Consider the following 72089-nt stretch of genomic DNA (forward strand, 5'->3'; position numbering starts at 1 on the left):
TCTTGGTTGAGACTTATGATGGCAGAAACTTTATGAGTTGGGGTAAATGTAGAATCTCAAAGCTGATGGCCTCAGTAGCACCTCCCTTTTCTATTAGCAGCCCTAGATTCCAACAGGCATCTACGTTTTTCTTTCTGTCAGGCTAAGTGTCCTGATGGGACATTGTCTTCAGACCCAAGAATAAAGCATGTGACTCCAACTTACCTTTAACTGCAGATCATACGTCATGGGCCCATGGTTCGGGCCAGAGTTGGTCTGCCAGCCAGTCTAGGGCTTCTGGGTCACACTGCCAGAGCTGCTGACCAGTCCCCCTGCCGCCCCTCCCCGCCACCCCTCGGCCTGGATATGTCAAAGATCACCTTGAGCTTGAAGGTGAAGATCACATGCTGAAGTCAGACTCCAGAGGTAGGGAAAGTTTCCCCTGCAATCATTCCTTGCCTGAGTGCTGAGCTCAGCCATGCTTGGATCCTCCTGCTGCTGAACGAGTCCTGCTTCCTACACAAAATGCTGGAACTCACCAGGGTACAGGAAACCATGTCTGAACGGTTGCCTCTGAATCTCTAGGTCCTGGCCCTAAGGGATATTGCTAGATGTTGAATGTCCACTTTTCCTTTTCAAGAGGCCTTGATTCTCGCTTCTAGTAAAACAAAGGGACTGAATATCCACAGAAGCAGGCGGACCTTCAGCTTCACTGTTGGTCTAGAAAAGCATCCTCCTGCTAATTACTGCAGGGTGCAAAGAGGGAGCTAAAGGCGCAGTCCCTTTTTTTTTTTTTTTTTTTTTTTTTTTGGTGCTACCAAATGGCAGATGCTATATTCTACATTAGCAGGGGCAGGATATGGAAAATATCTAAATGAAATGTTATTAGAAAAGTGAAGCAGTAATAAGGTTTCAGCTAAAAGAGCACTAATAAGAATATATGAATAGATACATTTGAAGAATCCCAAACAAACAAAGCCTATTGTCTTAAAAGCCCCGCGTGCACCATAAACACGTAGGTTTCCCTTCCCATGTGTTCCTTTACATGATACAATTGTGAAGCATGGGATTCCCCTGTGTTTGACCACATACATTATTGCAAAGTGACATTGAACAGAAGTTTGTTCATCGTCACAGCGAAGCACAGTTTGCACCGTTTTCCGGCAATTTATGCCCAATGAAACCTCCCAGTGTTTTTATTTTTGGAATATTCTATAAATAATCAAACTACCAGAATTTCACCTAGATCTCCATCAAGAAAAATAACAACAAAAATATTTTTACGCTGTTAGTATGGATATAACCTGGTGCAAATTGGTCTTGCAGCCAGGCATGGTGGTGCGCATCTTGAATCCCTGCTTTTGGAGGCAGAGGCAGGATGGTCTCTGTGAGTTTAAGCCCAGCCTGGTCTACAGAGTGAGTTCCAAGCCAGTCAGGGCTACACAAAAAGAGTGTCTCGACTAAATAAGTAGTGAATAAATAAACATCTAGCCCCTCTTCCTGTTCTTTGCCACAGTTCTTCAAGAGGCCTATTCTAAAATTACACTGTTGAACTTCCCAGTTTGCTTCCTCTTCCTCAAACTGGTGACCTTTCCTCTCCAGTTCTCTGTGATGTGCATCCAAACCCCTTCCCATCTGCCCATGGTGCCACCAAAGTGGTGGGTCGGGCTCCTGCAGCTCTTGAGCTTTTTCTTGGACTGTTATCTCAAACACCTACTCCGTCTCCATCTGCATCTTGGTAGCCCAGTCCCACCTTTTTTCCCCTGTCTGTCCCACAGCGTTCTTGGTGAGGGGCCCTGGCCTCAGTTGCCATGCACCCCACTCAGGTGCTTGCTTTCTGCTTCTGTGGTCCTCACAGCACACGTGAGTCACACTTCAAGTCCGGCGTGTGCGTTCATGTCAAGATATTACTTAGAACCGTAAACCCATAATGCTCACCATTTTCAACCCTAGCTGCACCGCAAGGCGCTGCCTCCCTCTCTGATCCTCTGCTGGCAGCTTCCGTGATAGTGTCACTGCCCACCACACACACACACACACACACACACACACACACACACACACACACGGCAAGGAGAGAGCTGGCCTCTGCCTTCTAACCACCTTGCTTCCCCTTCACCATCTGCTTCTGGAAATCCATATATGTTCATTTTATGTCCACAGATTTGTTTCATCGGGTTTTTAAACTGCTGGCATCTCTCCAGCGTCTGCTTTGCAAACTATGGGATGATATTTACGTTTTTCACATAAACTCTTCCTAAACTCAGTATCCAGTGGCTGGAAACCATGTCCTGAGGGAGCAGCAATGAATTATAAGCAACAGAGCGCCCTGTTTTAGGCACCTGAAGTCTGTTCACTGAAACCCCTGCTTAAAAGTAATCCTCGGATTTACCACCGATGTAGTCTCGAACAGGCTGCCAGCAGCTACTGTTACCACTGCATCTCCCAGTCATCATGTTGTAGGCAGTAACTGAACATCACCTTCTGGGAGGAAAACTTGGACTGCTCCCCTTGTGTTTGCTCTCTTATTCTGGGGGAAAGCCTGGATGTTCTGGAGAGCCCAAACCTGTGAGAACAGCCAGTTGATTGATGCTGACTTTCTCAGTCCTGTTCACCTGCTACCACAGTGCAGACTCAAACTGTTTTCACTGACCTCTGTACACTTGATTGGGGGGGGGGGTTAGCAAATTCTACCCAGCCTTCAAATTCTTTATTGAGCACCGTGCCTGTCCCATTGCTCGGCTTTCAGCATGACTTCATAGGCTTCAGTGTTCCCAACTCAACCACTATTTATATTGGCCACGTGTCTTAAAATGTTTACATGGTATATTCTACTTCTGGGGACTCCATTCCTTAGACCAACCCAGGTGGGAAGTATTGCTTGATGCCTCAGAGGTCTAGCTGAATGGTGGTTCAAGAGAAACAGAAGCAAGGCTGAAACCTGGCCCCAGCCATCACCTCTCTCCTTAGCACTTTGCAGCTGTGAAGAGAGAGAAAAGAATTGTCTCTGTGCTTATCTTGCTCATAAATGAAAGTCCGATACAGAGCAAAGCCAGACAAACACCACACCGTAAGGAGAGTGATGCATTCGTTCCTTACTGACAGGAAAGATACAGTAAAATAAAACATCAGGGCTGGGACCATATGTATGGCAGCACACATGCTCAGTGTCACCACCACACAAACTCAGTGTGATGGTGCACCATCTGTGATGCAGCACCCGGGAGGGAGGTGCACGTGGGAGGACCAGGAGTTCTAGCCCACCCTCAGCTACGTAGGTCACAGCCAGCCTGGCTTTACTTTTTGAAATAAAATAAATTCAACTTGACGGAAAGTGCTGATTGCGAGGAAAGAGCGCAGCCTACTAAATTATGGGGCCGAATGACAATGGATCAGAGAAACTGTAGGCTCAATTTTCTTAACCAATATATTTTATTAACAACTTAGTGACCGAGCATACGTCACTTATAACCCAACTAACCAAAACAATAAGAAATGAGGATTAATGGACACAATAACAAAACCGTAAGGACATCAGTTCGAAGAACAATTCTCCTGGCACAATCCACAGGATTTCTTCTGCTGGAACTTGGAGTAACCAGAACCCCGAAACCTCAGTAGGAGCCGGAGCCCTGAAGCCTTCCCTCGAGCGGTTCTCTCTAGGAGCATCTCGAGGTGTATCGATGAACACTATCCAAAGTCTCCAAAGGACACCCCTCTAGTTTTCGGCTCATTTATATATCTCCTCCCAGAGTCTGTTCACGGGATCTTTTCAGCTGGCAACAATTAAGCTCCTGTACGAGGTGGTTGCTCTTTTAGTGAATTAACCTCACCTGTTCTCTCACAAGACCGTTTCAATCCCGCACTTGGGATCCTAAAAAACAGGTTTATCTCTCCTTCAAGAAACCTTAGAGGCAACTCTGTCCCACCCCACCCCCATCCCTTCACCACCCCCACACAGCCCTGCCCCCAGCCCCGCCAAGACAGGAAAGCCATAAAAGAGAAGAACCTGAGAGACACACGTGGTATGAGCGCGCCACCTAGTGAGAGATTGGAAGAGTACGCCTCTGTTTGTGGCATCGCCAGATAAACCCCAGGGGACAGTTAAACCAGCATACCAATATGATTTCTGAAATCTACCGTCCCTCTCATGGGCTAATCCTTTGTGAATAATGGATTGAGTGATGAAGCCATATTGCAGTGCAACAATTTGTATATTCTTTGTACCCTATGCAAATCCCTACATATAAACACCATACTTATTTATTTGTTCGTACATACATAGGATCCCTTGGAAAGGAAACAACCCAAGCTAGCAATGGTGATTGCCTCTAGGGAGAGAACCGTCCCGGAAGAAGAATCTGGTGAGTGGTATTTTTTCGCTGTGTACTTATTTGTATGTTTTGACTACTCCTTAGTTAAAAAGGTAACTTAAAGCATTAAAGAAAAAGTTAAGATGGAGGAATACGTCCCTTTGATCCTCCCTACTATCTCTAGATCGCACCTGTTTGACTCCGTCGCCACATCTGCTTTGGTTTTATTGCTTTAGGAACATGGTGTTCTCATCCGTCCACAGCCGAATAACCCAGAGGTGCCCGGGGCTGAGGTAAAGGGCTCAAAAGGAGCTGGAAGCAAAAGGGCGAAGAAGGCATGGCTAACTCTTTATCAATGTAGAATAGACACGGGGAAATTTCTTTGCTTTTAAAATAAAATTTCAGCGAAGGATAACGCAGCGAAGGGACCCCCTGCAATATGGCTTCAGCTGCATGGAAGGGCGTACGTATTTAAACTCAGGGTGAGTTTGAGCAGAGAGCCATCGCTAAAGCCTGCCAATGGACGCAGTTCTCAGCAGCGCCCACCAATGGACGCAGTTCTCAGCAGCGCCCACCAATGGACGCAGTTCTCCGCAGCGCCCGTCCCTCTTACCCACTCGCCACTCACCTGTACCAGCAGCAGATGTTATAACCTTCAGGAACTTACAAGCTGTCCTTTAATGCTTTACAAGTTGAGATTGGCCATAGTGTATGCATGTTTTGCATGTTTTTTAGGTTGTGAGATTTTTGTTTGTTTGTTCGGTTGGTTTGGTTTTTTGAGGCAGAGTTTCTCTGTGTAGTCCTGGCTGTCCTGGACTCCCTCTGTAGACCAAGTTGACCACAAACTCACAGAGATCCACCTGCCTCTGCCTCCCAAGTGCTGGGATTAAAGGCCTGTGCCACCATGCCTGGCTGTGAGTTTCTTTCTTTTTTCTTTTTTTGTAAGTTTTCATAAGTTCTATAAGTTTTCAATTTTGTTTCTTTTTATTCATCTTTTGTTTTCAACTTTGTTGATATATTTGGCATATAAAAACACTGTATTTTATGGATTCACGTCTTGGTGAAGAAAGTGTGCCCAGTTCTTGGATTCTAGATGCAGTTAGTTGTATTTTGTCTTAGATTTTTATTACCAAATAAATAAATAAATAAATAAAAAGATTTTCATTACATAATTTTTATATAGATTTTAATTTAAATACCTCCAGTAAGACTGAGGATTTTTTTTTTGTTTGTTGTTTGTTTTTGCCTTTTAAGACAGGGCCTTCCTCATAACCCAGGCTGGCAGTTAGGGTCCTTCTGCTCCTTCTGTTTTGTGGGGTGACAGGCTTATGAAGTCACACAATATGAGATAACCACCCAGATTCAGCTTTGTCTGCTTGGGATTGAGGTCACACTACCAATTCAATAGCCACTCCCTCCCCACTTCTGGATTAAGTCCCAGAATTCATTGGGACCCACTGTGCCATTATCAGACTGATTATGTTTAATATCTTTATTGATATATGATCTTGATATATGGGTGGATAAACAAGTAAAAACGACCACTGAAGCATATTGGGTTTATGTGTCTGATCTTCCTATTCTTCACTTTGCTAACTGGGAAGAGAATAATATTCCTGCTTAGGTCAATGAATCGTAGGACTTTGGTGCCACCATTACTGATTATATTGTTCCCTAGGCAAAGACGGTCACATGATGATTTGACTACTGATGGTCAGGCCTTGCATGATAAAGTATTAACTATTTAGCATTCAAAGTTAGATGAATCACCCTTCCTCATCACTACATAAAATCCTGGCAAAGATCATTTTGGTCATTAATTTTCTGTCTCTAATTGGACTTCTGAACTATGGTCCAAAGAAATGTCTCTAAATATTTTGTTATTGGCTATACTGAGAAACATAACAGCCTTAAGAATAGTTTGCTATTCCAAGTATGCTTTGAAGACTGACTTGCATACTCTGAAATTCAAAATTTAAAAAAAGGGGGGAATTGTTCTGGTCTAGCTGCCTTGAGAAACATGTGTTGTAGGTTTTCCAGGAGAGTCCATGGCTCCTGGGAAACTATGTGTCTTTCAATTCCTGAGAAACCAAAGCACTACTTAGGGCATTGAAACATTCTAGCTACTTTGTGTTTCTCTGTGTTCCTTTGGAGTCAATGAAGGAGGCTCATTAGAATTGCCAGAGGCCTGGTGCTCTTTGCTTGGACAGCTACTGGCGTGGTGATTTCCTTCTGCGTTCTTTCCCTGGAATTCACCAAGTGTCTCCAATGATCCTCACCACTGGGACTATATAAGCCATGTGGGCTGCTTTAAAATGGCAAACCACGCCAGTGGCTCCTCAGAAACAGACTTTTCTCCCCACAATTCTGAGGGCTGGGAGCCCAAATTCAAGATCCCAAGTTTCTGTTTGCTGAAGGCTCCTTCCTGACTCAGGAGTAGAGCCTTCATAAGGTGTCCTTTTATCACAGCTGTTCATGAGTGTGCCACCCTCAGGATGTGGCTATTTCACAAATGCCCCCACCTCATCAACTCTGGAGTTAAAGAGCACAGCATGTGAATTTGAGGACCCACCAGCTTGCAAATAGATCAGGCTCTTCTGCATGGCTGCTCCGTCCAGCAACTTCACGTTGTTAGTAAAAGAATAGTTTGCACCTTTCTAGATTGGCCTCCTGAAAACAACAGAGATATGAAGGGAGCTGCAGTTGCCACCCACCACCCATACCAGAAGTGACAAAGGGGAGGAGATACAACAAACTCTTAAATTTGCCTGGCTTTTTGTCTCGTGTCAACGCAGGAAAGCATGAAGAAACCCACGGCTGGTTTTAGAATCCTTCCACGGAAGTGCTTCATGGGACACATTTGTATAGAGACATGAATGTTGAGTGTTAGCCCACAGAGGTTTCATTAGACTAGAGAGCATCCTCAAGTACCTAGCAAAAACTTCAGGGTGAACAAACCTACAATTGATAATGTTAGTCAAAGGTGAAGGATTTGTGCCTGAGAAGTGAGTTTGGCCCAGAGTTCTCCTATTCCAGAACTGACCCGGCACCCACTAGGACCAAAGCCAAGATGACCATATAATATGAGAGAACTCCACAGTCTAGTGGGGAAGTATTGTCACACTTCTGTTAAACAAATTGACAATTTAAATTTAACAGAGTCTGAGCAAACTTCAGAGCAGACCCTGGAGCAGAACGTGGTCTCTTTAGATTAAGCATTTTCTTTGAGTGGACGTATTGACTTCTTCAATCATTTCACATCTGAGACTCTCTCTTCCATCTCTTGCACCTGTGATTCCTGTTGCTGTCTTCCCTAGGTTTTTCCATCTCCAGGATTCCCTCAGTTTGTGTTTTCTTTATTGCTTCTATTTCCAGTTTCAGGTCTTGAACAGTTTTATTCACCTGCTTTATTGTATTTTTCTGTATTTCTTTAAGGGACTTATGAATTTCCTCTTTAAGGGCTTCTGTCATCTTTATAAGGTTGGACTGATGGTCATCTTCTTGTGCTTCAGCTGCGTTAGGATAGCCAGGGCTTGTTGTAGTAGGATGGCTGGGCTCTGGTGGAGCTGTGTTTCCACGGCCCTTGCTGAGTGTGTTCTCGGCTGGATGTTCATGATACAGGCAGGACTCCTTGAGGAGGGAGGCAGAGCCTTGTGCCTGACGATGGAGTTTAGGGAACAGCCCATTGCTCACCTCTGATAGTTGTGTTCCTGGTGGATCTGAATCTCTTTCTGGACCTGTTACTAACCATATTACTGTAAGAATATTAAATGGACCCTTTTTGGTTAATAAATACATTCCTAATGAGCTCTGAAATTATTTGAAGCTTCTCTTTCATGTGCAATCACTGTCTACTTAGATATGTATGTATCTAGGGTTCTCTCTGTTTGAAATATTTCCACTTTTATTTAGTCCTGAAAAGTGTGTAAGTATTTCTCTGGAATGTACTTAATGCCTAATAAAGTAGAGGTAACATTTTAAAAGGTGTTATCAATAAATATTACAGTGTTATCTAGTTCTGGGTAACATAGGTCTGTTACAGAGCACCCGTCTAGGTGTACAATAGCCTGGGTATGATTTCCTAACACTGAGAAAAGAAAGATCAATGTACTGGCTAGTTGTATGCCAACTTGACACAAGCTAGAGTCATCAAAGAGGAGGGAGCTTCAATTAAGAAAAATGTCTTCATGACCGAGCTGTAGGCCAGCTTGTAGGACATTTTCTTAATTAATGTTTGATGGAAGATGGCGCAGCACATTGTGGATGATGCCACGCCTGGGCTCATGGTCTTTGGATCTATAAGAAAGCAGGTTGAGCAGGCCATGGGGAGCTAGCATGCAAGCAACACCCCTTTAGGGCTTCTCCATCAGGCCCTCCCTCTAGGTTCCTGCCCTGACTGAGTTCTTGTCCTGATGTCCTGTGATGATGAGCTGTGGATGTGGAAGCATCATCAGAATAGAGTGTTTCCTCCTCAAGTTGCTGTGGTCATGGTGTTTCATCACAGCATTTAAGACAATCAATGAACCCAGACTATTGCATTTCATACACAGAAACCACAGATTGCCACGGAAAGTCTGTGTAACGTGTCAGTTTCTCAACAATAATCATTGTTATCATAGAGTGCTTCTACACAAGAACAAGTTATGTTTCTGGCTTAAGCAGATTTTGTTTCATGTTTTTCAACAGGAATGCATTTTCACAACTAATTATTGAGTGTTTGTGCCCTGTCCAAGTTCCTCTTGGGGGTGCCTCGTTTTTCTACTCGATTGTCATGTTCTCTTGCTGGGTCACCACGCCCTCCTCCCTGGCCCACCCATGTGGAATCACTGATCTGTTCTCTGTAGTCACTATACCCTTATTGTCTTTCTAGTTTTAGTGCCAAAGCTCTTTCTCTGTACAACAGAAAACTAAAATTTTTTTCTATGATTGACCCTAGTTAAAAAAAAAAAAAAAGAGATGGGCCTCTGTTCTTTTTGAGGAAGAGAATTTCTATTCTTTGGCTTACTTGATGTTCACGGAGCTTATCTGCATTGTGCAGCTCAGTCATGTTTATGGCGTGCATCGCTGCAGTGGACAGGCATGCTGACAGCTGTGTGCTCTCTCAGCTGTTGGTGAATATCCGGGTTGTTTTCTAGCATTCTGCTGCCACAAGTTTCATAAAAATGCTCTCATGTGGACTTGTAATGGTTTCTCCAGAGCACTGATCTCTTTAGTGTTTATTTAGTAAAATAATTTTTTGAGTTTTGTGAGACAGTGTTTCTCTGTGTAGCCTTGGCTGTCCTGGGCTTGCTTTGGAGGCCAGGCTGGCTTTGAACTCACAGCGATCCGCCTGCCTTTGCCTTGCAAGTGCTGGGATTAAAGGTGTGTGCCACCACACCTGGCAATAAGATAATTTTTAAATCTAATTTTTTTTTACCAAGAGCATTTGAAATGGATTTAATTTTTAAACTTTGCTGTAGATATTAACATTTTTAAAAGAAAAAAAAATTGACTTTTTCTTTTAGTCTCCAATCCTATAATCTCCAAATCTGGGCAAATTTACCCTGGATTGGCTCTTCCCTCTCCACTATACGACCACACAATTTTACACCTCTGTTGAGAGTGAGTGGTAATTCTATTTACTTCTCATCACTATTAGTCGTCAGCCTTCTATCGCTAAAGCAAAATGCCTGAGATAATCAGCTTAAAAAGAGGAAGAAAGGTTTGTTTCTTGTTTTGTTTTGTTTGGCTTTGTTTTGACTTTTCTGCTCACCACTTCGGAACTTCTCACTCACTGCCGCAGCCTGTGAGCCTGTGGTGGGGCAGAACAGGATGGCTGGTGCCCGTGGGAGAGGAAATCTGTCCCTGCATGGACAGGATGAGAGAAAGAGAGAGGAGAAGGGACAGAGACCCACAATGCGCTTCAGAGGAATGTCCTAGTGACCTGCTGACATCCCACATCTTTAAAAGGAAAAAAACATCCCACAAGGCTCTGCCTCTTTACAGGTCTGGCATCTCCTTCTGTAGTTTGCAAACATATGACACAATTTCTATTCCCTCGTATGTGTGAAGGCTTATTTTATTGCCCAGAACATGGTCTCTTTGGTTGAAAATTCCAAGGGAAGAGTGTGTGTTCTGCTGACAGTGGTCAGAGTGTCTCATAAACATCAAGTCAAATGGGTCAGTAGTATTGCTCAAGCCATTTACAAACAATGATTTTCTGCCTTGTTCTGCCCATTACTGAGGAAAGTGTTAAGCTCTCTTCCCACATAGTGGATTTTCGAGTTTGTGACCTTTCAGCTCTTTCCATTTTTCTTCGTGTGTTTTGAGAACTTTAGGATTATTGCATCATCTTTGAGAAGCAGCATCTTCATCGCTGTGTAGAGTTCCCTTGAATCCTGCAATATTCTTTGTTCTGACGTTCACATTTATAACATTATTACAGTTTTCTCTGAATGTTGTTTGACTTTACTGTGGTCTTATTTTTAACCTACTTGTGTCTTTATTTTTAAGGTGGAATGCCAGGAACCAAACGGCCCGTGGCCGACCCCCACCCATTCAGCACCTGCAGCAAACATCCTGCTTGGCCGCCCACTAGGCCCGCAAGGCATCCGTCTTGGCCCTGAGGCTCAACCGAGACTTCCTCCCCCCTCCTCTTCCTGCAGATGTCCCCGAGGGCTCAACCCCAGAAGATTTTGTACTTTTCCATTACCCTCCTCACCTACCCCCGCCCTCCCTAAAGCACGTTTTAAAAAGCCTGCCCTCACCTTCAATAAAAGGCTCTTGACAAGCTACGGTTTCCTTGAGCCCTGCCATTTCTCTCGCCCGTTCTTTACCCACAGGTTGCGACCCTCCTCGGCCCCCCCCCCCAATAACTGACCAGCAGGACTGGTCAGTGGAAATTCAAAGGCATCATATAAATGGGTTAATAGCCTTACAAGCTATGGTTTAAAAATATTTTTGGCCATTCATTTAATGCAGTTACTGCTACTGTTGAACATAATTAATCACCATCTAGATGTTTTTAAAATATTTCTAGGTTTTCTAGACTTAATTTTTGCCCTATTCTGCACTGATTGGGTAATTTTTGTGACTCTATTTTGTCACTTATATTGTATTATTATTATTATTATCAATTATTAATTAAGACACAATCTCACTTTTCAGCCCTGGATGACCTGAAACTTACTATGTAGTCCAGGCTGCCCACAATCTCAGAATGTCTGCCTGCTTCTGCCTCTCAATTGCAAGGAAACTTTGTTTCTGTTTTTGTTTTAGAGACATGTTTCTCTGTCCTGGATGTCCTGGGTGTTCTTTGATGTTTTGGACTCATGTAATAGACTAAACTGTCCTCAAACTCAGAGATCTGCTTGCCTATGTCTCTCCAGTGCTGGGGTTACAGATGTGTGCTGCTGTGTCCAGCAAGTACTAGGATTAAAGGCCCAGTATATTGACTTACCTGTATCTTCTTAGACATTTTCATATATCATTGGTATAGGAGCTATACATTTTAATTGGTATGTATATTATTAGATAATATTAAACTTACTAAATAGTACAGGACTTATATTTTAAGACTCCAAAATATCTAAGTCCTCACTGAGACCATGTATGTTACATATGTCTGAGAAGTGTAATTCTCCACTATATTATGTATCTGGCTGGCTCATTTACCATGGTCTGCCGTCTGTCTGCCTGTGAATTAAGTGGGAGATTGGAGGAGCTAGAGTCAGGTTTTATACACAGACAACAATGAGCCGAGTAAGCAGAAGAGCACGGTGTTGAGAGAGTCGTGGTGGGATAGAAGCTTCACTTTGATGTCAGCTGCAGTGGGCAGCAGAGAAGAACGTCAGCATCGCATATTAGACTCAGGCCTCTGTGGTCATTTATGACCAAGTCATGGAGCTGGAGAGACGGCTGAGCATTAGGGGCCCTTTCTGCTCTTCCCAAGGAAGCAAGTTTGGTCCCCAGCCCCCACATCAGCTCACAGCCTCCTGCAAGTCCAGCTCCAGAGGGTCTAATGCCTTCTTCTGGCCTCCTCTGGCACCTTCAGTCATGTGCACATCTACACACAGACACACAGACATACAGACACACAGACACAGACACAGACACACACAAACACACACACACACACACACACACAGACACACACACACACACACAGACACACACACAGATACACACACGGAGAGAGAAAGAGAGAAAGAGGGAGAGAGAAAGAGAGAAAGAGGGTTAGAGAAAGAGAATCTTTTCCCACTACTCACAGCACTGTCAGGAGGTGACATCTTGCCTAGCTTGGCAGTGTCTCCATAATCTTTTCAGAGAAGAGTTTGTCACCTGTGCCCGTTGCTCTCCCACTCCTCTATCTTTTCATCTTCTCTCCCGCTCTCCTCCCTTCTCTTTCCCTTTCTCTATTTCACCCTTTACCCTGATTCTTGCCCTATCCTATCTCTCTTTATCCTCTTCTGATTTTGGTTAGTTGACTTAAAATATTCATTTTAACCTATAATTTCTTTTGTGCGTATATAGATGATTTTGCCTACAAGTATGTAGTGCACCATGTGCTGGTCCAGAAGAAGGGGTTGGGACAAGAGTTATAGGTGGCTGTGCTCTGCCATGTGGATGCTGGGAATTGGACCTAGGTCTTCTGAAAAAGCAGCCAGTATTCTGTAGTGTTATCTTTTCAGCCTCAACAGTTTTAAATTTACAGGAAGCTTGAGCAGAAAGCACAGAGGAGGCATGACCTCCTCACCGTGGCCTTCAGTTTTCCTATCAGTAACGTGTTGCCTTAATGTCGCATTGTTGCTGTCCATGACACTTTATTAAAGAAAGTCTGTAGCTTTACACCAGGGGTCACTCTTGGTGTCTTTGGTTCTGTGGGTCCTGACAAGGGGACGATAACAGGAACCCACAAGTCAGATAGAATATCCCCTTACCAGAAGATTTCTCTGTGCTCGCTGCTAACTTCTCCCTCTACTCCCCCAAGTCCCTGACAACAGGTGATCTTTGAAGTCTTCCTAGTTACCCTTTCCAAGTGCTACTGAGGTGTGGTTGTCCAGCACAGAGCCTTTCTAGACCAGCTTCTTTCACTTAGCAGCATGCATGTAAGTTTCCTCCAGGGCCCCATGTGCCTTGCTAACTCATCTCCTTACAGTTTCTGCTGCCTGGATGTGTCACTTCATTCGTTCATCCAGTCACCTACTAGGCAGTCTCTGAGTTGCCTTCTGCATTGGGATACTGTGAACAAAACTGTCATTGACATTCATGTTTGGATTCTTGTGTAGGCATGGCAACATGTTTTTAAATGAGGGGATGAGAAAGGAGAGCTCTCTAGAATAATATGTCATAAAAAGCATTTGGTGGGCTGGGGAATATGAATATTAGGCTTCAATGAGTAAGAATACTTGCTTTGCAAACATGAGAACCTAGGTTCCAATCCTGAGTCCCCAAATAAAAACCTGGGTGTGACTGCTTGTGCCTGTAATGCCAGTATTGGGCAGCAGAAACTGGCAGATCCTGGAGCTCCTGGCAGCCAGCTATACATGTATGCATACACAACACACACACACACACACACACACACACACACACACACACATGCACAGGCACACACACACACACACACCACTGTTTTTTGTTTTTTTTTTTAACATTTCCAGACTGGGTTAAAAAGTAATACAGCAAACTCAAGAAGTAACCAGTAGAGGACAGTGTTTGCAAGACAGCAACAACAGTTACTAAGTATGTGAACTTAAATGAAAATCTCAGATTTCTTATTTCCTTCATTATATTGATTAAAATGTTTTGAAATTCCCTCTCTCCTCTTCTCTCTCCTCCTCCGCTCCCTCTCCCTAACCCCTTCCTGTCCCTCTCCTCATCCCTCCCTGCAGTTTTGAGCTCCAGGCTCTGGTAGAAGAAGGTTTTTCTCTGTGGCTCCAGCTGCCTGGTTCCTTCATGCTGCTGACAGCCCTGTCACAACAGGATGCACCTTCCCCGTGAAGGCCAGCACCAGAATCTGCAGTGAACACTGACCGAGAAAAAGTTCCAAACAGCCACGGAGTTCTGGCTGTGAGGAAGAAAGGAGCTGCAGGACCTGGGGTGGATGATATTCACATCCACAGAACACGGGGCTTTCGGAGACCAACAAGAACATACACGTCAACACATGCACGTTATAGGAAGGGCATCCATTCACCGGACCCAGGGACACGCCCTCCTGTGTGCCCAGACAGCAGCCCAGGCTGGCCTGAGGCAGCATCATTGTGCCTCCTTCAAGCTGCCTTTTCTCTAATGTACAGTCAGGTGCAGCTCAAGGTCCATCGGCTTCTCTCTGAGGCTGGACACATGAGGATTAGCCCACAGGGACTAAGGCTACTGAATTTATCTTCTCTGTGGAGATCCAGCGTGGCCTGCGTGGATCTAAAATCTTCAGCAGCATTCCCTCCACATGTCAGGAGTGTTTATAAAGTACATGTCAAAGCAGTTTGTAAGTTGGCCTCAGGAGGGAGTGTGTCCATGATACATGCATAAATTTCTGTTTAAGAGCTGATCTTTATTAACTGGCAAAATTAAGAGACTAGAACATGTTCTGTATCTAAAAGAAGAGATGTCTTCTATTGGTACAAAACTTCTACCTCACTCAATACAGTACCCATTATTAACTTGAAAATAAAGATCGTAATATGGAAGTCAAGCCTGGCTTCCCCTGCAAACCGCTGCTTGTGTGTATTTGTGCAATGGAACTGCTCTGGTCCACACTCAGCTGGAGTCCAGGAGGATGGCTCAGGAGTTAAGAGAGCCTCACAACTGTCAATAGCTTCAGTTCCAAGGGGTCCAGCAACCTCTCCAGGCTTCTGCAAGCACTAGGCAAGTGCAAAGGGCACTTCCACACATGTAGGCAAAACACTCATACACAGAAAATAAAAACAAATAAAAAGTTATCAAAACTCAAACACTCAAGTGAACGGGTACCTGAAAGTCTCCTCAGAGAGGAGACCTGGATCACCCTTGCAGTCCTGAGCCCAGCATGGCAGCATGCAGAGGCAGAGGGGACCTGGGATTCCACTAAGTGCTGTTGTTTGCCTAAGTCCTAGGATTGTGTGGGCAGCTAGCCCCGTGGGTTCCCTGAAGACAAGGTCTGCTCAAGTGAGAAACCCTAATCCTTGTTCTCCCACACTCTCCCCAGAAGCCAGGGTACCATAGCCTCACTCAAGCGTGGTACCTGCTGCTTTGCCCAGCTGGCCCTGGACAGCTGCCTTGGCTCAGCTGCCCCTGGAATTCCATCTAAGAAGCTACCTCTGTAGGGCAGGGCTGAGAGATGCATGTTGCCTGCCTGCCCCAGGGGAGAGGAGCTGCAGGCTGGGATGGGATGCATCTAGGGTTTCTATCCTCTCATTCTGGTCGAGAATGTTCTCCATAAAGACACCTCAGTGGTGCAGCTAGTGGGGGCAGGGCAGGAAGCAGAGCTGGTTATTACTTTTTTAAAAAATCAGCCTTAACCTGTGAGCCACCCAGAGGGTCCTAGAAACCTACAAGTAGAACATTATGATAGGCAGATTTGGGTCCAGGAGTCCCGCTCAAAGTAAGGCACCAGCCAAGGACAATACAGGCGGTAAACTTTAAACCCCTACCCAGATCTAGCCAATGGTCAGAACATTCTCCACAGTTGAGTGGAGAGTGGGATATGACTTTCTCACGTACTCTGGTGCCTCACATTTGACCATGTCTCCTGGAGGGGGAGACCTGGTGGCACTCAGAAGAAGGACAGCAGGTTACCAAGAAGAGACTTGATACCCTATGAACATATACAGGGGGAGGTAATCCCCCTCAGGAACAGTCATAGGGGAGGGGAATAAGGGGAAAATGGGAGGGAGGGAAGAATGGGAAGATACAAGGGATGGGATAACCATTGAGATGTAACAAGAATAAATTAATAAAAAAAAAAAGGAAAAAAATCAGCCTTTTTCTCTGGTTGCCTTCCTCAGTAACCCTTCGAGCAGAGCTCTACAGAGAAACTCATACACATTACTCCTTCCTGTCTCCTGGGGAACACCATCTTGCTCCCTCTGCAGACAGATTTTATGAGCTGTTTTTCATCTCTCATGGCTCTTGCAATTTTATGTAGAGAATAAAAACCAAAGTGAGAGACTGCCTAGGACTGGAAGGTAGCTCCACAATGCGTGTACACCTTGACTGGGAAGATCCTCCATACCCACCAGGTAACAGGGCGTGTGTGTGTGTGTGTGTGTGTGTGTGTGTGTGTGTGTGTGTGTGTGTGAGTGTATATGTGCTTATGTGTGTTTGAGAGTGTGTATAAGTTTTCCATCTCCAGTGGAAAACTCGGGCCAGCCCCATCTCACAGAGCTGTGGTGAGAGCAAACAAGTCGTATATAATTGGTGCAAGGTCAGAGCACATCCTCACCCACGCCCTTGTCCTAAGGTGAAGCTGCCACCGACCACACCTCTAGTGCTAGTGCTACACAGCACCTTGATGTCAGGTGGGCCTCCGCCATTGGGCCTCCTTAGTGTGTATGGTAATGGACACAGAGTCTGTCATTAGCTGAGGGGAGTCATGAGTGAGAGGCCACTAGGGCCAGCGCCTTTGGAGCTTCCGAGTGAGGAACAAGGAATAGAGTAGGCGGGGTTATTGTGCTCCCTTCACATGGTCTAAACTGAAAGTGGCAACAGGGCCCAGACTCCTCTTACTCTGCCCCGCAGCTCCCATGGCAGAAGCAGCAGCTGTGCCTAGCCTCTGTTGACCCAGTCCAGTTTCTCTTTGTGAGCTTCCCATGGGGTTGCAGGTCTGGCTCAGCCTGAGAGATAGCCTGAGGAGAACACTATGGATGGCTGGATAACAACCCTTCCCTGAGCCCTGCCTGTCACGCACAGTGTGACGATAGGGGAAGAAAACCAGAGTGTGTACATACATGTGTGTGTGCTCGCTGGACCAGATCATCACTGTTTCCTGGAAGCTGGTATGTGAGGCCATGGGTCTAACCCCAGACTCTGCTTGGAAGCTTCATTTTAAAAAGATGCCTTCCACATCGGGGAGCTCTGTCCATGTCAACCATCTGAGGAGGACTTCGGCTTCAGGGATTCCATTGGACCTATTAACCCTGGGTAGGGAGGAGGAGATGGAGGCAAGTTTGTATCCTTTTGGGCAAGTTGTCCAGTACAGAGGCAAGAGAGGATTCAGTACCTTTGTGGGGTCCTTTTGCCAGTACTGTTACCTCTGCCCTGGTCCTGGGGACTGGTGATAACAGCAGGGCCCATCCTTACTTGGCTTGCATAGCCAGCTTTATGGGAATGGGCTGGGATACAAGACAGGGCAGAGGGTGAAAGGATAAGAAAATAACCAGTCCTGGACCAAAAAGTAGGTATCCTTCCTGGAGCGGGCTCCTTCCCCTGTACATCCTGCCTCAGAGGCTGTCTGCAGACACACCAAAGCCCCATTGTCCTCACCCCAAGTGAGAGGATGACTCTGTTGTGCTCTTGGTGTCCCTCATCCCTTTTTTAGTTATAGTGAGTGTTGGCCAAGGTGAGAGTTAATATTGTTTTTCATTTTTTTTGAGCCAGATTTGAAGTAAGCTTTATTCAATACTGGCCAGGATGATGGACACTGGTCCATAGCCAGTAATGCCAGAAAATGCACCAAATTACACAGTCAGAGGCTTATAAAGGCAAACCCACAAGGCTACTTACTTCCTGCCTTTGTCCAGTCAGAGGTAAGCACACATTCTGATGTATTTCCTGCCTACCTTCCACACACCTATCTCAGCTTATGTATGACCAAGCATACCCTGTGCAGTTAGGGCAACCAAGCATGTTTATGAAAGGAAAAACAAACAGCCACCCACCCCCAAGAATTCCAGGAAGTTATCTGTCCTTGGGCAAATGGGGCTTACAGGTTAGAGGCATTTCTGTTTTTACAGATCTCCTAAGCACAGTAATTGAAACTTAAAACAGAAACTTTACCCATCACATCCCCCATTGAGTTGTATCCTGAATCAAAGCCTTCACTCTGTGGTGGGTACCTGTTTCTATTGGGATCTAATAACCATCAGCTTATTGGAACCCAGATGAGAATTCATGGACCTAGTTAAGGCATTAATGATGCAAGGCTAATAGTAATTAGCTGAAACAGATGGGCCAAAGGCCTTGCCATGGCTGACAGAAGAGTTACTATCCAAGAGGAAGCCCAAAATGAGAAAGGGAACTAGTCATTTATTATTTTATCTCAGGTGGGTGTGTTTAAGTATAGACAAATTTTCTCTAATGGTTTCTGAGTGGTTTGCATAGAAATAACAATTTTCTCCCAAATCCACACAATGACCTCCTTGTTCTTCATAGAGCAGGTCAGGTGACCTATGATATTGTAGAACTATTACAGCTAATGAATCTACCGTTTATAGCTCTAGGTCTATTTGGTTTTAACTGGTACCTTTCCTGGCATGTCAATAGGCATTACAGGCAGCCATTTTGTTCCCTAGGCTGGGGAATTTTCTTTTGACCTAACATTCCAGCCTGTTGAGGATAAAGGGTAATGTACTCTCTTCTGTAACTACCTGCTGAATGTCATTGTCAGGACTCAGGAGGGCTGGGATGCTAGTGACAAGTCAGGAGGGGATTCAGGTGACCAGGCATTCATCAAGAGCATCTGGTTGGCTGACTCAGGTGAAGAGACAGTGAGCAATCCCATCAGCTGGACTGGTTCACATCAACTTTCAACAACTTTAGGGCTCAGAGATTGTGGCAGATTGTAATCTACAGCGATGTCTGCATGTGGTCTGTAGCTGAGTGGAAATTAGGGGAGGCCTCCATAGGCACTTGCTGTTTTTCTCAGCATGGCAGGGCACTTGGAGCGACAGTGAACTCATGCCTCAGAGCCTTAGACTGTCTCAAGGTGCACACCTCCCAAGGCAGCCCTTCAGCCTCGGAGTCCCCGAGTGAAGGTCCACCTTTAGATTTGTGCAGGTGGTCTGATCTCCCTGGTGATCTCTAGGAAATGTTAATCCCACCGGGTGAGAATAAGACCACTATCACAACTTTTTGAGCCAAATTTGAAGGAAGCTTTATGAAATACTGGCCAGGACGATGGGCACTGGCTAGGTCCCTACCTGGGACTCCCAGCATATGGCCTGACTGTCATCTTGATAGGACCTAGATTCACCCAGGAGAAGCCTCTGGCCATGCCTGTGTAAATGGCCTAGGTTAGGTTGAGACGGGAAGACCCACTTTAACTGTGCTTGGTATTTTTCTGTGGGCTGGAGTCTTGGGCAGAATCAAAAAAAGCAGGGCACCAGCGTTCATCTCCCGATGCGATGGGACCAGCTGCCTCCTGCTCCAGGCTCTGTGACTTCCCATAGCTGGCACATCTTCCCTGCAACAATGGTATGACTCCTTTCAATCATAAGACAGAATAATCCTCTGTCACTTCAATCTCTTCTTGTTAGGTATTAGGTCACAGAATTATTACAGACACCAGGACAGGGGACGTGATCAAATATGGGGCACCAGAGTTCGTGTTAAAGTCAGACCCCATTCTCCACTCAACTGTGAAGAGCGTCCTATCCATTGGCTAGATCTGGGTAGGGGTTCGAAGTTTACTGCATGTATTGTCCTTGGCAGGTGCCATAGTTTGCGCCGGACACCTGGCCCCAGATCTGCCCATCTTAATGTTCTTCTAATAGGTTCCTAGGACCCTCTGGTTCCTTCTATTTCCACATTCTCCCCTGCTTCTCTCACCTAGAGACTCAATAGGATATCCTCTCCTCTTACTGTCCTGGCGAGTGAATACTTTCATTGGTTATGCCCCTCGGGCTAGTGTCCAGATATAAGTGAGTATACTTTGTACAATTCAACACGGAATTTTACAACATTCTGGGCCACTACATAGAATGCATGGTGGCACCACAGGATGGGTGTCCAGCAATCCCCAGTGTTGGATGTCTGTCGTTTTACATCTGCAGCCCCTTCATGAGAAAGAATGGAAACCTGGTGCTTGAGAGAATGCAGCTCCAGCACGGGGGAAGCTGGGATTTGACAGAGTCTCTGGTCAGAGAAGGGCTAAGAAAGCCAGCTCAGCACTGCAAGACCTGCAAGCACATGGAGACAGAGGCTCTGAGCAAATCTGGGCAGAATGGCCATTCACTCACACAGTTACTATGGGGAACAGTCCCCTGAGGATGGAGAAAAGAGCAGATGCTCCCAGGAGTCTCTGCCCCTAACACATTGTGCTCTGCCTTCAAAGAGATGTATTGCGACTTATCCACACTCTTCACCTAACTTTTTTGAACTGTTGCCTCCAAAACCAAGGGTCACAGACATTGAAGGCAAGCACTCAGCTAATAACAAAAAATACCAACCCAAGCTAAAGGATTCACGGTGCACAGAGGTGAGATAGGAAGCAAGGTACAGTTACTGTTGGAGCAGGCACAAGGGGCCAAGCATGGCAAGCTGCCCATTGTGATTCAGTGAGTGAAGTGAGGCCATGCCTCTGTGACATCACAGGGTAAACCCCTGCTTCAGGAAGAGCAGTGGTCTTAGGGAGAGGACAACTCAGAGTCCACCAAGGAGGGCAAGAACTCACAGCAATCCCATGTGCCTGCCTACCTTAGGACTTCTGGGATGAACCCTGAAGAGGCATGTGCCCTAAGAAGAGGAGGTATTGGCCTGGGCCTATCCCTAACCCTGAGAGGCCTGGGCCCTAAGAAGAAGGGTGGGCCTGGGCCTCTCCCACTCCCTGAAGAGGCCTGGGCCCTAAGAAGAGGATGTGTGGGCCTGGGCCTATCCCCAACCCTGAAGAGGCCTGGGCCCTAAGAAGAGGATGTGAGGGCCTGGGCCTATCCCCAACCCTGAAGCGGCCTGGGCCCTAAGAAGAGGATGTGTGGGCCTGGGCCTCTCCCCAAACCTGAAGTGGCCTGGGCCCTAAGTAGAAGCGGTGTGCGCCTGGGCCTTGTCCCAAGCATGAAAAAGCCTGGGTCCTTGGAATAGGAGGTGTGGGCCTGGACCTTTCCCCAACTCTGAAGAGCCCTAGGCCCTAAGAAGGTGATGATGAAGAGGTGTGGGCTTGGGCCTATTCACAACCCTGTAGAGGCCTGGGCCCTAAGAAGACGATGTGTGGGCCTGGGCCTATCCCCAACCATGATGTGGCCTGGGCCCACAGAAGAAGAGATGTGGGTCTGGGCCTCACCCCAACCCTAAACAGGCGTGGGACCTAAGAAGAGGGTGTTATGGGCCTGGGCCTCTCCCCATCCCTGAAGAGGCCTAGGCCCTAAGAAAACAATCTGTGGGCCAGGGACTCTCCCCAACCCTGAAGAAGCCTGGGACCTAAAAAGGGGATGTGTGGGCCTGGGACTGTTCCCATCCCTGAAGAGGCCTGCGTCCTAGGTATAGCCCATGTGGGCCTGGGCCTATCTCAAACTGTGAAAGGGCCTGGGACCTAAGAAGAGGATGTGTGAGCCTGGGCCTGTCTCCAACCATGAAGAGGCCTGGGCCATATGAATAGGTGGTGTGGGCCTCGGCCTGTCCACAACCCTGTAAAAAGCCTGGGCCCATAGAAGAGGAGGTATGGGGCCCAGGCTTATCCCCAATCCTGAATAGGCCTTGGCTCCAAGAATATGGGGTATTGGACTGGGCTGATCCACAACCCCGAAGAGGCCTAGGCTCAATGAAGTTGAGGTGTTGGTTTGGGCCTATCACCAACGCTGAAAAGACCTGGGCCCTATGACGTGGTGTTGGCATTGGCCTATCGAAATGCATTACTAGGCCTAGGCCTGAGGAAGAATGATGGGCCTGAGCCAAACTTGAATCATGAGGCTTTGACCCAAGGACGATTTTTGGACCGGGGCCTATCTACAACTTTGAATAGATTTGGGCCCTAAGAAGTAAGCACTGGCCTATTGGGATCCTTTAAGTGGCCTAGGCCAGAGGCTATTTCTAATTATGAGGCCCAAAGAAAATGTGTTGTCCTGGCTGTATCCCCAACCCTGAAGGGGCATATGTCCAAAGAAGAAGATTTGAAGTCTGGGTCTACCCCTAATTCTGAAGAGGCTTCGGCCAAAGAAGAGGTGTGGGTCTCGGCCTATTGAAAATCAGGAAGAGGACTGGACCTTAAGAAAAAGAGATGTTGGTCTGCACTAATCCATTCCCTAAAGAGGCCTGAAGCAAAGAGTACAAATGTGAGCCTAAGCCAATCCTGCGAAAGAAAGAGGCCTTAGACAATCAATATGGTGTCTCCGGAAAGCCTGGCTCTGAAGTGTTGATCTTAAACGTGTGTGTGTGTGTGTGTGTGTGTGTGTGTGTGTGTGTGTGTGTGTGTCTGTCTCTCTCTCTGTGTTTGGGTGTGTGTGTATGCATGTCTGTGTTTTTCTGTGTATGTGTGTGTTTGGGTTTGTGTGTGTGTGTATGTATGTGTGTGTGTGTGTGTGTGTCTGTGTGTCTGTGTGTCTGTGTGTGTGTCTATGTATGTGTCTGTATCCATGCCCACTGACTAGACATCGATGCCTTGGATTCCTTCTGTCCTTGCCAGAACCTACGGAGAAGGATCCCAGATCGTAACAGCTTTTCTACACAACTCTTAGAAGTCCTGAAGTTTATCATCTTTCATTATCTTTCTGGTACACGGCTTGTCCTAGCTCTGTATATAATTTTAAATAAATGAAGTCTCATTGGCTAACAGGATTATCCTGAAATGCTTAATTTAACCCTTTCCTTCTATTTCTCAGTGATCTCTTCACTCTCTGAAGTCCTTAGGAACAGGCTGACATGGTTACACACAACCAGCAAGTGTAGGAGGCTCCATGTGGAGACCAAGATCTGTGCTCAGAGTTTGTCCTCCATAGCAGTGTGTCTCTGTCCATGGGTTGTATCTTTGCCCTTTGTTACAGTCTTAGAAATCAGACCAGATCAAATGACCCAAATCCTGACAGAAGACAAGGACGTATCCTGAAATCATAGGTGCCTGAGGGAAACCCTCAAACACAATGATCCTGACACGAGACAACAGCCTTTGAGTTGCTGGTCATTGGGGTACCAAAGACCCCCAAACAATAAGATTGATGCTGCCACCTTTGATGAATCCTGTGATCTCACCACCAAGGTCCAATTACAGAACATACCAAGCACATGGGACATGGGACTCAGAGATGTGGGCTGGATGGGACACTAAAACCTCTTCCCTGAGGCCTAGCTTTCATAATCCTGACAGGTGCCATGGAGTCTACCAAGGGAGAGACCTGACTGTGTTACTGTCAACCAGAAATCATCGACCTGGCAGGTGTCTTAAAGGCTGCACAAGGGGCACTCCTACCTGGTGACAGATGGGCTATGTCATGGGACTTGTTTATAGTTTGTTCAACAGGAGCAGAATCCTGCCTGGTGCTAGAATCCTAGGCAAATACCCACGGCCCCTGACTCCTGGACCTTATGGCAGAACCTACTACTGACAATTTACAGACCCAGCTTTTCCATATTTATCCTAATAGTCACAGGGCCAACTGTCTCCTACAAACCACATGGAAGCTGACTCGAGCAACCACAACAATATGGCTGTCCAAGTTAGACAAGGACAACAGCAAGGGAAATGCTAGTGTGGGTGGGAAAACATGACATGACTCATCCTGAGACAGGGACAATCCTGTGTAGATGAGGAACCTCACAGGGACTCATCCAGGGACAAAGACCTATAAGCAAGTAAGCACTGCTGAGAGAGGGAGAGTTCATTGTCTGCACAGAGGATCCCATAGCTGGTTATCCAATACCTACCATAGAGACCTGAAAACCTAACACTTGCAAGCATAATATCGCAGAGAGGGAAATGTTGGCTGATTTCAAGTTTTGATTTTAGGCCATTATCTTGGGCCTAACAGACCAAGATGACTAAAAGATGGGATATGATAAGAGTGCCCCTTTCTTATTTATATGTGGGTGATTATAAGATATTCTTTTTAAATCATTGATCCACATGATTGTCATGACTGAAAACCTACACTTGTAGGCATAACATTGCAGATAGAAATTTATGTGGCTATCTTTAAATGTGTATCAATAATAAAACAACATGTATAAATTTGAAGGAGGGTGAAGATAAATGAGAAAAGTAGAGCCTAAAGGAGGAGAGTGAAAATGGTCTGATTTCATTTTCCTTTTAAAAAATTGTAAACAAGATTGTTGAGACTATTTAATGAAAGTCTTTGGCTGGGTCAGATACTCAAGACTCTGACACTGATGTAGCAAACGTTTCTGTCTTTATTTGTGACACGCTTGCCTCCTCCCCCACATCTCTCTTCTCACAAGGAGTCATGATAAAAACATCATATCATCATGCTGTATCTGACAGTTCTCTGGTGACAGGCAGAGCTACCTTCAAACTAAATCAGCTGACATCCAGGGTTTACTGCTCTACCCTCTCTACAACCCCCATGCCACCCACACATTTCCTCAAGCCCCATCCCTATTCTAAACTACACCCCACTGTGCTGCCTTCACTGAAGAGCAGATGACAGGCACGCTCAGCCTCTTCCTGGATCCACAGAACCCATGTCTGCCTTTGTTTCACATTATTACAGGGCATTGAAAACCAGGGATTATCTTATAAATGTCTTAAAATTTCCATTTCTATCACCTAAGGTACTATTTTCCCACAACTTATATACACATAATATTTTTGGACTGTATATCCATATTAAATCATTTTCAAGTTTTATGCAAATCATGTAGTTAATTGGTCCATGTCAAGACAAAACTATTGAAATGTATGTCATTCACTGAGAAGAAACCAAAGAAAAAAGCAGTGCTGCCTTCATCAAGAATTCGTCTATACTACTTTATGATATATGCCAACCAGATCATGGGGGGCAGAATCAGAAGAGACTTTTTAACATGAAGTTTCAACACTTCCAATATTTCAATCTCTATTTTCTCCTTTTCTAATATTTGCTTGGATTATGTGACCCAGTACTGCTACACAGGCAGTCCTGGCCTTGAACTCACATCATTCCTCTTGTCTCTGTACCCCAAGTGATGAGATGCAGGGACCACCACACCTGGCTCTATTCCTAAAATCTACACAGAGAGCTACTTCTTCAGGTGGAAGCACATTAACACACAAAGCTACCATTCTTGACACTTGACCTCAATGTAGAGGCTGCTGGAACATTCTGTGATGACAAGGGGTATCAGGAATAAGTAGGATGTGCATCAGGAGCCAAGGTTTTCTGCCCATCTCCCTAAACATCACACTGGGAAATGATACTTGTGTTGGACACTGAAGACGAGAATGGTCAAACAACAATAGTCACTAAAATTCCATATAACAGCCTGCCACAGCTGTTTGTTATAAAAGAGTGTTTGTTTTTCTTAGTTTCTGTCTTAAGCCAGGTTCCACAGCAATAATTGAAACTCTTTTTATATTTGTTTAGAAACGAGCTTCACAAGACAATCTTGAGCAATTTAATTTTTTTTTTTTTGATAATGGTATTTTCTAGACAGGGTCACTCTTGTAGCCTTGGCTGTCCTGGACTGGCTTTCTAGACCAGGGTGGTTAAGAACTCAATGAGATCCCCCTGCCTCTGCCTCCGGAGTGCTGGGATTAAAGGCATGCGTCACCATACCGGGCTTAAGTGTGTTCTTAAATCTCTATATTATCCTGATTCCTTTTCTGCCTCAATCCCCAAGTTACTTGCTTTTTACTTCTTTCTCTGCTCCAGCTGAATCTTCTTCACCTCTCCTGCACCTCTGCCTGGGGCTGAATCTCATGCTGAATCCCCTACTTCCTCTTCTGACTCCTCCACCCCTGGCTGGCAGGAAGTCCAGCCCTATTCTCTTCCCTGCTCATCGATTGGCTGTAAGCTGCTTTATTGACATATCAGAGAGACAGGTGGGGAGCAGAGCATACAGCACATTCAGACAGGAAATTATCAGAACAAGGTTTGCAACCAGATATGGAGAAGGGTGGGTACAGATATCAGCATTTGAATTACACAAGAACTCAATGCCACAACAGCCAACACAAATTAGTAGCTTCTAAGGTTATGCCTGTTCTAGAAAATGCCCCATAATTCATTCTATAAAACTCATCCCTTTACCTGTATTTTCCATAACTATACTGATTCTAAAAGGAAGAGAGGCCTCTATTTGTTATTTTGCAGATGTCATTGGCAAAGGCATATGATTGGCTTATTAATAAGACTAGCCTGTGTTGGTTCTCTCCTCTCACTGAGCCAAGGATGTCTCAGGTGAACTAGTACATGGGTGAACACCACACATTTGTGGAATATAGTCCTATATAGTCTTTTAAGGCCAACATGGTGCAGAGAAGCAAAATCGACTCTTGTAAAAATTAAAGAATTGAGTCACATGACTTTTTTTTCATGATTCTTTTAGGTGCCAGGGTACTTTATCTATAAGGTATTTACTCCCAAGCACAGAAAGAAAATGAAATGGCAATTAAGACTATCTTTTTCACAAAGATGATAAAAATAGTTGTGAAAAGCCTAATTTTAAGCCACAGGGCAACATTCACATTTCCTGAAGAAAAAGAGAATGATTGAAAAACATAAGTGAATTAGCTGAGCCTCACCCATCATCTGCCTTTGTTGCCAAAATCTTCTAAATCAATGCACATACAGCTGAATTCAGTTAGGGTTGCTTTCTCAAACCTTTCTTTAAAAGAAAGACGTTTTCATAAGAAATTGAACAGCATTAAACACAGACCATTTAAATGATACATTTTACCTATTTAAGAATTTCCTACACAAATATATTGAATTTTGATAATATTCTCATTTATTTCTCCAAGATACTCACTGATCTCACACTCAACCAACACAATGTGGTGTCCTCTTTTTTAATCACCTACCTCACAAATATTTCAAGTCCAAATTCTCATGTGTGTGGAGCCATCCACCAAGTTTTACTCAATCTGCCAGGCATGAGCACCTTAGGGAAAACTGACTCCTCCTCCTCTAGGGTCCCCAACTGCCAACAGCCTCTCAGATGGGGTGGGGGCAGGGAGCCCCTGTCCCTCCAGGCCTGAGCACTCAGTGCCTCACTCTCTCAGAGTGAGACTAGGTGCAGCAGGGCAGGCATGTCCAGGAGACACTTTATTCCAAACTCCCTGACTGACCCCTGGAACTTAAAACCTTTCCACCCTCTTGCAGATGGTCTCTGAGACTGAGTGGAAGATAGAATATAATCTGCCATAGATGCCTGGGATATATGAGTTGGTTGTCTGAGAAAAACAGTATGATTGACAAACTGTCAGCCAATTTCATGAAGAGGGAGAGAGAGAAAGAAGTCCATACTAACACAATTAGAGACAAAAATGAGTACATAGATCCAGGGCAGCGGTGTCTGCTGTGGTGCTGCCTGCTGCCCCCTGTCCCCTGTGCCATGGATCTGCACAGTGGATTGTTTGCAACCTTTCCTTAGCCTGTGACAGGTCCCCTCCCCATGCCTCCCACCCCTGCAGGGCTCTGCATTGTGTGTGCCTGAGCTTGCATCTTTTGTAAGGTGGGGAGTCTCTGTACCCAAGAGAATAGGGCCATGAGCCTAGCACCTGTCAGGAGCCCAGTGCAGCAAAGTCTCACATGCAGGAAGGGGATGGGGGAATAGAGGCCTCCTGGGGTGGGCATGGTGAGAGAGCAGCTTGAAGCTACTGCTTTCCCACCCTGGACTGGTTTCTGACTTGCTTCCTGAATTGCTGTTGTGGTTATTGTAAAAGCCGGTTTGCAAAGCTAAAAAATAAAAATAAAAATAAGAAAGAAAATGGGTACATAATAGTGGACATTATGGAAACCCAGAGAATCCTAAGACATATGTTAAAAACCTTTCCACAAAATTGGAAGATCTTAAAGAAATCACCATTTTTGGGATACATACCACATTCCAAAGTAAAATCAACATCAGATAAGGAATTAAAACAGACCATTACAATGGAAGGAAATAGAAGCAATCACAAAAAGACTCTAAGCCACACACAGCAAAATCAAAAACAACAACCAACCAACCAACCAATCAAATCCCAGAAAACGTTATTTTGGCACAGCAGTCTACCATACTTTTCAAGTGATAATGCCAATCCTCCACAATTTATCTCAGAAAATAGAAACAGAAGGCGCATTGGTCAATCCAGTCTATGAGGCCATCTTATCCTTTTGTCTACATCACTAAAACCCAACAAAGGGAGTAAATTACAAAATTATTGCCCTTATGAACAGAGACACAATATACTCAGCATAATGCTCGTCAACCACATCAAAGAGACAATAAAAAAGATCATCCACAGATATCAAGTAGGCCTTACCCCAGAGATGTGGGGACGGTTCAATCTATGAAAATCAAAAGTGCAATTCACCACCTTAGCAAACTGAAAGGAGAAAAGCACATGAGCGGCTCATTACTTTAGATGCTAAAAAGGCCTTTGGCAAATGCAAAACTCCTTCAGGATAAAAGTCCCATGGATGTTAGGGATAGAGGAAGAAACCTCAACACAATAGAAACCTTACACTCAGGTGTACACACGTGTGACATACAGCACGTGCATATCACATGCACAAATGCAATGTTTAAATACAACTTGGAGATGTGTTTCAGGTGTAGACGCTTATGTGGCATGCATGAGGCCCCTATTTAATCCTCAACACTACTAAAATATGTATAATAATGAAATGGAACAAATGTCTGCATTAAAATGCAGCTAAGATGACTTAGTGATGACACTATGTAGTGGACTGGAGGTTTCCAGTTGACACATTCAGAGATGTTTTCAATCTTAGTCCTTTCAGTTTCAAAACCCTAACCTAAACCAGAGAACAATCATCAATGATTTTAACAAATCCTCACATTGAGCTTTCTTTTCTCTTTATCCTGCGTGCTCCCTTTTTCTTCCAGCTTCAAATGAGCAGAATTTTGCTGTGTTTCTACAGTGTCTTTCTGCAACTTCCTGGGCACTTTTCCATGCCTCCTCTCCCAGTGACCTTACTGATGTGTGTTGCATGCTACACCACTCACAGGCTGCCCTCCTGACAGCAAGGGCTTCAGTGTCCCTTACAGTAACAGTCCAGAGACAAACAGATCACTTCAAAAGGAGAGTAATTTTCACTATTCACTAATAGTGCATTTGAAAACATGACATTAAGGACTACATTTAGTATCACATAAAACTGTTTTATTTCATGATTTCAGAGAAGTGAGTGGTTAAAAGGATGTGGGGAAATTCACGTTTCAGACAATTCTGAGCTACATCAAATTAAACAACCTTCTCTCCAATGGAACAACCTCCTCTTTTGGATGCTCTTACTCAAATTAGCATCATTATTGCACATTTAACTAAATGTTTCTGTGCTGTGCCTTCCAAGGCACTAGTATTCATCAAAAGTAGTGCAAAAATGCTGGTCCAATTCTTTAAGTAACGAGGACAGATGAATTCAATGCCACATTCTTGTTCCTTTAATTATCCAACTTTGCTTTACGCCTTCTCCTGTACCTTCAGTCGCAAATCCACTAAGCTTAGCTCCACTACATAGAAACAGTCAATGTAGAAACAGCTTGAATATGTGCCTATCTATCTTTTAGCTATTTTTAACTCACACATAAAACCTTTAAAAATTAATGGACACCATTTCTTGTCATTACAACTCATTGTATACTGGACATCCCACAGATGGCTCATATCCAAAATATATAAAGAACTTAAGAAACTAAACCCCAACAAACCAAACAAAGGAATTAAGAATGGTGTACAAATATAAATAGAAAACTATAAATGGCCAAGAAACTTTAAGGAAATGTTCAACATCCTTAGTCATGAAGGAAATGCAAAAATAAGTGACTGAGATTCACCTTAAACCCTGTAGAATGGCTAAGATCATGAACTACAAGATGAGCAGAGCAAAAGACAAAATAGAGAGTGAGGAAATGATCAGCCAAGACTTGGCCCAACTTGAGACCCAGCCCATAGGAGAGAGCCAACCCCTTGCACCATTAACAATACTCTGCCCTGTTTACAGACAGTGGCCTAATGTAACAATTCTCTGAGAGGCCCCACCCAGAACCTGATCAAATCAGATGCTGAGACTCACAGCCAAGCATCAGGCAGAGCTGGAAAAATCCTGTGGAAGAGGACAAGGGAAGGATGGAAGGAACAGCGTGAACAATAACAGTGTAAAGACAAACAGAGTCAACCGATTTAGTTCCATGGGGAATTAAAGAGACAGAAGCACCAACCAAAGAGCATGCACAGACTGAACCTAGGCCTCCTACACATGTGTACCCCATGGGCAGTGTGATCTTCATGTGGGTCCCCTAGAAAGTTGTAGGGTGCTGTCTGTGACATGGACTCTGCTGCCTGCTTTAGATTACTTCACCCACATCAAGATTCCTTGCCTGGGCAGTGGATGTGGAGGAGAAAATCCTTATCAGTTTAATGTGTTGGGGTAGGTGGGTGAGATGAGGATTTCCTTTTGTGAGGACAAGTGAAGGTTAAAAGGAAGAGGGTGGGAGGTAGGGACCAGAAGGAGAGGAGGGAGGGGGCTATAATCAGTAGGTGAGGAGAATATAGAATTAAACAAGAGAACTCAAGCTACAGCACATGCTGGCAAGGATGTGGAGAAAGTGGAACACTTCCCCATTGCTGGTGAGAGGCCAAACTTGTATAAGCACTTTGGAAATCAATCTAGTGGTTCCTCAGAATTGAGAAGACTTCTACCTTAATACCCAGCGGTGCCACTCCTGGCCATATACTCAAAGGATTCTCCACCAAACTATAAAGACACTTGCTCAGCTGTGTTCATAGCAGCATTATTAGTAATAGCCAGAAACTGGAGACAACCTAGATGACCCTCAGTGGAAAAATGGATAAAGAAACCATGGTCCATTTACACAATGGAATACTACTGAGCTATTAGAAACACGGTCATCATGAAATTTGCAGGCAAATTAATGCAAGAAGAAAAGACCATCCTGAGTGAGGTAACCTAGACCCAGAAGCAAAAACTTGGTAGATACTCACTTCTAAGTGGATTTAGCCATAAAGCACAGGATAACTATGGTAAAATCCACAGACCAAAAATGCTAAATAACATCGAGAACCTAATGTGGGAAGCTTGCCTGTTTTTTAAATTTTAATTTTATGTGCATTGTGTTTTGCTTGCATGTAGTCTGTGTGAAGGTGTGGGTGGTGAGAATTGAACCCAGGTCCTCTGAAAGAGCAGCCAGTGCTCTTAACCCCTAGAACCATCTCCAGCCCAGGAAATAGAATAGATATCAGGGGTAAATAAAGGGAGGAGACTTGGTAGTGGAGGGTTGGGGAGGAGAGCAGGAGGTATCAAGTTGGGGGAGGACAGAGGGAAAAGGTACTGGGTAAGAGTCCTGGAATCTGGGCAGGGCATTTCTATGGGACAAGCTAAAAACCTAGGACCATGGGAATTCCCAGGAATTAGGAGGGAAACCCTAGCTGAGACCCTAGCATTGGGTGATATGGAACCTGAGATGGCCATCTACTTTAACCAGAAAGACTTCGAAGAGACGGATTGAGGCACCAACCGAGCCACAAACCTTCAACCCACAATTTGCCCTGCTTGTAGGATGTACAGGAAAACAAACCAAGGGAATGGCCAGCCAGTGACTGGCCCATCTTGGGACCCATGCCACCAGAGAGAGCCCACCCCTGACAGTATGAATTATTGATATTCTGCTATACTTTCGACAGGTGCCTAGCATAGTTGTTTTTTGAGAGACTTTATCTAGCAACTGATGGAAAAACAGATACAAAATTCCACAGGCAAACATTAAGTGATGCTGGGGAATCCTTTGGAAGAGGGGGAGGAAGGAGTGAAGGAGACAGTGGGGTCAAGGACACCACAAGGAAACCTACAGAATCAACTGCCCTGGGTATATAGGGGCCCACAGAGCCTGAACAACCAATCAGAGCATGTGTGGGAGAGACCTCTGCACATGGGTAAGAGTCATACAGCTTGGTCTTCAAGTTGTGCCTCTAACATAAGAGTAGGGGCTGTTTCTGACTCTATCACCTGCCTGTGTCTCCCTTTTCCCTGAGATGCCTTGCCCAGGCACAATAGGAGAGTCCTACTGTAACTTGAAATGACAAGGCAGGTTGATTTCCATGGGAGGCCTCACCTTGTGTGAGGAGAAAGGGAGGATGGAAGGATGGGGTGGTGGGGAGTTGAGAGGGAGTTACTGGAAGGGGAGGAAGGAGGGGAAGGTGCACTTGGAATGTAAAGTGAATTTACACGTACGTACGTATGTATGTACGTACATATATAATGCCCCTTAAGGAAGTAAAGGATAGTTTTAATCAATACAACCTGGAATTATCAGAGGAGAAAGACCTTTAATTGAGACATTACCACAACGTCTGTGACAATATTTTCTTAACTGGTTACTGATGTGGGAGGACCCAATACACTGGGGGTGGAGCCTAAGCTGGTAAATGGCCCTGGGTTGTATAAAGAAGCAAGCTGAGCAAGCCAGTAGGCAGCTTTCCTCCATGGCTCCTGCCTCTGCTCCACACCTAGGCTGGTTTTGTTCTATCTTTTGTCAAAGCAACAAAAAGCAAACCTTTAAAGAAAATGACCAGTATGTTATGGACAGCAACCCCACAGTGCCAGAGACACAAGAAGTCCTAGCCTAACTTAGAGCTATTCAGTACCATTTGCCGTACTCTGCCTCCACCTGTGTCCTTTGGTATTCATCAGCTTGATTTAAAGGCCTTGTTAACACAGAAGCTAGACTTGCTCCCCAGGGATTCTGATTCAGTAGGTCTTAAGTCCTGACAAGATTCTCAATTGCATCATGTTGCACATGGACCCTGAGGTTGCTGCTGCATGAACCCCACTGTTATGTGGGATTTAGTACCTCAAAAGAAAACAAAGGAGGAGAAGGAGGAGGGGAGGGGGGAAGAGAGAGAGAGAGAGAGAGAGAGAGAGAGAGAGAGAGAGAGAGAGAAGAGAAGAGAAGGAAAAGAAAAAGAAAAGAAAAGAAAAGAAAAGAAAAAAGAGACTGGCAATAACAGCAAGACCCATCCTTACCTGGCTTGCATAGCCAGCTTTATGGGAATGGGCTGGGATATAAGACAGGGCAGAGAGTGAAAGGATAAGAAAATAACCAGTCCTGGACCAAAAAGTAGGTATCCTTCCTGGAGCGGGCTCCTTCCCCTTGTGTGTACATCCTGCCTCAGAGGCTGTCTGCAGACACACCAAAGCCCCATTGTCCTCACCCCAAGTGAGAGGATGACTCTGTTGTGCTCTTGGTGTCCCTCATCCCTTTTTTAGTCATAGTGAATGTTGGCCACGGTGAGAGTTAATATTGTTAGTCATTTTTTGCCACATTTGAAGTAAGCTTTATTCAATACTGGCCAGGATGATGGACACTGGTCCATAGCCAGTATTCCCAGAAAATGGCACCAAATTACGTTAGCCAGAGGCTTATATAGGCAAACCCACAAGGCTACTTACTTCCTGCCTTTGTCCAGTCAGAGGTAAGCACACATTCTGATGTATTTCCTGCCTGCCTACCACCCACCTGTCTCAGGTTATGTGTGACCAAGCATACCCTGTGCAGTTAGGGCAACCAAGCTTGTTTATGGAAGCAAAAACACATGGCATATTATCTTACATGGACAACAGCCACCCACCCCCAAGCATTCCAGGAAGTTATCTGTCCTTGGGCAAACGGGGCTTATAGGTAGGAGGCATTTCTGTTTTTACAGATCTCATAAGCACAGTAATTGAAACTTAAAACAGAAACTTTACCCATCACATCCCCCATTGAGTTGTATCCTGAATCAAAGCCTTCACTTTGTGGTAGGAACCTGTTTTTATGGGGGAGCTAATAACCATCAGCTTATTGGAACCCAGATGAGAATTCATGGACCTAGTTAAGGCATTAATGATGCAAGGCCAATTGTAATTAGCTGAAACAGATGGGCCAAAGGCCCTGCCATGGCTGACAGAAGAGTTACTATCCAAGAGGAAGCCCAAAGTGAGAAGGAGAGCTAGTCATTTATCATTTTATCTCAGGTGGGTGTGTTTAAGTATAGACAAATTTTCTCTAATGGTTTCTGAGTGGTTTGCATAGAAATAACAATTTTCTCCCAAAACCACACAATAACCTCCTTGTTCTTCATAGAGCAGGTCAAGTGACCTATGATATTGTAGAACTATTACAGCTAATGAATTTACCATTTGATAGCTCTAGGTCTATTTGGTTTTAACTGGTACCTCTCTGGCATGTCAATAGGCATTACAGGCAGCCATTTTGTTCCCTAGGCTGGGGAATTTTCTTTTGACCTAACATTCCAGCCTGTTGAGGATAAAGGGTAATATACTCTCTTCTGTAACTTCCTGCTGAATGTCATTGTCAGGACCCAGGAAGGCTGGGATGCTAGTCACAGGGCAGAGGGGATTCAGGCGACCAGGCATTCGTCAGGAGCATCTGGTTGGCTGACTCAGGTGAAGAGACAGTGAGCAATCCCATCAGCTGGACTGTTCACATCAACTTTCAACAGCTTTAGGGCTTGGGGACTGTGGCAGTTTGTAATCTGCAGCGATGTCTGCATGTGGTCTGTAGCTGAGTGGAAATCAGGGGAGGCCTGTATAGGCACTTGCTGTCTTTCTCTGCAAGGCAGTTCGCTTAGATAGCGAAAGTGAAGGCACTCCTCAGAGCCTTAGACTGTCTCAGGGTGTGCACCTCCCAAGGCACCTCTTCAGCCTCGGAGTCCCCGAGTAAAGGTCCACTTTTAGGTTTGTGCGGGTGGTCTGATCTCCATGGTGACCTCCAGGAAATGTTAATCCCACCGGGTGAGAATAAAACCACTACCACAATTTTTTGAGCCAAATTTGAAGGAAGCTTTATGAAATACTGGCCAGGACGATGGGCACTGGCCAGATCCCTACCTGGGACTCCCAGCATATGGCCTGACTGTCATCCTGTAGGACCTAGATTCACTCAGGAGAAGCCTCTGGCCATGACGGTGTAAATGGCCTAGATTAGGTTGAGACGGGAAGACCCACTCTAACTGTGGTTGGTATTTTTCTGTGGGCTGGAGTCTTGGGCGGAATCAAATGAGTTAGGTGAGCTGGGCACCAGCGTTCATCTCCTGATGCGATGGGACCAGCTGCCTCCTGCTCCAGGCTCTGTGCCTTCCCACAGCTGCCACATCTTCCCTGCCGCAGTGGAATGACGCCTTTGAATCATAAGCCAGAATAATCCTGTCTCACTTCAGTCTCTTCTTGTTATTTGGTCACAGAATTATCACAGACACCAGGACTTGGAGCTGCTCAGCCTGGGGGTCGCCCCAACCCTGCCCTAGCTGGTAACCAGAAGCTGACCAGGGGAGGCAAGCAGCTCTGTGGTGTAACTCAGGGTATGTTCCAGGGCAGTTGAACAGAAGTGGGCCTCCTACTGAGATATCCTGGGGCATCCTGGCTCTTCCTGTGCTGTTCGCAGACACTCTTTTCCTCTCTTCCTAACAAGTCTCATCCTGTCAAATGAGTTGTTTCAGGCCCTGCTCACTGGATGCCCCATTGTGTGAGACAGGATCTTTGAAGAGTATGACCCAGGTTCTCGTCCACAGAAGATGCCTAGTTCTGCTCGATACTGGTCACCCATGTGTTTTCAGTGAAGAACTGACACTGGATTCATTGGTGGTATTAATGACAGGGGATGCAAATGCTAGCTGGGAAACCTCCAGGGGAGGCACAGAAGTTCCTCTCACCAGGAAGCAAGCCCTGGGAGTTGAGTTTAAAGGTAAGGGCTGGGGTCCCATCCGATTGTATGGCTTTGGCCATGGTCTTTACCATTCTGAGCTTCTGTTTCTGATCTCTGACCAGAGGTGAACAGAAGAGCCAACCATGGACATTTCTCCTGGGAGTGGCCTGGACTGCTGGGCTGAGGATGTTTTGGGTATGAAGAGCAGACCCCTACATGGGCTGCAGAGAGGCTGTGTCCAAGGCCATTGGGAATGTGAGGAGTCCATCCTGCCCAACTGTGCAGCTGGGTCTCTGGGAAGAGGAGGCAGGAGCCCTGAGGTGGTCTTCCTCTTCTTCTGGTCTTGGAGATGCTCTGGGGGCTGCTCAGCTGCCACTCCCTGCTGAAACAGCCATGACCTCTGCCCTGCAGCAGATGCTTGGTGAGCTGCAGCACGCTGTCTTCTTTCCTTTAGGCAGGATATCTTCCGTTGTTAGAAGTTTCTAGCAGCATCAAGGAGAGCCACCTTGGAGCAGACTCTGTTTCTGGCAAGCCATAAGCGAGGATGCGAGTCCCCACTGCTGCTCTTGGACTCAGCAGCATCTCGCAGCTGCTTCTGCTCATGCGTTCCATATTCCACTTCATAGTAACCATCATGACCTGAGCACAGCCGGGGCGGGGCCGTGGGTGGAGGAAGGAGCTGCAATGTTACTGGTGAGGGGTTGAATGGATCCTCCCCTGGCACCTGGAGAAATGCTAGGGGACTGACAGGGTCCCCCAAGATTAGCATGTGGATCCAAGAGGACCATGGCAGAAGCCTTGGCAAGGAAGACTCCTGAGGAGGGCGGCATGGAGGTGCACTAGGTGTCCTGAGAATTGAGAGAGGAAGTGCCGGATGTGCAGTGTTCCATGTTCAGGAATAGCTGCACACTGACCACCTGAGCACCAGACTCAGATTGATGACAGTTTATTGAACGATGAACAAGAACTGACACATCAGGGCCACAGCTGGGATTCAGGAATCAGACTGTGATGCTGGTCTATTTCTCAGGCAGGCTTTTGATAAGAAACACTGTAACCATGTAACAACCAGGTAACCATGTGGGAATCAAGGGGAAGGGCAGTGTTACATCATTTTGATTAGTTAGGAGAAGAAGAATCAATTATGTTCCAAGCACAATGTATCCGGGCAGCTGATTGGCTAGGATATTGGCTTGGTATTTTTCTGTTCTTCACTGTTCCGGGAGAAAGGAACAGAGCAGGGTATTATGGTTTTGTTTAAGCAGAACATTAATCATTAATTCAAGCAGGACTTTCAACATGTATTGAATTATGTAAGGAAAGGGTTTTGCAAGCTCCCAGGCAGGTAGAGCCCTAGAACCTGAACTTAATTTCACTTTATGATCAAAAAGGAGATTTAAAGGCAAAATGACTCTGAAATTTTGAAAGGGACATCAGGTGTTAACAGAGGAGCCACAGGTATGCTAGGAACTAAAGCAGGTTTCAACAGAGGGGCTACAAAGTTTCCTCAGGGTACAATGTGCAGAAGTGACTGGATCAGCACACTATGACTTTCTCCAGGGCTGCTCTGGCCCCAGGAGGGTAGGCAGGCCACATGAGTCCCAGGACTGGGAGAGACTACAGTTCATGCTGTCAGGGTGGGATGGCCTGGCTATGGCTTCCTTCAGCTCTGGTCAGGTGGTCCCATTGTTAGCTGCAGGCTGAGGCTCATGCTTTTTCTTTTCCTTCATACAGTGCTGGTGGATTTGGTGGGGGCATATTACCTCTAAAATGGCATCTGAGCATTTGGGAAAATGACAGCTGTCAGGTGGTCACTTTCACCCCCTCCCTACTGCCTTGAACTGCCCATGAGAAGAATCTCTGGCCTCTAATGTAGGGCATGGCACCTTCATTCCAGAGGAGCCCTCCCTGCACAAGGGGACTGGAAAGCCACAGAGATGCTGGAAGAACTGGATCCAACCGGTCTTGCTGACTTTCACGCACAGCTCAACAAGGTCCCCTGTTTCTTTCAGTTTCCTCCTGATGGCTCCCTGGGCACATGACGCTCATATGAAACAGGTCTGTGTGCTTTTATCTCTTTAGCTTGCCTTCTGTTGTAGGGTTTCCCCCATGGCCCCGTGGTGGGTGAGGAGAAGAGCTTGTTGCCAACACTCTGCCCCACTGTGCCCTGTTGTCTTGCTTGTGGATGTCCTGGGTGGACGCTGATGTGTCTGCCACTGTCTTCACTGGGTCCCTCATGAGAAGACATCTTTCTTCTCACACCACCCCATGCCATGAGCCCTGCCATGGCTTCTTTGGGCTCAGGAGCCCTGGTGGGCTCTGTGTTGTGATAGAGTCCCAATCTGAGGCACTTACAACTTGTCAGGATCTCCCCATTTTGCAAATAAAAGCATCTCTTTCACCTTCTCCTTCTCCTTCTTCCTCTTCTTCTTATTAGGTATTTTGAGACAGGGTTTCTCGTGTAATCCTGGCTCTCCTGAAATGCACTCTGCAGACCAGAGATTCGCTTGTTTAATGGGCATGGGGAATAAGGTGTGCGCCACTCCTGGCCAGCAAAGCTTCTATATAGTAAAAGATTGTTAAAATATATGGAATGATTCAGGTCAAAGAAAAGAATTGCAATGGAAATCATATATATTCATCAACATGTAACTCTGAGAACATTACAATAAAACATTTGAAGTATAAATGAAATAGTAATTAGAGGAAAAATAAGCTGTAAATGCTTTCATTAGAAAAGAAGAAAAATGAGGACTCCAAAAGTGAAAAGCTCAGTTAAGGCCAGCCTGGTGGTGCACATCTGTGCCACAGAACTCCAGTGACTGAGAGTGGCAGCAGGGGTAAATGCCAGGCCTGCCTGGGCCAGTAGCTAGAATTCTTATCAACACAACAATTACAACAAACAAACAGAAAATCCAATTTAATTTAGCAAAAGCAGGCAGAAAGTACAGCTCAGAGTCTGAACACTAATGCTTGCCCTGGGTTTCAAACTCCAGCACTAGAGGAAAAAAAGTAAAATATGAAATTGGAAATAAAAAAGATGCAATAAAAAATTAAAAAATGAATGAGATACAGATTAGAGAAACCTCAAAGAGATTAAATGCAATCAAAACCACTTCTTTAAAAGACACAGCAGACAGCCTCTGATGGGGGAGAAGGAGAGAAAGGAGCAGGGCAAGGCGCACACACACAGACAGCTTTGGGAAGCAAAGGTGGGCATGGCTGTGGATACAGGATGCTTTTATAAACATCACAGAACTCTATGGACAGATCATCAGACAATTTTACATTTATATGAAACAGGCAATTTTCTAGACATTTGTAAAAATTCTTATAGTAGACCTAGTCTAACTATACACTGAACTACAATTACCCAGAGTATTTGAATTTTTTGTAGAAAAATATAATCTTTATTCCTACAACCTCATTAAATGGCCTTTGTGTACAGTTGCAGTGTGGGAAAAACACTTCCTAAGTCAGGCAACGAGACTCCCAAAACCTGAAAACAAAGCAGGACAGTACCATGGAGACAAACTAGGCCAGTCTCATTTAGGATTGTAATTACAAACTCTCCGGTAACACGTTAGCAAATTAAATTCAGAAATATATTTACGGGTTGCCATACCCAAGGTGTCCCTCACTCATAGAACGATGGCTCAAACTCAGAATGATGCTTAAAAGAAGCCATGGAGCTACTTTGCTAAGTAAGTGCTTGATTTGCTGGCACGAGGAATTTAGTTTTGATCCCTAGAGACCTTAGAAAAATACCAGACATGACACAGGTAGATCCCCAGGGCTGGCAGTTCAGTCAGCCTAGCCTAGTAGGTGAGCTCCATCCAATGAGAGCTTGTCTCCAAAAAACGAAAAACAGTAGTTAGTTCTCTGGCTTCCTGCAGGGAATGAAAAAATAAACCAAACAAAACTGGACAGATCTTTCCTGGCCACTTCTGTTGCTCTTACATATTGCACAGGTCTCCAGTACAGAAATGTCCCTTCACTCACGGTGGGGCCTTCTGATAAATCCATCGCAGGAGACTGCAGGCTCAGCATGTGTAACACACCATAACTGTGGTCCCCTATGGAGCAGCAGGCTGACTGCAGGCTGTGGCTTGTTGCTGCTGTCCAGCAGGAGAGACTCTGCCATGTGTACCTTAATCCAGAAAAGCTCAAAGTTCGGCCTTAGAAGTTGTTCCTGGATTTATATTAACCACTGTACCATAGTCACATGGAAAACTTGTATCTAGGGCCACAAAGTCAACGGCTATTTGCATATTTTCCATGCCATTTGTGACGATTTAAACCTCATACTGCATCATAAAGAGCCCCTCCTCTGTCTTTTCCTTCTGTGTGGTTGTTCTGAAGTAGTTTGCTCCCACATCCCAGAGTTCTTTCTTGATATGTATGATCCAGACAGCTGTCATTGTCTAGGAAGGCTTTGACTAAAGACACCCTGAAAATCATTACACGTCTATTCTCCTTGGTTAACCACTTTCATTTCCCCTGGAGCATTTTCCTCTAAAGTCCTTTATGTTGGCCAACCGTCCTGTTTTTACAAAACAAACAAATAAATAAACACCTCAGAAAATCAACTTACAAGGAAAAGAGGTTTGTTTGGCCACAGTTTGGGAAGCTCTGCTGCAGAGTCATTTGGCTATTTTTGCATTGGGCCTGTGGTAAAGAGAATCTTGACAGGTGAAAAACAAACAGCAAGCACAGCAAACAACATTGTTCAGCTGGTGAATGGAGGGGCAGTGGGGGACCAAGAGGATGAAAATGGGCTGAGGCTGTACTGTCCCCTCTAAGGGCATACCGGGCCTCCTCGAGGAATAGGAGCTTTCTTTCTCACACCTGCCACCTCCCACCAACACCATCACCTGGGGACCACTCTTCTACACATGTCCTTTGGACTAGACTGTAGCCCTGGCCTGTTTGTTTGCTGTGTGCCTGCCCATCATCTCCTCTACAACTCTGAGCTCCAAAATGTGGAGCCAGGACCTCCACTGTCCAAGGCAGCATCTGATGCCAAGGGGACATGTGCTGTCTGCTATCTGACCCTACTTTATTGGACATTATTCAGGATGACTCAGGGGTTTGATAACATGAGAAAACCAGACCTATTACATTGTCAAGCATACTGAATTTTTGGAGACACTATTTAATAATTGGTTAAACTGCAGTGTAGATATTTAATTAAAGACATTAACTTTATTGTTACTGTTTTCTTTTAACAACTTGGAGTGGAAACAGTCTGTAGTTTTCATAATTTTATAGGATCCCAAAATCAGTAGGTGCTCTGCTGTGATTTTTTTATTTTTTAAACAGAGCTGTCTGAGCGTGATGTCATTTCTGTTCTTGCATTCACATGATGGATTTGTTTTCCTTTTCTTTTTTTTTCAGAGTTGTAGATCGACCCATTGTCTCACACTTGCTAGGATGGTAGGGAAATATTCTACCACCCTGCTGTACCCCCAGTTTAAAGTGCAAGTTGTCTGGGACTCTTCTTGAGTGGGCTAGGAGGGTACAGAAATAGCATGGGCCAAAAGGCACAGGGAAGCTGGTATTTGAAGAGCACAGTGCCCTCTAGTGCACATTTTGAGAATGGACCTGGGAGAAAAACAAGGCTACTTTGTGAGTATGAAGGAGACAGCAGGTCAGAGGCCCATGTGGGTGCTCTGTAAATATTTGCTGAATGAGTTGATATGTCCACTCACAAGGTCCTTGGTGTGCCCTGGAGAGGGGAATCATCAACACACAGTTGAGTTGGTGAAACTTGCCCAGTGTGTGCAAAACCCTGGGTTCTGTCCCCACCCCCGTAATCTCAGCACTTGGGAGATGACACAGAAGAGTCCCAAGCTCAAGATCAACCTAACTGATTGTCTCTAAGAGAAAAAGTGGAGCTTGATGGCTAGGGTGTTGGAGACAGGCAGTTACGTTAGAAATTCGTTTGCTTTCTGGTTTCCAAAGGAATTAAGAGAAGGAAGGAGATGGGGACCCTGTAAATCGAGCAACAGAAAAACCAGTCACCAGTGTGTACTCATAAAAGCCCCAAATCTTTAGAAGCAGGAGATATAGCTCAGAGGCAGAGAACTGGTCTAGCATGTGTGAGGCACTGGGTTCAAGTCTCAGAATCTCAAGACAGACAAACAGACAGGCATTCCATCAGATCGACAAAAACTCGAAAGAAAAAGAAACATTTTAAACATCTAGGTGGCTGTAGGATGAGATGATGCACCAATTCCCGTGGATTCCTTGGCTGCCCTCAAAAGGTGAGAGCCTATGGGACGCCAAGGGATGCCAATGACAAGCAGACACGTTGTCATGGGCTGCCCTCATGGATAGGCAGTGTTGAGAATAGAGAAGTTATTGGGAAACGTGGACACCACCTACATTTTCTATATTATGAGATTATTAACTTTTCTTGGTTATAAATCTGTTGTTCTTATGTTTTCATTCACAATATGTACTGGTTAAATGGGAGATGCTCTGAAATTATGTTGGTGTGGGTGATGCTGGGGACAATGCGATGATGTTTTGGTAGTTTGGGAGGTGACTGACAGGTCACTGTGGGCTCATTAGATCCTCTTGGATCTTGTCCCACCTTAGAGAATCTCCATAGTAAACTAAAGCATGTATGTATGACCCACTTTTCCTTTTGAATAATTCCCCTTTAATATTCTTGAAAAAAACCTACAGAGAGGAAATGTGGGGTGATTTGAAGTTTTGATTTTAGGCCATTTTCTTGGGTGTGAAACACCAAGATGGCTAAAAGATGGGGGATAGGATAAGAAGGCCCTTTTCTTAGTTATCTGTGGGTGAATATAAAATATTCCTTCTAAATCATTGATCCACATGATTGTCATGACTGACCTATTCGAAGGGTGAGTCCACCTTTCTGTGTTTACTGGAAAGGAGGAGAGATTTTCTAAATACCAGCAAAGATAGTTTTTATCAAAGGGTCCCTGGAGAGTTGTGTGGGAACACTTTTTAAAAACAGCCTTTCAAATTTTTTTTTATCAATTTAGGATGACAGCAATGTTGAGAACAAAGAATAAACTTTCCTTACATGCCCATGCACCCTCTCCATTACAGCATCCCTCACGAACCTGGTCCAGGAATCTTCATGGTCACACTGTTGCCACCAGAGATCTACAGCAGAGTTCACTCTTGCTGTGTATCTTCTGTGGGCTTTGACAAGGCTACACTATGCTCATCTGAAGGACAGCTCTGAAAATATTCAAGGTATGATCATTTATTTCTTACTCCCAAAGACTTGCTTTTGCCTGGATTCAGACTCAGAAGTAGAAAAGAGCTCGTGTTGGTGTTCAAGAATACCCTGAACTGATCCCTCAGACACCAGACTTAGAATGATGAAAGTTTACTGAACACTGACCAGTCAGGGACACAAAGTGGACTCAGGAGCCAAACTGTGACCCTGAGCCATTTCCTCTTTGTTTTTGTTTTTGTTTTTGTTTTTTTGAGACAAGATTTCTCTGTGTAGCCTTAGCTGTTCTAGACTGACTTTGTAGACCAGACTGGCCTCTAACTCACAGCAAATCGCCTGCCTTTGCCTCCCTCCACAGTGATGACATTAAAGGCGTGGGCTACTATGCCTGACTCACTGAGCCAGTTCTTAGGCAGGCTTTTTCTAAGAAAAACTGTAACCCGGTTGAAACCAGATAACCAGATGTGGGAAGCAAGGGGAGGGCAGCGTTGCACCATTTTGATCAGCTAAACAAAGCAGTTTAAGATGGTTGGCTAAGATATAGGGTAGGGGAGCTCAGGACATTCCAGTTCCTGACCATCCAGGAGAAACGAACATGGCAGGATAGTGTGGTTTTGTTTAAGTAGAACATAGAACATCCTTTCAAGCAACATTCAACAAGTATTGACTTGTGTGTAAAAGGCTATTCAAGTCCTCAGGCAGGCAAAGCCTAAGAACTTGAACTTCATTTAAGCTTAGGATAAAAATGGAGACTTCAAAACACAATGACTGTGGCTATGCTAAACAGGAAGGCCTAGATATGTCTGGAAATGGCTCAAAGTTGGTGTGCCTGAACTGTCTCCATGAGGACAGCCCACTTCTCTTGGCAGTCTGTTCCTGGGGATTTCATTGGCTTCTTTCATTCTCGTGGCTATAAGTTTAGCATGTTCTGCAGCCTCCTCCTTATTTCTATTAGTGTGTTGTTTCCCCAGCCGCTGTGTTGTTGTTTGTGTGGCAGGACATGCGGAGTCACCAGAGGCTGAATCTTGGGGACTTTGATTCTGGGCTTCTCACCTTCTTCATTAAAGGGCTTTCTGACAGCCCATCAGCCATCTTCCTTAGAGCTACGGAAGAGCTTTAGGATGCTGCAGGCTCTTTGGACCCTAATTGCCAGAGCACGGTAGGATCTGCTGGTCCAGGAATACCCTTCTCTCCTTCTCTCTACACCAGCACCATTATCATCATGACAACCACCATCATCAATATCATTATTAGTTTTTGTTATTATTTGCAATAACCAAAAGGAGTGTACTCAGATTGGGATCCACTGTTTTTGGTTGGTTTGTTTGTTTGTTTTTGTTTTAAATAAAATCTCAATCATTCTATTTACCAATGAAGACTCAGGAGCCAGATGCTGGGGTGAAACCCTGTCAGCTCTGAGAGGCAGAGAAAGCACCCAGTTGACCTTCCCCCTCATCCAGTGTCTCTCCCAGAAACTTCCCCTTCTCTACTCCATCTCAAAAACCCATAAAACTGAATGTCCCTCCCTTTTACTTCCTGTGCATCTCTCTATTCTGTCCTCCTGACTTCCTCCTACTCCCTATGGGTTCTCCCATGTTCACTCACTGGCAACTGGATGCTTGCTCCACCTCTTCATCTAAGGCTTCCTTTATTCAATCCTGTTTGAAATATTCAGCAAAAAGCTTTTGGATTAAAAGTGTGTGCCAAGGTTAACCTCACCACAACTAGACACACTGTTTTTTTAAGTAAGTAACACAATCTCAGAATTCACAGGGCAATCTAATATCCTGCAACATGTCCCCTTTCTTGTCTGAATAAAGAGGAAAGATTTTTTAGCTTTGACACCGTAAACCTCTTTAAACCGGAGAAGCTATTTCTGCCAAGCTTTCCCCAATATCCAGCTTGGTTGTATTTGGCAGTATTAGTATTATGTATCTTTGAGTTCACTGATAAATAGTAAGGGAAGGTATACACATGGATATGGTGATATTGTGGAAAACACAAGGGAAGTTCTTGAGGAAACAAACACATAGCATCGATAAGAAGCAGGACTCACATTCCAGGGTCAGATCCAAGGACACAGAGCAAGTGTGTCAGAGGTCGGCTCCCATAGTCACTGCAGAGCCATTCACAAGAGCCAAGAGATGGGAACCTGCAAGTGCCTGTCACTGTGGAATAGGAGGGACATGGAGCAGCCACACTGTGGGAAACTGCTCGGCCACCTCAACCTTCAGCTACAAAACAAGATGCAGTGATGGTGTTTGCAAGTACTGCACATGGTCTATGCCGACAGAGCAGTCACTTGTGCTTCTGGTGTGTCCTAGTGACGTCCCTACTGCTCCTGTTCACGTTCTGATGGCCATGATGCTTCATGGGGCAGTTTGAATGCAGGTGTGCAGACTACCATGGCCTCTTCTAGAAAATAAACTAAAACAACACCAGGTTCTACCAAGAGAGGATGATGGTTTGGGTAGAGTGGACATTTTCTCACAGTAATGAAGAATACAAGTATGTGTGCCCAAATATTGCAATATACAACCTGTGTTCCATCCTGGATAGCCAGCTAGAGCCACAGTGAACCTGTGCAGGAGACAGCACGTGCCGAGGCTCATGACACAAAAGCATCAACCCTTCACCTGCTGTAAAACCTGCCCTTCCACCAGGCACTCTAACTTCCCACAGTCTCTAAATTACACCAACAGAATCCTCATGTTTATGAGTCATGTTACAATGCAAACACACACACACACACACACACACACACACACACACACACACACACACACTGTGAGTATGTAATACTCTTGACTGCAGCTGGACTTTCTGTCTCGGAAAACAGAACCAGACTACTTCAAATTGAGGTTTAAAGCTTTTGACAATTCAACACGAAACTTTGCAACATTCTGGGCACTACAGGAATGCATAGCGGCACCTCAGGCTGGGTGTCTAGCAATCTCTAGTGTTGGATGTCTGTCATGTTTTACATCTTAAGCTCCTTCATGAGAAAGAATGGAAACCTGGTGCTTGAGAGAATGCAGCTCCAGCACGCGGGAAGCTTGGACTTGACAGAGTCTCTGGTCAGAGTAGGGCTGAGAAAGCCAGCTCAGCACTGCAAGTCCTGCAAGCACATGGAGACAGAGGCTCTGAGCAAATCTGGGCAGAATGGCCATTCACTCACACAGTTACTCTGGTGAACAGTCCCCTGAGGATGGAGAAAAGAAGCAGATGCTCCCAGGAGTCTCTGCCCCTAACATACTGGGCTCAGCCTTCAAAGAGATATATTGTGACTTATCCACTCTCTTCACCTAACATTTTTGAACTGCTGCCTCCAAAACCAAGGGTCACAGACATTGAAGGCAAGTACTCAGCTAATAACACAAAATACCAACCCAAGCTAAAGGATTCATGGTGCACAGAGGTGAGATAGGAAACAAGGTACAGTTACTGTTGGAGCAGGCACAAGGGGCCAAGGATGGCAAGCTGCCCATTGTGATTCAGTGAGTGAAGTGAGGCCAGGCCTCTGTGACATCACAGGGTAAACCCCTGCTTCAGGAAGCGCAGCTGTCCTAGGCAGAGGACAACTCACAGTCCACCAAGGAGGGCAGGGACTCACAGCAATCGCATGTGCCTGCCTACCTTAGGACGTCTGGGATGAACCCTGAAGAGGCCTGGGCCCTAATAAGAGGATGTATGGGCCTAGGCCTATCCCCAACCCTGAAGAGGCCTGGGCCCAAAGAAGAGGATGTGTGGGCCTGGGCCTCTCCCCAACCCTGAAGAGGCCTGGGCCCTAAGAAGAAAGTTTGTGGGCCTGGGCCTCTCCCCAGCCCTGAAGAAGCCTGGGCCCTCAGAAGCAGATGTGTGGGCCTGGGCTTATTCCAATCCTTGAAGGGGCCTGGGCCCTAAGAAGAGGATGTGTGGGCCTAGGCCTCTCCCCAACCCTGAAGAGGCCTGGGCCCTAAGAAGAAAGTTTGTGGGCCTGGGCCTCTCCCCAGCCCTGAAGAAGCCTGGGCCCTCAGAAGCAGATGTGTGGGCCTGGGCTTATTCCAATCCCTGAAGAGGCCTGGGCCCTAAGAAGAGGATGTGTGGGCCTGGGCCTCTCCCCAACCCTGAAGAGGCCTGGGCCCTAAGAAGAAAGTTTGTGTGCCTGGGCCTCTCCCCAGCCCTGAAGAAGCCTGGGCCCTCAGAAGTAGATGTGTGGGCCTAGGCTTATTCCAATCCCTGAAGGGGCCTGGGCCCTAAGAAAAGGATATGTGGGCCTGGGCCTATTCACAACCCTGAAGAGACCTCGGCCTTAAGAAGAGGATGTGTGGGCCTGGGCCTCTCCCCAACCCTGAGGAGGCCTGGGCCCTAAGAAGACGATGTGTGGGCCTGGGCCTATCACCAACCATGATGTGGCTTCGTCCCATAGAAGAAGAGATGTGGGTCTGGGCCTCACCCCAACCCTAAACAGGCCTGGGACCTAAGAAAACAATGTGTGGGCCTCCTACTCTCCCCAACCCTGAAGAGTCCTGGAACCTAAGAAGAGGATGTGTGAGCCTGGGCCTGTTCCCATGCCTGAAGAGGCCTGCGTCCTATGTATAGCCCATGTGGATCTGGGCCTATCATAAACTGTGGAAGGACCTGGGCCCTAAGAAGAGGATGTGTGAGCCTGGGCCTGTCTCCAACCATGAAGAGGCCTGGGCCATATGAAAAGGAGGTGTGGGCCTCGACCTGTCCACAACCCTGTAAGAGGCCTAGACCCATAGATGAGGAGGTATGGGGCCCAGGCTTATCCCCAACCCTGAATAGGCCTTGACCCCAAGAATATGGGGTATTGGACTGGGCCGATCCACAACCCTGAAGAGGCCTAGGCTCAATGAACTTGAGGTTTTAGTTTGGGCCTATCACCAACGCTGAAAAGACCTGGGCCCTATGACGTGGTGTTGGCATTGGCCTGTCATAATGCATTACTAGGCCTAGGCCTGAGCAAGAATGATGGGCCTGAGCCAAACTTGAATCATGATGAGGCTTTGACCCAAAGAAGATTTGTGGACCTGGGCCTATCCACAACTTTGAATAGGTTTGGGCCCTAAGAAGTGTGAGCACTGGCCTATTGGGATCCTTTAAGTGGCCTAGGTCAGAGGCTATTTCTAATTAGGAGGCCCAAAGAAAATGTTTTGTCCTGGCTGTATCCCCAACCCTGAAGGGGCATATGTCCAAAGAAGAAGATTTGAAGTCTGGGTCTACCCCTAATTCTGAAGAGGCGTCAGCCAAAGAAGAGGTGTGGGTCTCGGCCTATTGAAAATCAGGAAGAGGCCTGGACCTTAAGAAAAAGAGATGTTGGACTGTGCTAATCCATTCCCTAAAGAGGCCTGAAGCAAACAGTACAAATGTGAGCCTAAGCCATCCTGTGAAAGAAAGAGGCCTTAGACAATATGTCTTATGGAAAGCCTGGCCCTGAAGTGTTGATCTTAAACATTGTGTGTGTGTGTGTGTGTGTGTGTGTGTGTGTGTGTGTGTGTGTGTGTCTGTTTTTGGGTGTGTGTTTATGCATGTATGTGTATGTGTGTGTGTTGGTTTTGTTTGTGTGTATGTATATATAAGAGTGTCTGTGTCTGTGTCTATGTATGTGTCTGTATCCATGCCCACTGACTAGACATCGATGCCTTGGATTCCTTCTGTCCTTGCCAGAACCTATGGAGAAGGATCCCAGATTGTAACAGCTTTTCTACACAACTCTTAGAAGTCCTGAAGTTTATCATCTTTCATTATCTTTCTGGTACACGGCTTGTCCTAGCTCTGTATATAATTTTAAATAAAGTCTCATTGGCTAAAAGGATTATCTTGAAATGCTTAATTTATCCCTTTCCCTCTGTTTCTCAGTGATCTCTTCACTCTCTGAAGTCCTTAGGAACAGGCTGACATGGTCACACACAACCAGCAAGGGTAGGAGGCTCCATGTGGAGACCAAGATCTGTGCTCAGAGCTTGTCCTCCAGAGCAGTGTGTCTCTGTCCATGGGTTGTATCTTTGCCCTTTGTATGTATTCTGAAATCCGAGGTGCCCGAGGGAAACCCTTAAACACAAGGACGCTGACATGAGACACCAGCCTTTGAGTTGCTGGTCATCGGGGTACCAAAGACCCCCATACAATAAGATTGATGCTGCCACATTTGGTCACTTCTCTGATCTCACCAACAAGGCCCAATTACTGAAATTACCAAGCACATGGGACATGGGACTCAGAGATGTGGGCTGGATGGGACAATAAAACCTCATCCGTGAGGCCTAGCTTTCATAATCCTGACAGGTGCCATGGAGTCTACCAAGGCAGAGAACTGATTGTGTTACTTTCAACCAGAAATCATCGACCTGGCAGATGTCTTAAAGGCCGCACAAGGGGCACACCTACCTGGTGACAGATGGGCTATGTCGTGGGACTTGTTTATAGCTTGTTAAACAGGAGCAGAATCCTGCCTGGTGCTAGAATCCTAGGCAAATACCCACGGCCCCTGACTCCTGGACCTTATGGCAGAACCTACTACTGACAATTTACAGACCCAGCTTTTCCATATTTGTCCTAATATTCACAGGGCCAACTGTCTCCTACAAACCACATGGAAGCTGACTCGAGCAACCACAACAATATGGCTGTCTAAGTTAGACAGGGACAACACCAAGGGAAATGCTAGTGTGGGTGGGAAAACATGACATGGACTCATCCTGAGACAGGGCCAATCCTGTGGCTTTTCCTGAGGGCGTTTCCTGGAACCCCCACCCTGCAGGTAGACTGACCTAGGCTGGAAGTAGGGAGAAGACCTGCAGGGAGCCTTGAAGGGACCCTACACAAGTTGCTTTGATGGATATATTGAAACGTTTTTAATTTCAAGAATGAGTCAGGGGACTTAGGGCCTAGTCCTGGCTCACTTTGCTGTGTGACCTTGGGCAAGTGTAATGGCTTCACACAGCTTCAATTGCTCCATTTACAAACCTGGGCTTCACACCACTTCTCTGCCCTTTATTGTAGCATGTTGTGAGGATGGTGGGACACTATTTCAGAGGACACAGTGGCCAGGGAAGACAATCTTTACACTGGGCATGCAGGGAACCCAGAGCTGGGCATGTTTGGTGAGCACTGAGTGTGGTGCCCAGCCTTTGCACCAGGCCTGGCTCCTTGGGAGTTCTTGCTTTGGTTCAGTGACCTGCAGCTTTTCACATGTATGATTCATCTTGTCAAGCACTGGGACTAGCTTTAATGTCTAACGCAGGGAGGTCACTCTCAAGTTTACGGGGGTAAATTTTACTTCCCTTTTTAAGCTATGGGTCACTTCCCATCCTTGTGCATCTGAATGGAGACAAAGCTGCTCCTGAGAATCCCCATCAGCTGTTAGCCCATGCTTGATGTGGCTTGTAACAGAAGGCAGCTCTCTGTTCTTGAAGTGCTGGGGTGGAGTCAGAGATAGCAGGACCACCTTGTTCCAGGCGATGAGGAAGGTCACAGGGATGGGCAGCAGATTGCAAGGGATGCTGGAGAGGCCAGGGAGGGCTACTAGGAGGAGGCAGCTCTTGAGAAGAGCCCAGCACAAAGGCTGCGATGAAACATAACAAAACTGTACAGGAGCAAACACTGGAGGGTGTGGGGAGTGAGCGCTTCCTCAGGCTGGAGAATGGCTGACCCTGGGCTCTTCCTCTATCCCTCTCTCTGCTTGTGCTTCTCCAGGGGCAGGTGACTGCATCTGGCAGTGCCCATGACAGAGCTGGTGTCCTCCAGGGGAGGGTCCCATACAGGGGACTGGAAGGAGGGTCTGGGGGACTGGTTATCCACCACCCAGTAGGGGAACAGTCCCACTGCTGTCCACTGTGTGGGTAGACCTTCTCCCAGCAGCTCAGCCAATGAGGCAGCAGAAGGCTCAAGTTGCGGCAGGCCGCGCAGTTGCCTTCGAGTATGTGTGTGTGTGTGTGTGTGTGTGTGTGTGTGTGTGTGTGTGTGTGGGTACCGAGTGTGGCAAGGCCTTTAGCGTCAACACAATCTGGACGTGCACCAGCGCACACACACACGCTAGCAGTCATTCCCCTGCCTGGGTGTGGCCACTGCTTCAGCCTCAATCAGAACCTGCTCATGCACCAGCGCTTCCACAGCTGCAAGAAGCCACACCAGTGTGCACAGTGCAGCTGCTGCTTCTGCTAGCATAGATTCCTGCTCAACCCTCAGCGCACCTATGCATGCAAGCCCATGCCACACCCGTGGAGGAGCTGTGTGTGCTCTGTAAGGAAGCAGAGGTCACTGCTGGTCAGGGACTCATGTCTTCACATGTGAGCAGGTCGGTCGGGGGCCCACAGATGTTTCCCTTGCTCCCTTCAATGAACCACATATGAGGAAAGAAGGGGAGCTCTTTCTGCTCCTTCCTACCATGGCTTGGGAGAACCCTCCAGATTCCTGCCTGTACCCTCCAAGCAGTTTGGGTTACAGGGTCCTATTGAATCCCTATGCCTTATTCTGTGTGGCTGGGGGTCTTGGAGTACTCAAGGGGATCTGAGGAAGGGGAGGCACTCCACAGGCCCCAGGAGCCTCCATGTACCAGGTGTCCTTGGCTCACTTAGAGGAGTCCTCACCAAGACCCTCAGCTAATTGCCCAGCTTGTTTCTTCCCCGCTGTAATTGTGCCATGCCTTTGCTGGTACTGCTCTGAAATATTCTTACCAGACCCTCGCACCTCCCCCATTCCTTATCCACCAGGGAGGAGCCTCCCAGCTGACTGAGACTGTGCTCTTCTCTGTAACAGAACTCATGTTAGCACACTGTGTCTCCCTCGAGTGTTATGTGCTGTTTAGTCCCATGCTTTTTCTTCTGTGTATGTGTTCATACAGGAGTTGTGTGCACTCATGTGCACCTCCAGTCCCTAACTAGCTCGTGCACTCCCTGAAGGCAAGGGGCTGTCATTTACTCTTCAACCGGTGTTGGGTCGAGCACAGGGCTGGGCTCCAAACTCTCAGGAAGACACTTGTCAACTGGCTGAGGAAACAAATGCTGGAGATTGTCCGGGGCTGGGGGCGGGGCAGGGTTGCGCGCAAGGGGAGATCCACATGGGTTAGCTAGGGGTGCGTTGAGTTGGGTTGTGAGCTGACTCCTTGGATCAATAACAGAGGCCTCTGGTTCTGCCTATTGGAGTTGGTAGGACCAGGAGGGACACCCTCCCCAGCACAATACACACATATCATGGCTACACAGGAGTGCACATGAATGGATGTCCGGATTGGATGTTCCTGGAAGTCCCTGACATCTGTTGGAGGTGACTCAAACAAATATTCTCTACCACAGTTGGCATGTGGAGCAGTGTCTGGGGGACATAGCTGGGGGAGGGTGGTGGCTCGTCTCTCAGCTTGAGTCTGAGCCTCCATCACTTCTGGGAGAGTTCCACTCAAGGTCCCATGTCCTTGTCTTGTAAAGTGGAATAGTAGCCAAAGACTACAGGAAGCAGATCACAAACTACAGCAGAGTTAGCACAGCCCCAACCCACCTCTGCATCATGACTGCTATTAGGGTCTGGCTAACAGATCCCAGATTCTTTCAGTTGTTCCTTCTCACCTGCTCAGAAGCTTTGAGGTGATTCCCGGTGGCACCCAAGTGCCGGGTTACCAAGAAGATGTGAGTCGGGTGACTGGACTCCAGGGTGGGCCATCTCCAGTGGAAAACTCGGGCCAGTCCCATCTCACAGAGCTGTGGTGAGAACAAACAAGTCCTATAGAATTGGTGCAAGGTCAGAGCACATCCTCACCCACGCCCTTGTCTTAAGGTGAAGCTGCCACCGACCACACCTCTAGTGCTAGTGCTATCACAGCACCTTGATGTCAGGTGGGCCTCCGCCATTGGGCCTCCTTAGTGTGTATGGGAATGGACACAGAGTCTGTCATTAGCTGAGGGGGGTCATGAGGGAGAGGCCACTCTGGGCCTTTGAAGCTTCAGAGTGAGGGACAAGGAGTAGAGTAGGCGGGGTTATTGTGCTCTCTTCACAGGACCTTTAGATTTGTGCAGGTGGTCTGATCTCCCTGGTGACCTCCAGGAAATGTTAATCCCACCGGGTGAGAATAAAACCACTACCACAACATTTACAGCCAAATTTGAAGGAAGCTTTATTAAATTCAGGCCGGGACGGTGGACACTGGCCAGGTCCATACCTGGGATTCCCAGCATATGGCCTGACTGTCATCTTGATAGGACCTAGATTCACCCAGGAGAAGCCTCTGGCCATGACGGTGTAAATAGGTTGAGACAGGAAGACCCACTTTAACTGTGGTTGGTATTATTTGTGTGCTAGAGCCGCAGGCAGAATTAAAAGAGCAGAGCACCAGCATTCACCTTTAGATGTAGCAGAAGCCTCGAGTTGGTCTTCCTCTTCTTCTGGTCTTAGAGATGCTCCCGGGCCTGCTCAGCTGCCACTCCCTGCTGAAACAGCCATGACCTATGCCCTGCAGCAGATGCTTGGTGAGCTGCAGCACGTTCTTCTTTCCTTTAGGCACGAAATCTTCCGTTGTTAGAAGTTTCTAGCAGCATCAAGGAGAGCCACCATGGAGGAAAACTAGGCTAGTCTCACTTAGGACTGTAATTACAAACTCTCTGGTAAAACGTTAGCAAATTAAATTCAGAAATATATTTACGGGTATGCCATACCCAAGGTGTCCCTTACTCATAGAACGATGGCTCAAACTCAGAATGATGCTTAAAAGAAGCGATGGAGCTACTTTGCTAAGTAAATCCTTGACTTGCTGGCACGAGGAATTTAGTTTTGATCCCTAGAGACCTTAGAAAAATACCAGACATGGCACAGGTAGATCCCCAGGGCTGGCAGTTCAGCCAGCCTGGCCTAGTAGGTGAGCTCCATCCAATGAGAGCTTGTCTCCAAAAAACCAAAAACAGTAGTTAGTTCTTCTCTGGCTTCCTTAAGGGAATGAAAAAATAAACCAAACAAAACTGGGACAGTTCTTTCTTGCCCACTTCTCTTGCTCTCTCATATTGCACAGGTCTCCAGTACACAAATGTCCCTTCACTCATGGTGGGGCCTTCTCCTGATAAATCCCTCTCAGGAGACTGCAGTCTCAGCATGTGTAACACACCATAACTATGGTCCCCTATGGAGCAGCAGGCTGACTGCAGGCTGTGGCTTGTTGCTGCTGCCCAGCAGAATAGAGACTCTGCCATGTGTACCTCACTCCAGAAAAGCTCAAAGCTTGGCCTTAGAAGTTGCTCCTGGATTCATATTAACCACTGTACCATAGTCACATGGAAAACTTGTGTCTAGGGCCACCAAAGTCAAGGGCTATTTGCATATTGTCTGTGCCATTTGTGACCGTTTAAAACTCATCCTACATCATAAAGAGCCCCTCCTCTGTCTTTTCCTTCTGTGTGGTTGTTCTGAAGGCTTTTTTGCTCCGACATCCCAGAGCTCGCTCTTGTTATTTATGATCCAAACAGCTGTCACGGTCTCGGAGGCTTTGACTAAAGACACCCTGAAAGGGGCTGGAAAGACGGCTCAGAGGTTAAGAGCACTGGCTGGTCTTCCAAAGATCCTGATTCAATTCCCAGCAACCACAGGGTGCCTTACAACCATCTATAATGAGATCTGATGCCCTCTTCTGGCCTGCAGGCACACATGGGGGCAGAGTACTGTACAAATAATAAATAAAATCTTAAAAAAAAAAGACACCCTGAAAACCATTACACATCTATTCTCTTGTTTTATCCACTTTTATTTCCCCTTGAACATTTTCTACTAACGTACTTCATGTTGGTCAGCTTCCTGTTTTTACAAAACAAACAAACAAACAAACAAACACCACAGAAAATCAATATACAGGAAAAGAGGTTTGTTTGGCCACAGTTTGGGAGGTTCTGCTGCAGAGTCATTTGGCTATTTTGCATTGGGCCTGTGGTAAAGAGAATCTTGGCAGGAGAAAAACAAACAGCAAGCACAGCAAACAAAACTGCTCAGCTCTTTATTGAGTGGGGGCGAGTGAGAGGATGAAAAAGGGGCTGAGGCTGTACTGTCCCCTCTAGGGGCACACCAGACCTCGAGGGACTAGAAGCTTTCTTTCTCACACTGCCCCCTCCCACCAACACCATCAGCTGGGGACCACTCTTCTACACATGTGCTTTGGACTAGACTGTAGCCCTGGCCTGTTTGTTTGCTGTGTGCCTGCCCATCATCTCCTCTACAACTCTGAGCTCCAAAATGTGGAGCCAGGACCTCCACTGTCCAAGGCAGCATCTGATGCCAAGGGGACATGTGCTGTCTGCTATCTGACCCTTCTTTATTGGCCATTATTCAGGATGACTCAGGGGTTTGATAACATGAGAAAACCAGACCTATCACATTGTCAAGCATACTGAATTTTTTAAAAGACACTATTTAATAATTGGTTAAACTGTAGTGTAGATATTTAATTAAAGACATTAACTTTATTGTTACTGTTTTCTTTTAATAATTTGGAGTGGAAACAGTCTGTAGTTTTCATAATTTTATAGGATCCCAAAATCAGTAGGTTCTCTGCTGTGGTTTTTTTTTTTTTTAAACACCTGTTTGAGTGTGATGTCATTTCTGTTCTTGCATTCACATGATGGATTTGTTTTCCTTTTTTTTTTTTCAGAGTTGTAGAATGACCCATTGTCTCAAACATGCTAGGATGGTAGGGAAATATTCTACCACCCTGCTGTACCCCCAGTTTAAAGTGCAAGTTGTCTGGGACTCTTCTTGAGCGGGTTAGGAAGGATACACAAATAGCAATGGCAAAATAGCACAGGGAAGCAGGAATTTGAAGAGCATAGGGCCCTCTAGTGCACATTTTGAGAATGGACCTGGGAGAAAAAAAAACAAGGCTACTTTGTGAGTATGAAGGAGACAGAGGATCAGAGGCCCATGTGGGGGCTCTGTAAATATTTGCTAAATGAGTTGATATGTCCACTCACAAGGTCCTTGGTGTGCCCTGGAGAGGGGAATCATCAACACATAGTTGAGTTGGTGAAACTTGCCCAGTGTGTGCAAAACCCTGGGTTCTGTCCCCACCCCCATAATCTCAGCACTTGGGAGATGACACAGAAGAGTCCCAAGCTCAAGATCAACCTAACTGATTGTCTCTAAGAGAAAAAAAGTGGATCTTGATGGCTAGGGTGTTGGAGACAGGCAGTTACGTTAGAAATTGGTTTCCTTTCTGGTTTCTAAAGGAATTAAGAGAAAGAAGGAGATGGGGACCCTGTAAATGGAGCAACAGAAAAACCAGTCACCAGTGTGTACTCATAAAAGCCCCAAATGTTTAGAAGCAGGAGATACAGCTCAGAGGCAGAAAACTTGCCGAGCATGGGAGAGGCACTGGGTTCAAGTCTCAGGATCTCAAGACAGACAGACAGAAACATCCCATCCACAGAAACTCAAAAGAAAAAGAAACATTTTAAACATCTAAATGGATGTAGGATGAGATGATGCCCCAACTCCCCTGGCTTCCTCGGCTGCCCTCAACAGGTGAGAGTCTATGGGACGCCAAGGGACGCCAATGACAAGCAGACACGTTGTCATGGGCTGCCCTCATGGATAGGCAGTGTTGAGAATAGAGAAGTTATTGGGAAAGGCGGACACCATCTACATTTTCTATGTTATGAGGTTATTAACTTTTCTTAATTATAAATCTGTTGCTCTTATGTTTTCATTCAGAATATTTACTGGTTTAATGAAAGATGCTTTGAAATTATCTTGGTGTGGGTGATGCTGGGGACAATGCGATGATGTTTTGGTAGTTTGGGAGGTGACTGACAGGTCACTGTGGGCTCATTAGATCCTCTTGGATCTTGTCCCACCTTAGAGAATCTCCATAGTAAACTAAAGCATGTTTGTATGATCCACTTTTCCTCTTGAAAAACTCCCATTTAATATTCTTAAAAAAAAACTAGAGAGAGGAAATGTGGGTTAATTTGAAGTTTTGATTGTAGACCATTTTCTTGGGTGTAAAACACCAAGATGGCTAAAAGATGGGGAATAGGATAAGAAGGCCCCTTTCTTATTTATCTGTGGGTGATTATAAAATATTCTTTCTAAATCATTGATCCACATGACTGTCATGACTGACCTATTTGAAGGGTGAGTCCACGTTTCTGTGTTTACTGGAAAGTAGGAGAAATTTTCTAAATACCAGCAAAGATAGTTTTTATCAAAGGGTCAATGGAGAGTTGCATAGTAAACACTTTTTAAAAACTGCCTTTCAATGTTTTTTTTTTATCAATTTAGGATGACAGCAAAGTTGAGAACAAAGGATCAACTTTCCTTACATGCCCATGCACCCTCTCCATTACAGCATTCCCCACCAACCTGGTCCAGGAATCTTCATGGTCACACTGTTGCCACCAGAGATCTACTGCAGATTTCACTCTTGGTGTGCATCTTCTTTGGGCTTTGACAGAGCTACACTGTGCTCACCAGAAGGACAGTCCTGAAAATATTCAAGGTATGATCATTTATTTCTTACTCTCAAAGACTTGTTTTTGGATTCAGACTCAGAAGTAGAAAGATGCTGTTTTGAGGTTCAAGAATACCCTGAACTGATCCCTCAGACACCAGACTTAGAATGATGAAAGTTTACTGAACACTGACCAGTCGGGGACAACATGGACACAGGAGCCAAATTGTGATCCTGAGGCATTTTGTTTGTTGTTGGGTTTTTTTTTTCCCGAGACAGGGTTTCTCTGTGTAGCCTTGGCTGTCCTAGACTCACTTTGTAGACCAGACTGGCCTCTAACTCACAGCTTAATCGCCTGCCTGTGCCTCCCTCCAGAGTGCTGGGATTAAAGGCGTGCGCCACCAAGCCTGGCTCACTGAGCCATTTCTAAGGCAGGCTTCTTCTAAGAAAAACTGTAACCAGGTTGCAACCACCTAACCAGGTGTGGGAAGCAAGGGGAGGGCAGTGTTGCACCATTTTGACCAGCTAAACAAAGCAGTTTAAGATGATTGGCTAAGATATAGGGTAGGGGAGCTCAGGACATTCCAGTTCCTGACCATCCCAGAAGAAACGAACATGGTGTGGTTTTGTATAAGTAGAACATAGAACATTCATTCAAGCAGAACATTCAACAAGTATTGACTTGTAAGTAAAAGGCTATTCAAGTCCTCAGGCAGTCAAAGCCTAAGAACTTGAACTTCATTTCAGCTTAGGATAAAAATGGAGACTTCAAAACCCAAGGACTGTGGTTATGCTAAGCAGGAAGGCCTAGACATGTCTGGACATGGCTCAAAGTTGGTGTGCCTCAACACTCTCCGTGAGGACAGCCCACATCTCTTGGCAGTCTGTTCCTGGGGATTTCATTGGCTTCTTTCATTCTCATGGCTACAAGTTTAGCATGTTCTGCAGCCTCCTCCTTATTTCTATTAGTGTGCTGTTTCTTCAGGTGCTGTGTTGGTGTTAGTGTGGCAGGACATGTGGAGTCATCAGATGCTGAATCTTGGGTACTTTGTTCCTGGGTTTCTTACCATCTTCATTAAAGGGCTTTCTGACAGCCCTGTCAGCCATCTTCCTTAGAGCTATGGAAGAGCTTTAGGATGCTGCAGGCTCTTTGGACCCTGCTGGTCCAGGAATACCCTTCTCTCCCTCTCTGTACAACAGCATCGTTATCATCATGACCACCACCATCATCAATATCGTTATTAGATTTTGTTATTATTTGCAATAACCAAAAGGAGTGTACTCAGATTGGGATCCACTGTTTTTGGTTTGTTTGTTTGTTTTTGTTTTAAATAAAATCTCAATCATTCTAGTTACCAATGAAGACTCAGGAGCCAGATGCTGGGGTGAAACCCTGCCAACTCTGAGAGGCAGAGAAAGCACCCAGTTGACCTTCCTCCTCATCTAGTGTCCCTCCCCAAAGGTTCCCCTTCTCTACTCCATCTCGAAAACCCATAAACCTGAATGTCCCTCCCTTTTACTTCCTGTGCATCTCTCTATCCTGTCCTCCTGACATCCTCTTATTCCCTATGCTTTCTCCCATGTTCACTCACTGTCCCCAGGAGCCTTGCTCACCTCTTAATCTAAGGCTTCCTTTGTTTAATCCTGTTTGAAATATTCAGCAAAAAGCTTTTGGATTAAAGGTGTGTGCCAATGCTGAACACACCACAACTAGACTCAGGTTTTTTTTCAGTAAATAACACAATCTCAGAATTCACAGGGCAATCTAATATCCTGCAACACGTCACTTTTCTTGTCTGAATAAAGAGGAAAGATTTTTTAGCTTTGACACCGTAAACCTCTTTAAACCGGAGAAGCTATTTCTGCCAAGCTTTCCCCAATGTCCAGCTTGGTTGTATTTGGCAGTATTAGTATTATGTATCTTTGAGTTCACTGATAAATAGTAAGAGAAAGTATACCCATGGATATGGTGATATTGTGGAAAACACAAGGGAAGTTCTTGAGGAAACAAACACATAGCACCAATAAGAAGCAGAACTCACACTGCAGGGTCAGATCCAAGGACACAGAGCGAGTGTGTCACAGGTCGGCTCCCATACTCACTGCAGAGCCGTTCACAACAGCCAAGAGATGGGAACCTGCAAGTGCCTGTCACTGGGGAACAGGAGGGACATGGAGCAGCCACACAGTGGGAAACTGCTCAGATATATCAACCTTCAGCTATAAAACAAGATGCAGTGATGGTGTCAGTGACCACTGCACATGGTCTATGCCGACAGAGCAGTCACTTGTGCTTCTGGTGTGTCCTAGTGACGTCCCTATTGCTCCTGTTCAAGTTCTGATGGCCACAATACTTCCTGGGGCAGTTTGAATGCAGGTGTGCAGGGTACCAAGGCCTAGAAAATCAACTAAGACAACATTGGGTTCTACCAAGAGAGGGTGATGTTTAGGGTAGGTGGACATTTTCTCACAGTAATGACGAATAAAAGTATGTGTGCCCAAATATTGCAACATACAACCTGTGTTCCATCCTGGATAGCCAGCTAGAGCCACCATGAACCTGTGCAGGAAACAGCACAAGTCAAGTCTCACGACACAAAAGCATCAACCCTTCACCTGCTGTAAAACCTGTCCTTGCACCAGGCACTCTAACTTCCCACAGTCTCTAAATTACACAAACAGAATCCTCATGTTCATGAGTCATGTTACAATGGAGGCTTTATGAATGCCAACACACACACACACACACACATACACACACACACACACACACACACACACACACACACACACAGTGTGCCTACGTAAAATATTCTCTTTCCTGGAGCTGGACTCTCTGTCTCTGAAGACAGAACCAGACTAATTCATATTGCGGTTTAAAGCTTTTTATAATTCAATACAAAATTTTACAACATTTGTGGCCACTACATAGAATGCATGGTGGCACCACAGGCTGGGTGTCCAGCAATCCCCAGTGTTGGGTGTCTGTCATGTTTTACATCTGCAGCCCCTTCATGAGAAAGAATGGAAACCTGGTGCTTGAGAGAATGCAGCTCCAGCACGGGGGAAGCTTGGACTTGACAGAGTCTCTGGTCAGAGTAGGGCTAAGAAAGCCAGCCCAGCACTGCAAGACCTGCAAGCACATGGAGACAGAGGCTCTGAGCAAATCTGGGCAGCATGGCCATTCACTCACACAGATAATCTAGTAAACAGTCCCCTGAGGATGGAGAAAAGAGCAGATGCTCCCAGGAGTCTCTGCCCCTGACACACTGGGCTCAGCCTTCAAAGAGATATATTGTGACTTATCCACTCTGTACGTATTCCTTCACTGTTCATCTAACAGTTTTGAACTGTTGCCTCCAAAACCAAGGGTCACAGACATTGAAGGGAAGCACTCAGCTAATAACACAAAATTCCACCCCAAGCTAAAGGATTCATGGTGCACAGAGGTGAGATAGGAAACAAGGTACAGTTACTGTTGGAGCAGGCACAAGGGGCCAAGGATGGCAAGCTGCCCATTGTGATTCAGTGAGTGAAGTGAGGCCAGGCCTCTGTGACATCACAGGGTAAACCCCTGCTTCAGGAAGAGCAGCTGTCTTAGGCAGAGGACAACTCACAGTCCACCAAGGAGGGCAGGGATTCATAGGAGTCCCATGTGCCTGCCTACCTTAGGACTTCTGGGATGAAACCTGAAAAGGCATGTCGCCTAAGAAGAGGAGGTGTTGGCCTGGGCCTATCCCTACCCCTGAGAGGCCTGGGCCCTAAGAAGAGGATGTGTGCGCCCGGGCCTATCCTGAACCCTGAAAAGGCCTGGGTCCTAAGCAGAGGAGGTAAGGGCCTGGGTCTGTCCCTAATGCTGAAGAGGCCTGGGCCCTAAGAAGAGGATGTGTGGGCCTGGGCTATCCTGAACCCTGAAGAGGCCTGGGCCCTAAGAAGAAAAGGTGTGGGCCTGGGCCTATCCCCAACCATGAAGAGGCCTGGGTCCTAAGAAAAAGATGTGTGTGCCTGGGCCTATCCTGAACCACAAAGAGGCCTGGGCCTTAAGAAGAGTACGTGTGGGCCTGAGTCTATCCCCATATGAGAAGAGGCCTGGGCCCTCAGAGGAAGAGGTATGGGCCTGGGCCTATCCCCATATGAGAAGAGGCCTGGGCCCTAAAAAGAAGAGGTGTGGGCCTGGGCCTATCCCACACCCTGAAGAGGCCTGGGCCCTAAGAGGAAGACGTGTTGGGCCTGGGCCTATCCCACACCCTGAAGAGGCCTGGGTCCTAAGAAGAGGTGTTGGGCCTGGGTCTATCCTCATCCCTGAAGAGGCCTGGGCCCTAAGTACAAGAGGTGTGGGCCTGGGCCTATCCCACACCCTGAAGAGGCCTGGGTCCTAAGAAGAGGTGTGGGCCTGGGTCTATCCCCATCCCTGAAGAAGCCTGGGTCCTAAGAAGAGGAAAAAGAGGTGTGGGCCTGGGCCTATTCACAAGCCTATAGAGGCCTGGGCCCCAAGAAGATGATATTGGCCTTGGACCTTTCCCCAACTCTAAAGAGGCCTGGGCCCTAAGAAGAAGCTGTGTGGGCCTGGGCCTATCCCTAACTCTGAAGAGGCCTGGGCCCTAAGAAGAGGACGTATGGGGACCAGGCCTATCCCCAACCCTGAAGAGGCCTTGGACCCAAGAAAATGGGGTATTGGACTGGGCCTATCCAGACCCTGTTAGGCCTAGGCTCAATGATGTTCAGGTGTTGGTTTGGACCTATAGCCAACCCTGAAGAGACCTGGGCCCTATGACGTGGTGTTGGCATTGGCCTATCATAATGCATTACTAGGCCTAGGCCTGAGGAAGAATGTTGGGCCTGGGCCAAACTTGAATTATGATGAGGCTTTGACCCAAAGACTATTTGTGGACCTGGGCCTATCCACAACTTTGAACAGGCTTGGGCCCTAAGAAGTGTGAGCACTGGCCTATTGGGATGCATTAAGTGGCCTAGGCTGGAGGAAGAAATGGGCCTGGGGCGATTTCTAATTATGATGAGGCCTGGGCCCAAAGAAAATAAAGTGTTGTCCTGGCTGTATCCCTAACCCTGAAGGGGCATATGTCCAAAGAAGATTTGAAGTCTGAGTCTACCCTTAATTCTGAAGAGGCGTCAGCCAAGGAAGAGGTGTGGGTCTCGGCCTATTGAAAATCATGAAGAGGACTGGACCTTAGGAAAAGAGATGTTGGTCTGTGCTAATCCATTCCCTAAAGGGGCCTGAAGCAAAGAGTACAAATGTGACCCTGAACCATTCCTGCAAAAGAAAGAGGCCTTAGACAATCAAAATGGTGTCTTCTGGAAAGCCTGGCCCTGAAGTGTTGATCTTAAACATCTACGTGTGTGTGTGTGTGTGTGTGTGTGTGTGTGTGTGTGTGTGTGTGCGCGCGCGTGCCCCTCTCTCTCTCTCTCTCTGTGTTTGGGTGTGTGTGTGTGCATGTCTGCGTGTGTATGTGTGTGTGTTTGGGTGTGTGTGTATATGTATGTGTGTGTGTGTCTCTGTGTGTCTGTGTTGTGTCTAAGTATGTGTCTGTATCCATAACCAGTGACTAGATATCGATACCTTGGATTCCTTCTGTCCTTGCCAGAACCTATGGAGAAGGATCCCAGATCATAACAGCTTTTCTACACAACACTTAGAAGTCCTGAAGTTTATCATTTTTCATTATCTTTCTGGAACATGGTTTGTCCTAGCTCTGTATATAATTTTAAATAAGTGAAGTCTCATTGGCTAACAGGATTATCCTGAATTGTTTAATTTAACCCTTTCCTTCTATTTCTCAGTGATCTCTTCACTCTCTGATTGAAGTCCTTAGGAACAGGCTGACATGGTCACACAGAACCAGCAAGGGTAGGAGGCTCCATGTGGAATCAAGATCTGTGCCCAGAGCTCGTCCTCCAGAGCAGTGTGTCTCTGTCCATGGGTTGTGTCTTTGTCCTTTGTTACAGTCTTAGAAATGGGACTCTAGATGAGAGAAGCATGGGAGAATGGCAAAGTAGCAGGATCCAGAGGGTCCTAGAAACCTACAAGTAGAACATTATGATAGGCAGATTTGGGCCCAGGGGTCCCGCTCAAACTAAGGCACCAGCCAAGGACAATACAGGCCATAAAACTTTAAACCCCTACCCAGATCTAGCCAATGGGCAGAACATTCTCCACAGTAGAGTGGAGAGTGGGATATGACTTTCTCATATACTCTGGTACCTCACCTTTGACCATGTCCCCTGGAGGGGGAGACCTGGTGGCACTCAGAGGAAGGATAGCAGGTTACCAAGAAGAGACTTGATACCCTATGAGCATATACAGGGGGAGGGAATCCCCCTCAGGAACAATCATAGGCAAGGGGAATAAAGGGAAAATGGGAGGGAGGGAAGAATGGGAGGATACTAGGGATGAGATATCTATTGAGATGTAACAAGAATAAATTAATTTAAAAAAAAAGGAAAAAAAAAAACAAATCAGACCAGGTCAAATGAACCAAGTCCCCACAGAAGACAAGGATGTATCCTGAATTCAAAGGTGCCCGATGGAAACCCTGAAACACAAGGACCCTGACATGTGACACCAGCCGTTGAGTTGCTGGTCATCGGGGTACAAAAGACCCCCAAACTATAGAGATTGACGCTGCCATCTTTGATCAATTCTGTGATCTCACCACCAAGGCCCAATTACTGAACACACCAAGCACATGGGACATGGGACTCAGAGATGTGGGCTAGATGGGACACTAAAACCTCTTCCGTGAGGCCTAACTTTCATAATCCGGACAGGTGCCATGGAGTCTACCAAGGGAGAGACCTGACTGTGTTACTGTCAACCAGAAATCATCGACCTGGCAGGGTGTCTTAAAGGCTGCACAAGGGGCACTTCTACCTGGTGACAGATGGGCTATGTCGTGGGACTTGTTTATAGCTTGTTCAACAGGAGCAGAATCCTGCCTGGTGCTAGAATCCTAGGCAAATACCCACGGCCCTTGACTCCTGGACCTTATGGCAGAACCTACTACTGACAATTTACAGACCCAGCTTTTCCATATTTGTCCTAATATTCACAGGGCCAACTGTCTCCTACAAACCACATGGAAGCTGACTCGAACAACCACAACAATACGGCTGTCTAAGTTAGACAAGGACAACACCAAGGGAAATGCTAGTGTGGATGGAAAACCATGACACAGACTCATCCTGAGACAGGGACAATCCTGTGGCTTTTCCTGAGGGCGTTTCCTGGAACCCCCATCCTGCAGGTAGACTGACCTAGGCTGGAAGTGGGGAGAAGACCTGCAGGGAGCCTTGAAGGGACCCTACACAAGTTGCTTTGATGGATATATTGAAACATTTTTAATTTCAAGAATGATCAGAGGACTTAGGGCCTAGTCCTGGCTCACTTTGCTGTGTGACCTTGGGCAAGTGTAATGGCTTCACACAGCTTCAATTGCTCCATTTACAAACCTGGGCTTCACACCACTTCTCTGTCCTTTATTGTAGCATGTTGTGAGGATGGTGGGACACTATTTCAGAGGACACAGTGGCCAGGGAAGACAATCTTTACACTGGGCATGCAGGGAACCCAGAGCTGGGCATGTTTGGTGAGCACTGAGTGTGTTGCCCAGCCTTTGCACCAGGCCTGGCTCCTTGGGAGTTCTTGCTTTGGTTCAGTGACCTGCAGCTTTTCACGAGTATGATTCATCTTGTCAAGCCCTGGGACGACCTTTAATGTTTAACACAGGGAGGTCACTCTCAAGTTTACGAGGGTAAATTTTACTTCCCTTTTTAAGCTATGGGTCACTTCCCATCCTTGTGCATCTGAATGGAGGCAAAGCTGCTCCTGAGAATCCCCATCAGCTGTTAGCCCATGCTTGATGTGGCTTGTAACAGAAGGCAGCTCTCTGTTCTTGAAGTGCTGGGGTGGAGTCAGAGATAGCAGGACCACCTTGTTCCAGGTGATGAGGAAGGTCACAGGGATGGGCAGCAGATTGCAAGGGATGCTGGAGAGGCCAGGGAAGGCTACTAGGAGGAGGCAGCTCTTGAGAAGAGCCCAGCACAAAGGCTGCGATGAAACAAAACAAAACTGTACAGGAGCAAACACTGGAGGGTGTGGGGAGTGAGCGCTTCCTCAGGCTGGAGAATGGCTGACCCTGGGCTCTTCCTCTATCCCTCTCTCTGCTTGTGCTTCTCCAGGGGCAGGTGACTGCATCTGGCAGTGCCCATGACAGAGCTGGTGTCCTCCAGGGGAGGGTCCCATACAGGGGACTGGGAGGAGGGTCTGGGGGACGATCAAGGTTTGGTTATCCACCACCCAGCAGAGGAACAGTGCCACTGCTGTCCACTGTGTGGGCAGACCTTCTCCCAGCAGCCCAGCCGGTGAGGCACCAGAAGGATCACGTTGGGGCAGGTCGTGCTGCTGCCTTCGTGTGTGTGTGTGTGTGTGTGTGTGTGTGTGTGTGTGTGTGTGTGTGTGTACCAAGTGTGGCAAGGCCTTTAGCATCAACACAATCTGGACGTGCACCAGCGCACACACACAGGCTAGCCGTCATTCCCCTGCCTGAGTGTGGCCGCTGCTTCAGCCTCAATCAGAACCTGCTCATGCACCAGCGCTTCCACAGCTGCAAGAAGCCACACCAGTGTGCACAGTGCAGGTGCTGCTTCTGCTAGCATAGATTCCTGCTCAACCCCCAGAGCACCCATGCATGCAAGCCCATGCCACACCCGTGGAGGAGCTGTGTGTACTCTGTAGGGAAGCAGAGGTCACTGCTGGTCAGGGACTCATGTCTTCCCAAGTGAGCAGGTCGGTCGGGGGCCCACAGATGTTTCCCTTGCTCCCTACAATGAACCACACATGAGGAAAGAAGGGGAGCTCTTTCTGCTTCTTCCTACAAGGGCTTGGGAGAACCCTCCAGATTCCTGCCTGTACCCTCCAAGCAGTTTGGGTTACAGGGTCCTATTGAACCCCTATGCCTTATTCTGTGTGTGTGTGGGTCTAGGAATACTCAAAGAGATCTGAGGAAGGGGAGGCACTCCACAGGCCCCAGGAGCCTCCATGTACTACTTGTCCTTGGCTCACTTAGAGGAGCCCTCATCAAGACCCTCAGCTAATAGCCCAGCTTGTTTCTTCCCCACTGTAATTGTGCCATGCCTTCACTGGTACTGCTCTACAATATTCTTCCCAGACCCTCCCACCGCCCCCACCCCTTATCCACCAGGGTGGAGCCTCCCAGCTGACTCAGACTGTGCTCATTCTCTGTAACAGAACTCATGTTAGCACACTGTGTCTCCCTCGAGTGTTATGTGCTGTTTAGTCCCGTGCTTTTTCTTCTGTGTATGTGTTCATATACGTGCTCTGTGCACTCGTGTGCACCTCCAGTCCCTAACTAGCTCGTGCACTCCCTGAGGGCAAGGGGCTGTCATTTACTCTTCAACAGGTTTTGGGTATAGCACAGGGCTGAGCTCCAAACTCTCAGGAAGACACTTGTCAACTGGCTGAGGAAACAAATGCCGGAGATTGTCCGGGGCTGGGGGCGAGGCAGGGTTTCGGGCAAGGGGAGATCCACATGGGTTAGCTAGGGGTGCGTTGAGTTGGGTTGTGGGCTGACTCCTTGGATCAATAACAGAGGCCTCTGGTTCTGCCTATTGGAGTTGGTAGGACCAGGAGGGACACCCTCCCCAGCACAATACACACATATCATGGCTACACAGGAGTGCACATGAATGGATGTCCGGATTGGATGTTCCTGGAAGTCCCTGACATCTGTTGGAGGTGACTCAAACAAATATTCTCTACCACAGTTGGCATGTGGAGCAGGGTCTGGGGGCACAGCTGGGGGAGGGTGGTGGCTCGTCTCTCAGCTTGAGTCTGAGCCTCCATCACTTCTGGGGGAGTTCCACTCAAGGTCCCATGTCCTTGTCTTGTAAAGTGGAATAGTAGCCAAAGACTACAGGAAGCAGATCACAAACTACAGCAGAGTTAGCACAGCCCCAACCCACCTCTGCATCATGACTGCTATTAGGGTCTGGCTAACAGATCCCAGATTCTTTCAGTTGTTCCTTCTCACCTGCTCAGAAGCTTTGAGGTGATTCCCCATGGCATCCAAGTGCTGGGCTACCAAGATAATGTGAGTCAGGTGACTGGACTCCAGGGTGGGCGTCTCCAGTGGAAAACTCGGTCCAGTCCCACCTCACAGAGCTGTGGTGAGAACAAACAAGTTGTATATAATTGGTGCAAGGTCAGAGCTCATCCTCACCCACGCCCTTGTCCTAAGGTGAAGCTGCCACCGACCACACCTCTAGTGCTAGTGCTACACAGCACCTTGATGTCAGGTGGGCCTCCGCCATTGGGCCTCCTTAGTGTGTATGGTAATGGACACAGAGTCTGTCATTAGCTGAGGGGAGTCATGAGTGAGAGGCCATTCTGGGCCTTTGAAGCTTCAGAGTGAGGGACAAGGAGTAGAGTAGGCGGGGTTATTGTGCTCTCTTCACAGGACCTTTAGATTTGTGCAGGTGGTCTGATCTCCCTGGTGACCTCCAGGAAATGTTAATCCCACCGGGTGAGAATAAAACCACTACCACAACTTTTACAGCCAAAAATGAAGGAAGCTTTATTAAATTCAGGCCGGGACGGTGGACAATGACCAGGTCCATACCTGGGATTCCCAGCATATGGCCTGACTGTCATCTTGATAGGACCTAGATTCACCCAGGAGAAGCCTCTGGCCATGACGGTGTAAATAGGTTGAGACAGGAAGACTCACTTTAACTGTGGTTGGTATTATTCTGTGTGCTAGAGTCGCAGGCAGAATTAAAAGAGCAGAGTACCAGCATTCACCTTGAGATGTAGCAGAAGCCCCGAGTTGGTCTTCCTCTTCTTCTGGTCTTGCAGATGCTCCCGGGCCTGCTCAGCTGCCACTCCCTGCTGAAACAGCCATGACCTCTGCCCTGCAGCAGATGCTTGGTGAGCTGCAGCACGTTCTTCTTTCCTTTAGGCATGGAATCTTCCGTTGTTGAAGTTTCTAGCAGCATCAAGGAGAGCCACCATGGAGGAAAACTAGGCTAGTCTCACTTAGGACTGTAATTACAAACTCTCTGGTAAAACATTAGCAAATTAAATTCAGACATATATTTACGGGTTGCCATACTCAAGGTGTCCCTCACTCATAGAACGATGGCTCAAACTCAGAATGATGCTTAAAAGAAGCCATGGAGCTACTTTGCTCAGTAAGTGCTTGACTTGCTGGCACGAGGAATTTAGTTTTGATCCCTAGAGACTTTATAAAAATACCAGACGTGGCACAGGTAGATCCCCAGGGCTGGCAGTTCAGTCAGCCTAGCCTAGTAGATGAGCTCCATCCAATGAGAGCTTGTCTCTAAAAAACCAAAAACAGTAGTTAGTTCTTCTCTGGTTTCCTTAAGGGAATGAAAAAATAAACCAAACAAAACTGGGACAGTTCTTTCCTGCCCACTTCTCTTGCTCTCTCATATTGCACAGTTCTCCAGTACACAAATGTCCCTTCACTCATGGTGGGGCCTTCTCCTGATAAATCCCTCTCAGGAGACTGCAGGCTCAGCATGTGTAACACACCATAACTGTGGTCCCCTATGGAGCAGCAGGCTGACTGCAGGCTGTGGCTTGTTGCTGCTGCCCAGCAGGAGAGAGACTCTGCCATGTGTACCTCACTCCAGAAAAGCTCAAAGCTCGGCCTTAGAAGTTGCTCCTGGATTCATATTAACCACTGTACCATAGTCACATGGAAAACTTGTATCTAGGGCCACCAAAGTCAAGGGCTATTTGCATATTTTCTGTGCCATTTGTGACGGTTTAAAACTCATCCTGCATCATAAAGAGCCCCTCCTCTGTCTTTTCCTTCTGTGTGGTTGTTCTGAAGGTTTTTTTGCTCCCACATCCCAGAGCTCGCTCTTGTTATTTATGATCCAAACAGCTGTCACTGTCTCGGAAGGCTTTGACTAAAGACACCCTGAAAGGGGCTGGAAAGATGGCTCAGAGGTAAAGAGCACTGGCTGGTCTTCCAAAGATCCTGTTTCAATTCCCAGCAACCACAGGGTGCCTTACAACCATCTATAATGAGATCTGATGCCCTCTTCTGGCCTGCAGGCACACATGGGGGCAGAGTACTGTCCAAATAATAAATAAAATCTTAAAAAAAAAAAAAAAGACACCCTGAAAACCATTACACATCTATTCTCTTGTTTTATCCACTTTTATTTCCCCTGGAGCATTTTCCACTAACGTCCTTCATGTTGGTCAGCTTCCTGTCCTTACAAAACAAACAAACAAACAAACAAACAAACACCACAGAAAATCAACATACAGGAAAAGAGGTTTGTTTGGCCACAGTTTGGGAGGTTCAGCTGCAGAGTCATTTGGCTATTTTGCATTGGGCCTGTGGTAAAGAGAATCTTGGCAGGAGAAAAACAAACAGCAAGCACAGCAAACAAAACTGCTCAGCTATTTATTGAGTGGGGGCGAGTGAGAGGATGAAGAAGGGGCTGAGGCTGTACTGTCCCCTCTAAGGGCACACCAGACCTCGGGGGACTAGAAGCTTTCTTTCTCACACTGCCACCTCCCACCAACACCATCAGCTGGGGACCACTCTTCTACACACGTCCTTTGGACTAGACTGTGGCCCTGGCCTGTTTGTTTGCTGTGTGCCTGCCCATCATCTCCTCTACAACTCTGAGCTCCAAAATGTGGAGCAGGACCTCCACTGTCCAAGGCAGCATCTGATGCCAAGGGGACATGTGCTGTCTGCTATCTGACCCTACTTTATTGGACATTATTCAGGATGACTCAGGGGTTTGATAACATGAGAAAACCAGACCTATTACATTGTCAAGCATACTGAATTTTTGGAGACACTATTTAATAATTGGTTAAACTGCAGTGTAGATATTTAATTAAAGACATTAACTTTATTGTTACTGTTTTCTTTTAAAAATTTGGAGTGGAAACAGTCTGTAGTTTTCATAATTTTATAGGATCCCAAAATCAGTAGGTTCTCTGCTGTGGTTTGTTTTTTTTTTCCCCAAACAGACCTGTTTGAGTGTGATGTCATTTCTGTTCTTGCATTCACATGATGGATTTGTTTTCCTTTTTTTTTTCAGAGTTGTAGAATGACCCATTGTCTCAGACTTGCTAGGATGGTAGGGAAATATTCTACCATTCTGCTGTACCCCCAGTTAAAGTGCAAGTTGTCTGGGACTCTTCTTGAGCGGGTTAGGAAGGATACACAAATAGCAATGGCAAAATAGCACAGGGAAGCAGGTATTTGAAGAGCACAGTGCCCTCTAGTGCACATTTTGAGAATGGACCTGGGAGGAAAAAAAGGCTACTTTGTGAGTATGAAGGCAACAGCAGGTCAGAGGCCCATGTGGGTGCTCTGTAAATATTTGCTGAATGAGTTGATATGTCCACTCACAAGGTCCTTGGTGTGCCCTGGAGAGGGGAATCATCAACACATAGTTGAGTTGGTGAAACTTGCCCTGTGTGTGCAAAACCCTGGGTTCTGTCCCCACTCGAGTAATCTCAGCACTTGGGAGATGACACAGAAGAGTCCCAAGCTCAAGATCAACCTAACTGATTGTCTCTAAGAGAAAAAGTGGAGCTTGATGCCTAGGGTGTTGGAGACAGGCAGTTACGTTAGAAATTGGTTTCCCTTCTGGTTTCCAAAGGAATTAAGAGAAGGAAGGAGATGGGGACCCTGTAAATCAAGCAACAGAAAAACCAGTCACCAGTGTGTACTCATAAAAGCCCCAAATCTTTAGAAGCAGGAGATATAGCTCAGAGGCAGAGAACTTGTCTAGCATGTGTGAGGTACTGGGTTCAAGTCTCAGGATCTCAAGACAGACAGACCGACAGGCATCCCATCAGATCGACAAAAACACAAAAGAAAAAGAAACATTTTAAACATCTAGGTGGCTGTAGGATGAGATGATGCACCAACTCCCGTGGCTTCCTCGGCTGCCCTCAAAAGGTGAGAGCCTATGGGACGCCAAGGGACGCCAATGACAAGCAGACACGTTGTCATGGGCTGCCCTCATGGATAGGCAGCATTGAGAATAGAGAAGTTATTGGGAAACGTGGACACCATCTACATTTTTTATGTTATGAGGTTATTAACTTTTCTTGGTTATAAATCTGTTCTCTTATGTTTTCATTCAGAATATGTACTGGTTAAATGGGAGATGCTTTGAAATTATCTTGGTGTGGGTGATGCTGGGGACAATGCAATGATGTTTTGGTAGTTTGGGAGGTGACTGACAGGTCACTGTGGGCTCATTAGATCCTCTTGGATCTTGTCCCACCTTAGAGAATCTCCATAGTAAACTAAAGCATGTTTGTATGATCCACTTTTCCTCTTGAAAATCTCCCATTTAATATTCTTGAAAAAAACTAGAGAGAGGAAATGTGGGTTGATTTGAA

The 72089-nt window shown here is 46.3% G+C and overlaps 1 long non-coding RNA gene across 1 annotated transcript; it reads left to right on the plus strand.

Annotated features, from left to right (window-relative positions):
* The first annotated feature begins 19659 nt into the window (after window positions 1–19659).
* On the plus strand, window positions 19660–47075 carry LOC311600554. Its single transcript, XR_014780275.1, has 2 exons — window positions 19660–21421; window positions 46945–47075. It is a non-coding gene; the product is annotated as an uncharacterized lncRNA (long non-coding RNA).
* The last annotated feature ends 25014 nt before the right edge of the window (window positions 47076–72089 follow it).

Source organism: Acomys minous (assembly GCF_964271855.1).
Source record: "Acomys minous genome assembly, chromosome: 6".
NCBI classification, from domain to species: domain Eukaryota; kingdom Metazoa; phylum Chordata; class Mammalia; order Rodentia; family Muridae; genus Acomys; species Acomys minous.